Here is a 70,925-nt window from a genome sequence, read left to right on the forward strand (position 1 = left end):
GTAACTTACCCAAGTGCAGAGCCCATCAGTCTGCTTCCAGAGTCCATGCTAGAATGGGCTGTCTTTGAAGGTGGTGAACTGCCTGTCAATGGAGGCATTCAAGAAGAGGCCTGATAACAACTGCAGGGATGTTGAACGAGGGATTCCCACTGGGGACAGGGAGTAAGAGACAGCTAAGGCCCCTTTCAGTGTTGAAATCCAAGATCTTATCAAGAGGCAGGGGGAGTACCTGAAAATCTGGTCCAGGCAGACAACCTAGGAGGCTCTGATGCCAGAAGATGGGGGTGGGTGGGTGGGGCCTAGAAGAAGTCTCTGCTGAGTGGGTTTTCTAGTGGCCACCTGGCTCCACATCTTGAGGAGAGAACCCTGGGGGACTGCTGGAGCCCAAACCTTGCCAGCCGTGCAATCAGCCAGCTCTTTCTGATGACCAAGAGCCGTGTTCGCCTCAGGCAAACTCCGATCCCACTAGCGCAAGGTTGGCTCCACCCCGCACCTCCTGGGCTCAGGGTCCTCATCTGCAAAATGATGGAGGTGATGGGACCCATCTCTGGTTTCTCTACCACTGAAGTTCTGTGACTCTGGGTTCAGACAAGGAAGTGGAGGCCAAGCTTCTAGAACAGTCCAGTCACTCTTGGTATAGCTGAGAACAGCACAATGTGAATTACAAAAAAGCCTGGATTATGGCATAATTGCAATATAGTGAATGTTTCCTTCAATCAAGTATACAACGAATGGTAAATTAATTGTTAATCAAGTATCTATGAGAAGAGGTCCTAAGAGTCCTGCTTTAATACATAATTTTCAATTGCCAGTATTTTCTTTTATGCATGAAAACTGAACCGGTATGGTTCTTTAAGAGCTAGTTTTCTTTAGAGGGCTTCCCACTCCTCCCTACAAACTGCCGACCATGGCTCATCAAGTCCAAGTGTAACCGTGAATTCCAAAGAGTGAGATCTGGCCACATGGAATTCCGTGGGGCCTCACCCTGAGAACTTGGCTCACGCCCTTCCTTCCTGGGAACCTTGATCTGGACATCCCTCCTTATCTGCAGAGTCACGCCTTGGCAGCAACTGGGCTTACGTGTAAAGATTAGTGAGTCTGTGTAAACCAAGCAAAGCACAAGAACTATTCTTCATTCTCAAACAAGACACAAGTCAGGGGCACATGGACTGACTCAGTCTGAACCCCAAAGCTCAGAACAACACGGGTGAGGTTGCACGGGGAGAGGCTGCAGCTGTTACAACTTGGAGCCTTGGGTCACCTGACCTCGAATTAAACCCAGTCAACAAGCATTTATTGAACACCTGCTAGAAGTGCTGAGTATGGTCAAGACTTTGCTCTCAAAGGCTGATCCATCTCCGCGGGGTGGACAACAGAGTGGCAGCTGACAAGGGGAAGAAATCCCAGGGGATTCAAGGACTTGCTTTAGGGTCAGGATGTCTATGGCAAAGTGGACTTTAGACCTCCTGATTTTCAAGGTTGCACAACTCCCCATCACATGCACAATCTCCAAGACACAGCATGGTTTACTAATGTGAATTTTGAAAATATTTTTATTAGCCATTTTATTTCTTATTTAAAATGCACAATTTGATGTTTTGACATCTGTACACATCCATGATATTACCCCCACAATGAAGATAGTAAGCATTTCCATCATTCCAAAATTTCTCCCAAGCAACCACTGATCTGTTTTCTGTCACTATAGATTAGTTTGCATTTCCTACAATTTTACATAATTGAAATAATATAGTATATACTTTTTTGTCTGGCTTCTTGCATTCAGCAGAATTACTTTGAGATTCATGCATACTGTAGCATGTGTCAACAGTCATATCTTTTTATTGCTGCATAGTATTCGATTGTATGGATATACCACAGTTTGTTTATCCATTCACATAGGGATGCACTTTGGTACTGTGTCCAGTTTTGGGCCATTACAAATAAACCTGCTATGCACATTTGCGTACAAGTCTTTGTATGGACATATGGACATATGCTTTAATTTCTTTGGGTAAATACCTAGGAGGGAATGCTGGATCATATGGTAGATGTATGTTTAACTTTGGAAGAGACTGGCAAACTATCTTTGAAAGTAGCTGTACCATTTGCATTCCTAACAGCAGTGTACCAGCAAGAGTTTCTCCACATCCCTGTCAATACTTGATATAGTTGGTCTTTTTAATTTTAGGCATTCTAACAGGTAGGTAGAGGTATCTCACTGTGGTTTTAATTTGCATTTCCCTAATTACTAATAATTTAAGCATCTTTTCATGTGCTCACTTACCATCACATGTCTTCTTTGGGGAAGTATTTATTCAAATCTTCTGCCCATTTATAAAATGGAGTTGTTTGTTTTCTTATCATTGAGTTTTGAGAGTTCTTTATACATTATACATTTAGATACAAGTCTTTCTCAGAGATATGATTTGCAAATACTTTGTGCCAGTCTGCGGCTTGTCTCTTCATTTTCATAAAAGTGCCTTACAAATAGCAGAAATTCTTAATTTTGTCCAAGTCCAATTTATCAACATTTTCTTGTATGGATTGTGCTTTGGGTGTTGTTTTGTGCAACTCAAGCTCACAAATATTTATCTGTTATGTTCTATTCTAGAAGTTTTATAGTTTAAGGTTTTGATTTAGGCCTATCATCCATTTTGAGTTAATTTTTATACATGACGTGAAGTATGGATAAAAGTTCTTCTTCTTCTTCTTCTTTTTTATTTTTTGCATGTGGATGTAGTTGCACCAGAACATTTGTTAGAAATACTATCCTGTCACCATTCAATTGCTTTGGTCAAAAATCAGTTGTCTATATCTAAATCTGTTTTGATTACTGTAGCTTTATAATAATTTTGACATCAGGTAACATTAGTCCTCCAACTTCATCTTTCTCAAAGTTGTTTTGGTAATTCTAGCTTCTTTGCATTTCCACATAAACTGTAGAATCAGCTTGTCAATTTCTATCCCCCCCAAGACGTCCTGCTGGGATTTTGATTGGAATTGTGTTGAATCTATAGATCATCTTGGGGAGGATTAAGCCAACCTTGCATTCCTAAAATAAACCCCACCTGGACAGGATATATTATTGTCCTTATAACACTTTATTGTATTCTATTTAAAGTTGGTTAATAATTTTCCTATCTATGTTTATGAGGGTGTTGGTCTGTAGTTTTCTGTCTCTAGTTTGGTTTTGGTATCAGAGTAATGATGGTTTCTAAAATGATTTAAGAAGTATTCCTTCCTCTTAATTTTCTGGAAGAGTTTGTGTCACATTGGTATTATTTCTTCCTTAAATGTTTGGTAGAATTCACCAGTAAGTCCATCTGGGCCTGGAGTTTCCTTTGTGGGGAGGTTTTTAACTATGAGTTCAATTTCTTTAGTTGACGGAGGACTATACAGGTTATCTATTTCTTATTGTGTGGCCTTTGGCACTTAGTATCTTTTGAGGAGCTTGTCTATTTCATCTAAGTTGCCAAATTATTGGCATAAAACTGTTCATAATATTCCCTTCTTATCCCATCACCTTGCTGTATTCTATTGGGTAGAAGTGAGTCAGGTTTATCCAGGCTGAGACTGTACGTCCACTCCCACCAACGACAAATGCACCAGACCACCTTCTGTTTTACTCCAGAGGCAGCTAATGTGTTTGGATGACCCTGGGCTCACTCAGCCAACATTGTGGTGGGCGTCTCCTTTATTGTTTTGCTCTTGCACCACCAACTGGGCCCAGCACCATGAGACCCGGGCTTCCACTTCAGGACAGGCTTATCTGTGGCTCATGGGAAAGGCTGGTGGAGAAGACCTCTAGATGGGGTATGTGATCTAGGAGGGAGGAATCATCATTCTGGGGGAGAATCCTGGTGAGCTCCTGGAATTCCTGTATGAAATACCCGGGCTGGATGAGCCACAGGACCTGCTGGGGCCACGTCTTGAACCTCCTGAAGATTCAGTCACTGCCACAGGGCATTGGACACATCCTTGTAAAGAGAGCGAGGCCTGCGGCGGGGTGGGGGTGCGTTCTGGGATGAGTGTGCTGGGGGGCTCAGCTAACAGATAGGTTATAATAGTAATCATAAAAATAACCCCTGACATTTGTAAAATGCTTCTTAACTTACCAAGCATTTCCACCTGGTTTGTATGAGGCAAGAATGATCAGCCTTAACTCAGGGATGCAGAAACTGAAGCTAAACAAGATTAACTTACTTGACAAAGGACCAGATAGGCAAAAATGTTGGGGCCCCAAAAAAGATCTTAAGATGGTTTTAAATGATTTCTGTAAATTTTTTGACATGCCTCTGTTCAAAAGTTGCAGTCTGATTCCACCCACCCTCAGTGTGGGCTGGAATTAGTGACTAGTTTCTAAAGAACAGAATGTGGCAGAACTGATGCTATCTATGTGATGTTCAAAGCTAGGGGTGTGAGTGTGTAGAGCATTTTGTTTCTCTCTCTCCTTCCCCCACACGCAGGAATCCAGCTACCAAGGTATGAGGAAGCCCAGGTCATGCGTCAGTTTCAGCCAGCATCAACCATCAGAAATGCCAGTGAACAACTCCTGCAATCTGTAAACGCTGACCAGGATTAGCCCTGCAACCTACAGCCACAGAGAGAGAGGAAGCCACCCCAGGAAGGCGATGGAATCCAGAGCCTTGGTTTCTAGTTCTTTGATTCTCTGACACTTTGATCAGGATTCAGCCTCCATATCAAATGCTGAACTTGAAAAATTTTACTTTAAAAAAGTGTGTCCATCCACCATTTGAGTTTTGATGCCGAGGTAGAATCGGTGAATCTATTCTTGCCAATCAATACTCACGTACATGCCCGTCCTCCTAGGTCATTCCTCCCAGGGTTAGCGTTGGAAGCTAACTGCTTCTTAACTAAATCAGGGACCAAACTGGAAGACCAAAGTCTTCCAGTTGCCACTGGGGGCACAGAAATCTCACAGCAGTCACCTTCCCTCGAGGCCTGGGGCAGGGAGACCCTTCCTCAGAAAAGGAAGCCTTAAATGTGCCACCTGGGGGACGTGTTGAGCCACTAAAAGGAAGTCTCCCTGGCAGGCAGAGATGGTATGTGAGGCCCAGCATCTGTGATTTCTTCTTTCTTCTCCAGAAACTCCACTCTGTTTCTCTGGGCAAAAATTCGCTTTATCTCCATAAATGTTCAGCCCTTGGTCTCAGGAATGACCACGTAGATGTAAACAGCAGTGAGGAGGCAGATTCTGGCAAAGATAATGAAGCTGTAGGCACCACTGACCTCCTAGGCCAAGAGACAAGAAAACAGGAGGGGACGGAGGAAGAAAGGAATGCCAGGGACAGCTCTGGGTGAGGCCTTTGTGAGTCACACAGGAGTTTCTCAGTGGCCAGTTCTACTTTACACCCAGAGGAGTGGAATAGCTAGACAATTGGGTCCTGCCCTCACATCAAAAAGGACTCGGCCTTTTAACAACAGGGACAGAATGTCCTCTAGGCTTGACTGCACACCTTCAGAAACAGAGGAAGGAGGCGGACGTGGGGGAATCGTTCCCTCGCCCTGGCTCTAGCTTGCTTTGCACTTGGCCGACCAGAGCCCCTACATAATGAACGCGTCACCGCCTGAGTGTGGGACCTCCCTTCAGTGGTGGGAAACTGGCGTAGTTACAGTTTGGCTGAAGTGGCGCCACGTGTGTTTTATGGACCTTGGAGAGCCGCCCCCCCCCTTGTCTAATTAGCAGATGTTCTTAGCAGAAGAGGGACCCCTGCCTATTTCCCGGAGCCCCTTCTGCCTGGGGCGGCGGGGGGGAGGCAAGATGGAGCAGGAATTGGGGGCAAGGGGCCGCCCCCCACGCCGTGCTCCCCACCGCATGTCCCCACTCACCTGGACGGACGGGAACGCGAAGCCCACGATGACGCTGGTGAGCCCGAGCACGGCCCCGTCCAACGCGAGGACTGCAGGAAGATCGCCGTCCTCACCACGGAGGGCACGGGACCTGGGGGCAGAGAGCGCAGGACCAGCGGAGCGGAGAGGGGCGCGGAGGGCCCTTTAGGGGCACAGTCTGTTCCGGATGGCCAAGGAAGCTCACATGTCTCCTCCTGGGTGCGCCCATAGCTGAGCTTCGAGCTGAGCCTCTGAGGGCCTCAAGGTCACACCAAGGCCGCTCTACCCCGTGGTGGTGTCATTTTGAAATTCGCAGACAAGGGGAGGGGGCGCAGAGCTGAATGAGCGCTTGCGCCTGGGACGTGCTGCCCCCTGTGGTAGATCTGGGGAATGGCAGGCACCTCGCCTTGGGGCAGTTTCTCAACCTTTTTTCATTCAGGAGTCTTGTCTAAAATGTCTAAGGCCATTTTTCCCCCTTAATCACCATCCCTCATGAAATTTTAATACAACAGATATACTGTATATCCGTTTATATACAGTAGGTCTGTCTATGACTATATATTCTTTTTTTTTTTTTTTAATTTTATTTATTTATTTATTTATTTATTTATGGCTGTGTTGGGTCCCCGTTTCCGTGCGAGGGCTTTCCCCACTTGCGGCAAGTGGGGGCCACTCTCCATCGCGGTGCGTGGGCCTCTCACTATCGCGGCCTCTCTTGTTGCGGACGGAGCACAGGCTCCAGACGCGCAGGCTCAGCAATTGTGGCTCACGGGCCCAGCCGCTCCGCGGCATGTGGGATCCTCCCAGACCAGGGCTCGAACCCGTGTCCCCTGCATTGGCAGGCAGACTCCCAACAACTGCGCCACCAGGGAAGCCCCATATATTCTTTATATATTAACATATTATCTATATTCTTTATTAAAAAAATAAGATTCTGTCTCTCTCCCCCCAGTTAATTTCCGACCCTTGAAGATGGAGAGGAATTCAGAGCCCCGGAATGAGCTGCCCTCGGGACGTCAAATGGGAAACTCCTACAACTGGTGAGGAGGGGGCCCCTTCCTCAGGGCTTTGTGCCCCAAAGGGGTAGCAGTGAGGGAAGTTATCCACGCTGCCCTCCCTGGCCTCCTCCCTCCTGCCCCCTGGGCCGGGCACCCAAGCAGCGCTTTAGGAGCCGGCTCACATGTCGAATCAGCCCACCATCTGATCCCACATCTGCCAGCACAGCTGATTACCCCTGGTCTTCCAGGAGGAGCCCGAGGCCCAGAGAAGCACAGTGGCTTGCTTCGGGGAACGCACAAGCAGCAAGGGGCGGAATGGCCCAGAACCCAGGTCTCCCGACACAAACACCAGCACTGCTCCCACCAGGCCCTCCTCCCTCCGTGTCGGAGGTGTGCCGGGAAGGCTTCCTGTCGAAAACCCCACTTAAATAGCCTTCAACACGACCGTGTCGGTCTGGGTCACAGCTGCATCCCCAGAGCCTGGCACAGCAGGCGTTCCAGCAGCGTGTGGTCAATGGATCAATACCTTTATTTGGTTTATGGACAGCTCTTTCAAAACCAAGGTTCTGCAGGGAATGTTCTAGTCTTAGGAGTCGGAGGAATCTTTCCCCAAGCAGTGGGAACTGCATTAGATTCTCAGGAGGACACACGGGGGAGGGGAAGCCTGCAGTCTGGAGGCTGCCCCCAAGGAAGGTGGAAGTGAAGGCCCAAGGCTGCCAGCACACGGACACGGGGATCAAGCAACACAGGACTGTAGCTGGAGGCCAGGGGACCAAAGACAACTGAGCGTCGGGTGGGCTGTGGGCTTGGAGGCTAAAGTGAGCATGTAGAGGGTTTGGATGTGAACTGAGGGGCCCCCAGTGGGGTCTGGCTGGCAAGAGGCTCATCTCCTTCTTGGGCACTGGAACTGAAGCTGGGCAACTCTGGGAGCCACAGGAGATCGGGGGGCCCCCAGCCTGGCCGTGGCACTGGTTGGTACTTAGTAAATGTTTGTTGAATGAATGAATGAATGTGAGCTGGAACGGCCTTTCAAGAAAAAGGTAAACTGAACTGAGAATTCCAGTGTGGGTGGGGCTTGTGTAGGAACAGGGGAAAAGGTGGAGAGAACATCATGAGAATCCCCAATCAAGGGCATCCATTCATTCAACAAATACCGGGCACCTCCTATGTGCCAGGCCCCGGGGGGCAGTGGGGCATGCAGGTGCTCACTGGGCCCGATGGACTGTCCTGCGATGCAGGCGAAGACACAGATGATGCCAAGGTAAGACAGCTCAGGGACCGTGCTCTGTGGGGAGGGGCAGGGCTGTCCGCGCCTGAGAGGCCCAGGCCTGGGACCTCTAAGAGCCTGAGGCCAAGAGCCCCACATGCAGACAAGCCCACGTGCGGGCCTCACCTTCCTGCCCCAGGAAGGAGCCACACCTGGATTTCTGAGCACCTGCGTGGGCCTCCAGGGCTCTGAGGGCAAGAGAGGGAAGATGAGACCAGGAGTGACACCGAGCATTCTAGTCAACGGGGGCCTCCAGGAGCCGTACCTGATTGAGAGGAACGTAACAGGAGGAACGCCGACCACTTATTTATTTTCTGCCCTTCACAGATGCGGACCCACTGAATCTTCTTGACAGCCCTCTGAGGGAGGATATTATTGTCTCAATCCTACAAATGCGGAATCAGAGCACAGAGCGCCTGAACACAAAGAGGACACTGGGTCCCTCAGGGGTCCAGCAATGGCCCAAGTCAAATGATCAGCAGGGGATGGAGCTGGGACCCGGATTCTGCACTCTCTGCTAGAATCCTTCTAGAGGCATCAGACCAGGAGAGCTGGCAGACCCCCATCTCTGCTCCCCACTACCAGGGCAGCAGATGACACAAACTCAGGGTGAACAGGCTTCAACCAAACTAACTATGCGGGTAACTATTTCACTACAGTTATGAAAAACGCTGCGAAAGTGGGGTTCGTGCAGGGCTGGCGGTGGAGGTGGACCAAGAACGACTCCTTCAATGAAGTTGTCTCCAGGGGGCAAGGTGAGAGGTGAGCTGGGGGAGGGGCAGCCTCCTAGAATGGATGACTTGGGGATGAAGAGCCAGCTAGGCTGCCGAGCAGAGGCGTGACAAGCTCTGATCCACGCAGGCAGGCAGGGTGGGGTCCATTTCCATATTTGAAGCAAAAGAGGAGTTGGCTGCAGCTGGAGGGGATATCCTGGGTCTGGTGCCACCTGGGCAGCTGTTGGTTACGTTTTCAGGCAGAGCCAACAGGACTGGCCAATGGGTTGGAAGGAGAGAGTGAGAGAAAAAAAGTTGCCGGGGATGCCACCAAGGTTTCCAAAAGGCAACTGGCAACTATCTCTATAGATAATGTCCAGTTTTATTTACTTCTTTTCACCTAAGTCCCTAAATGTTCTAAGAACTTAGATTATTTTCAAATGAGAAAATAAGGTCTTTAAAAAGGAAACTTTGATTAAACCAAAACAGGACCATAACTAGCTTTTTAAAAAAATCACTTCCTTTTTTTTGGGTAAAGATTTATTTATTACTTATCTATTTATTTAATTTATTTTTGGCTCCGTCAGGTCTTAGTTGTGGCACACGGGATATTCGTTGTGGTGCATGAGCTTCTCTCTAGCTGTGGTGCGCGGGTTCCAGAGCGTGTGGGCTCTGTAGTTTGCCGCACGCTGGTTGTAGTCGAGGTGCGCAGGCTCAGTGGTTGTGGCACGCGGGCTCAGTAGTTGTGGCGCGCTGGCTCAGTAGTTGTGGTGCGCGGGCTTAGTTGCCCCGTGGCATGTGGGATCTTAGTTCCCCGACCAGGGATCGAACCTGCATCCCCTGCATTGTAAGGCAGATTCTTTACCACTGGACCACGAGGGAAGTCCCTGAAACTAGCATTTTCCTCCATAGCTGCATCACCACCCTCCACCTCGCCTGTTCCTCCACATGCTCCCCTGCCCTGCTGTTCCCTGACCACAGCCAGCTTCGTCCCCCTGAGGGTCCTTGTGCTCACCCAGGAATTAGAAAGGAAGTCATGATGGAGAGGCCAGCTTGGCAAAAAAGGCAAGGAATGAAGACATTGTCTCTGAATTACAAGAATAATCTCTTCTCACATTCTCATCCTCACATACGATTGCGTTTTCAACTACAGACGGTCTACTGACTTAAGAAGGTCCAAAATTTTCAACTTTACCATGGTGGGAAAGTGATACACAGTCACTAGAAACTATACTTCAGGGACTTCCCTGGTGGTGCAGTCGTTAAGAATCTGCCTGCTAATGTAGGGGATGCAGGTTTGATCCCTGGTCCAGAAAGATCCCACATGCCACGAATCGCCACAACTGCTGAGCCTGCGTGCTTAGAGCCCGTACCCGAGCGTAGCAACGAAGACCCAACGCAGCCAAAAATAAATGAATTTATACAAAAAAATAAGAAACTGTACTTTGAATTTTGATCTTTTCCCCGGGCTATCAATAGGCAGTACGATCCTCTCTTGTGATGCCAGGCAGCTCCCCATCAGCCACGTGATCATGAGGGTCAGTGACAATCACGCTGTTTTTCATTTTCTGTACAGTATTCAATAACTTACATGAGACATTCAACACTTCATTATAAAATAGGCTTTGTGTTAAATGATTTTGCCCAACTGTAGACGAATGGACGTTTTCTAACCACATTAAAGGTAAGCTGGGCTAAGCGATGATGTTTAGTAGGTTAGGTATATTAAATGCATTTTTGATTTACAATATTTCAACTTACGATGGGTATATTGGGGATGTAACCCCAATGTAAGTCAAGGAAGATCTGTATATAGTTTTTTTTTTTTTTAAACAGGAGAAAATCAAACAAAGTTTAATAACACGTATATAAGGCAGAGACCCAGGAAAACTAACTCTCTATCTGTATATAGTTGTATAGTTTTTTTTTTTTTTTTTTGGCCCTGCCATGCGGCATGTGGGATCTTAGTTTCCTGACCAGGGATGGAACCTGGGCCTCCTGCAGTGGAAGCACAGAGTCCTAACCACTGGACTGCCAGGGAAGTCCCATCTGCGTGTAGCTTTAATTGTAAAGGCACAGTTACTGCAAAAGCAACAACAGGGCAGAAACAGCTGAGGATATACAAAATGCTGTCTGCTTTCAGAATATTTCATAGTATGGCCATCTTATGTATTTTCAAAATTTTTGTAGAACACGCATAACAAAAATATGCTAAGAAAACGGCAAATTAAAGTGATGTAGTTCTTGTTTGGGCGGCCTTTTGTGTTTTAATCTTACTCTGATACGATTCCCAGTTACTCCATAGCCTCTCATTGCTTCTTTTCCTACTTCTTTCTGATCTGGGCTCCAACATATTTTTAATAGTAGAGACCGACATGCTTGTTGACACGTGTTAGGATTTCAAGATGAGAGCTCTACCCCATTTTATACTTGGGGCACACATCAATCAGACCAAGCTCACCTGCCAGCACCTCACCTTTCTTCTTCACCTCCTCCATCCTAATCTTCCGATTGGCCTGTGAGTGGTGTTCCTACTTCAGTTAAGGTATCTTCCTCTTTGTCTTACCACATACGAATACGTTTGGTCCCTGGTCATCACTTATCCTCACACTAGTGTAGTCTGCCGTCCACGCCGACCTCTGTTCTCATTTTCTTCTGCTTGTTGAATGGAATGACGTCCGATCTTCCGTCTCTTTATTCTACTCTAGATCATTACTGGTGGACATCTTCTAGTGCAGTGTGCTTAAGCATTTGCATATTGAAATATATGTTTTATGGAACTTCTTGTTTCTCCTTTACTTCATGGTTAGGGCATTCGATTTAATTATTTATTTGCATGTACATGGGTAGGTAATTGAAGTCACCCACGAACTCTACTTCAGGACGGGGCATTACATTGCACACGAAGGGGGCGTGGAGTTTGACACGCGGAGTTTGAGATCACTGGCTCTAGGGGTGTGGGTTCTGTTACAGGGACCTCCCACCCCCCTGCTCGTCCCCCCTCTGCGTGCCCCGCCTCCAGTCCCACCCCTCTGCGTGCCCCGCCCCCGTCCCACCCCTCTGCGTGCCCCGCCCCCGTCCCACCCCTCTGCGTGCCCCGCCCAGTCCCTTCCGGGTAGGAGAGCGAGGTCCGACCTGGAAGCGCAGCACCGAGACGCGGAGGCCGTAGCCGACCAGCAGGAGGCGCCGCCTACCCAGCCGCTCGACGGCGCCTGCCTGGAGGGGAAGGGCGGGCGGTGAGGAGCCTCGACGGCACCAGGCGGGGGGCGCCCGGAATTCTTGGGCCTGGGCCCCCCACTACCTCCTCAGCCCCTCCTGAAGTGCCCGCTCGCCCCTGCTGCCTGCTCCGTGGAACTTAGGCCCTTATCCTGACGTGAGCTTGACGTTCGTGCCGCAGACTCTGCACCACTCCTCCTCCCTGTCTCAGGCGTCTACAGACCCCGGGTCTAGGCTCCTCGAGCACCTCCCCCCCCCCCCCCCGCACTGTAATAACTACGTTTTCTAGTTTCTGCGTCTTTTGCTTTGACATCTGGGGGGCCTTCCTGACGCTGGAGGGACTGCCCCCTGCACACACCGTTAGCCAGTTTCTAGAGATAGCAGACAGCTCAGCTGTGTGTGCGCCTTTCACATGAAACCAGCCCGGAGCTACCCCATCCCCACCCCCTGCTCCATCAGGCTCTCACCTGGCCCCGCCGCCCCCAGCCAGCGTCCCCCTGCCTTATCACCCAGGGCAGGTACCAGACAACCGGGAACAGCCCGGCATTGATGCCCTGGAACCGCCGGAAATCTTTCAAACTAGGCAGTCCCTGCCTTGCCTGCTCCTTCCCACGGAAACCACAAGAAAGGCTCTTGCCCACGTACTGCTGCCCACCCCTCGCCCCCAGATGCTTCTCCATGTGGCCTTGTGTGCACCTCTCTCCCTTGGGAACCGTGAGCAACGCTGTCTTTTCAGTGGCAATCATCTCAGACCCCCGAAATAATAATAATACCTACATTTTCAAATAGCCCCCTCCCATTACCTGCTACTTCAGTTCACATCGAGGCCACCCAGACTCTGGCTTCACATCATGAGGGTCCCTCTCACCCCCAGGTACTTTCTTTTCCACTGCCAGGAAACACACACCTCCTGATCAGCCTGTACCTTCTCGAATATTCCAAGCTTGGACAATGCTTCGTCCGACCAGCATGCCTTCCTTCCTTCTTGTTCTAATGCCCTTTTTATTCTACTCCATCCTCACCTGCAGCATCCACAACAGTGCCATCAGCAAGGCATCACCGTCACTCCATGCCAGGCCCTGTACGGTCACTTTACACATGTCCCCTCCGTCCTCCCAACAACCCTACAGACGGGGATTATCACTGCCATTCAGTGAGGGCCCAACAGGAGCAAAGCGGCAATCCCAGCACTGTATAAACAAGGTAGAGGTAAGACCAACGTCTCCTTCTGTGCTTAGTACCCAGACACGGCTCCTCAGGGAGGCGCCCCTGTCTTTCTGGCTTGGGTTTCTCCAGGTAGGATGATGGGGAAGAGGGTCCTAGTTATGACGATGTACCCTAGAGGAGGAGGGCTCTGAGGACAGAGGGTGGACCCTGCCCTAGAGGAAGGCGAGGGGCTACGGGAATCGGCTGGAGGAAGGGGTGCACAGACTCCAGGAAGGGTGGAGAATTGGGCCTGGGGGCCTCCCAGTTCCTCCCATTTCCGGCGCTTTTCCTTCACTCGGCCCTCCCCATCATGCTGAATCCTCTGAAGTTTGATTGGGGCTTATACTGGCTCTGGGGAAAATACAGATAAGTAATAAATAATTTTCTAAAACACCTTTGACCTCCAAGGTAACTCAAGAAACAGGAACCAAAATAATAGTGAGATAACTTGGAAAAGTTCTAGAGAAAGGACCATCATGGTCACTTGACCTTGTAAATGAGCACACCTCTGTCTATTCACTTTTTTAACACAGGCATAAGTGGTTCAGATTTTAAATATAAAACTCTGAAATAATAGTTTTATGCCAACAGTAAACAACACCTGCATCGGTGTACTGGGTATTACAATCACCGTAACCGTTGTACAAAGGAAGAAACTTGAATTTGAAGGTGTTTAAGTGGCCTGGTTAAGGTCACACTGTGGTAAGTATGGGCACATCCGAAAGTCTGTGTCCCTCCAGTCACCCCAGGACCAGTGCCACCAGCAGTGGACCCTGGGGGGCTCTTGTCTGCCCGCGGGGCACCGACTCAGAGATGCCCAATGGGAAGGACACTTCTGGGTGGCTCACCGAGATGACGGTCATCACTATGTTGACCCCGCTGGCACCCACTGTTACTTACTGGGAATCATGTCCGCATAGTAGTTGACCTAAAACAAAAGCACAAGGGCTGTGAGGAGAGGCCTGAGGGCCCAGGCCACTGACAACCTTCCCGACTCTATAACACACAGTCCTGAAAGCCTAGGGGACCCCTTGGACAGGAAGGAGGCAGTAGGTGGGAGAAAAGAGCCGTGACCTGAAGACTTGAGACCTGGGATGGAGGCTGGCTCTGCCGGAGCCCAGGTTATAGCTCTTCCCCTCTCGGGGCCTTGAGTTCTGCATCTGTAAAATGGGACCCTGAGATTTTTCCCTCTGTCGCTTTGTTAGTCTATGATCTCAGGCCCCACAGAATGACCCCTCGCCTCTCATTCCAGGCCTAGGCAACCCCAAGCTCAGCTTCTCTCGTAGCCCAGCCCCAAGGATGTGGGCAATGCAGCACTTCCGAAAGCCACCATGTGCCCTGGCCCCTGCCTGGGCTGTGTACCACTCAACGTCTCCTGCTGAGCATCCGTGAGTCCCCGAGGGCCTGATGCCACCACTTCCTGACACTTTCCTTAAGCACCATATGGGTTACGCATCCAGTCTCCGACGTTTCTGGAAGCAGCCTCCCACCCCTGTTTTTGCAGATCTTCACCCTTCGCCAACACCATCAACAGATACAATTATAGCAAAAGAACCGCGCATACCGCGTTGACCCTGGAGAGCTGCTGGCCGGCCATGGGCACGATGATGGAGACCAGCTGCCGGCGGACAGGCAGAAACGTGAAGAGGCTGAGCATGGACAGGCGGCCCTCGGCCCCCTCGGCCGGTCCTCCACGCGCATTTCTTCCATCTCGTCCTCCACATCTGCCCAGCCTCTCAGCTTCCGCAGAGCTGCGGGGAGCAGAGCGGTCCCCTCCTGTTGCTGACAGCAGCTGACCCAAGGCTTAGGGACACACAGGGGGGCAGCTCCCCAGGAGCTCGGCCCAGTCCTGGCCACAGGCTCCCCGTTTTCCCAGGGCAGGATGCTCATTGGACCCCAGCTAGGTCCCCAACACCATGACCGTGTCCCCAGTCACAACCACACCCCGACCTGGGCAAGCTTGCAGAAGTCAACGCCCACCAACCATGATGCCGGCTCTGACCGTGTTCTCCGCTGGACTACACCCCAGAGCTGCCCTGGACTCCCCAGTGCCAGCGGCACCTTTGTCCCGTCCCACTGGTGCCTGCGTCGTGGAGTGCCTTTCCCCACCCTGCCCCCTGCCCGTTCTCTGCTTCGGGCACTAGGGAGGGATGTTTGGCGGGCACGGGGAGGCGGCTGGGAAGTGAACATGGTGGGAGGGTCTTGACGAAGCAGCCTGTATCTCCAGTACCTTGTCGAACTTCTTCTTCATCTCTTTTCTGAATCAGGGTGGACCTCGGGCTCTCAGGGAAGAAGGGCAGAGAGGGGAGCCAAAGCAGTGTGGGGACTCCCGTGAGTACCAAGCGCACAGGCCAGCCTGGAAGGACCCAACACTGAGAATAGCCTGGTAGGACCCAACACTGAGAATAGCCTGGAAGGACCCAACACTGAGAATAGCCTGGAAGGACCCAACACTGAGAACATGAACACCCAACACTGGGGAATCCCTGCCCTCCAGCTGACCTTCCGCATGTCCTGACTCTGTCCTGACTCTGTCCTCTTACAAACTCACTCACCCACATTGTTCCAGCCCTCCGTGAGAGCCAAGGACAGCAGGGACCTAGTCCTTGCCGAGATGGGGCTGCCCAGGACCCACCCACAGCAGGGTTCCACATTTTAAAATGGAGAAAATAATTACAATTTTCAAAAGATCTGCTGTTAACTCATTCTGCAGGAAGAGTATTGCTTTTCTTAGGAACAGCATATGATTTAAAAGTGTGAGCCTTAGAAAAAGTGAACCCATGTCTTGTTCCTAACTTTATGGCTGGAAATGGCATAATCTCTGCCTTGCTGGAGGCTGGGGTCGCGGAGGGTGCTGGAACCAGCACTGTGGCTGTGTGAGCTCCTTCTGGAAGGTCTGGGTTAAGGAGGCGGCATTGAGATTCGTCTAAGCCTTACTAGCTATGATGGGAACCGCAAAAGTTATTTCACTTCTCTAAGCCTCAGTTTTCTCATCAGTAAAATAAAGATGATGATGATGATGATGATGATGGTGATAAAGTGCCCCCTGAAGAGTGGTGAGGGGTGACAGGCATCGCACACTAGGCATCAGCACAAGGCAGCTGTTGGCAGCAACGGGCCCAGCCTGGCTTCCCCTTCAGCTGCACTGGGGTAGTTTGGGAATCGTTAAAACTAATGACCTTGGGCTTCCCTGGTGGCACAGTGGTTAAGAATCCACCTGCCAATGCAGGGGACACGGGTGTGATTCCTGGTCCGGGAAGATCCCACATGCCGCGGAGCAACTAAGCCTGTGCGCCACAACTACTGAGCCTGCGCTCTAGAGCCCGTGAGCCACAACTACTGAGCCTGCGTGCCACAACTACTGAAGCCCACGCGCCTAAAGCCCGTGCTCTGCAAGAAGAGAAGCCACCGCAATGAGAAGCCCGCGCACCGCAACGAAGAGTAGCCCCCGCTCGCCGCAACTAGAGAAAGCCCGCGCGCAGCAACGAAGACCCAATGCAGCCAAAAATAAATAAATAAAATAAATAAATTAAAAAAAAAAACAAACAAAAAAACTAATGACCTTTCACTGAGCACCACTGGGTCCCGAGTCTCTTCAAGGTACTCTGGGGAATACAAAGTCATAAATCCACCCATTAAGGAATTCCTGTGGAATTTAAGTAATTTGAAAATGTTTACGAGGAATAAATAAATAAATAAATAAACCCCACTGTGTTCTCGTGGGCCTTTAATGCTGGCCTGCATTCAAGCCACACTCTCGGGGCCATTCTCTCGCCCACTCCCCCAGAGGACCATTTCCCCCTTTCTCCTCTGTCCTAAAGCTTCCCTCCCGCTTCCCCAACCTGCCCTCTCAGGCAATGGCCTGGCCACCTTTCACTTGGAAAGTAGAAGCAACCAGAAGAAAACGTCTAGAGGAGCCACGTCCACCCACGTGACAGTGACCTTGGCTGTGTGCCTGCCCCTCCTGCATCGATCGCCCTCGCTGCAGGACCGTTCCCACAGCGTCCCAGCTGAAAAAACAAAACAAAACAAAAAACCCTTCTCTCCAGCCTGCTTCCCCTTCCAGCTACCCCCCAACTTCTCTCCTTCCTTTACAGCAAAACTCCCAAGAGTCGTGTGTGCCCCTTGTCTCCGGTCTCCTCCTCCCAGTCCCACGCACAATTTGTCCCCATCGCTCACCCGAACTGCTCTCGTCAAGGTCACCCGTCTCCAGCGAGCCACACATTGCCCAACCCAAAGGGCACCTCTTGGCCTCACCTGACTTGATCTGCCAGACACATGGGCACAGCCGAGCCCCATGTGTCCAGACCCCGCCCCCTCGGCCCCGCCATAGTTCCCACGCTCCCTCTCCCCGCCCCCCGCCCCCGCCTCCCCCCCACCCCACACCGCACCTCGGTGAGCCGCAGGTACCTGTAGGGTTGCCCAGGATGGCTTGCAGGCTGAAGATCTGTGCTAGGAAGATCCCCACGATGACAAACACCTCCGTCATTGTTCCCAGAGCACCCCTAAGGTTCTTGGGAGCTAACTCTCCCAGGTGCACGGGAAGGGCACTGTAGGAGATCCCTGGATCTAGCAAAACAAAAACCAGGGGAGGAGAAAAGAAACGGTCCCAGCCTCCTGGGGCCCGGAAACCTGAGATTTAATTCATCTCATAGTCCCTGAGTTTCTCTGTGGTGTCAGCACCACTGACAGGCAGCCTGTACCCCCCGCTTCCCCTCCATGGAGATGGAAATTGGCTCCGTGGACTGTTTAGTTCGCACTAAGAAGGAAGCCTTTCCAGAATCCTCAGACTCCCAGGGGGCACGGCAGGATATCCTCTCCTTCCTAGCTGTGGAGCTGGGCCCCTTGTTACAGGCAAGGACTGTGTTCCTGGGATGTGGGACTGAAAGATAAGCCTTTGGCTTGGGATTATTTTCTGATTTTTCTGAACCACAGGTTACTTGTATCACTTTTTTTTTTTTTTTTTAATAGAAGAAACCACCATAGTTAAGAAAGCTCAGACCCCTGCTGACAGAGTCCCCAAATTCTGTACTCTTTTGCTTGAAGCTCCTCATCCTCAGTGTGAACTGTACACCTTCCTTGGAAGATACCTTGTAAAGCCTTATCAGTTTATACTTCAAGGTAAAAGTGTGTTTTTAAAGATCTTCGCCTGATAGATTTTGTTAAATAAGGGGAAGGGGAGAGAGAACATGAGGTTTTCGAGAGTCCGGGGATGGAGACAAGAGGATGCCCCCAAAGGGAAAAGAGCCATTCAGAACCAGGAAGACCCTTGCCGCCCCTGCTTCCAGCCTTGGCCAGTGGTGCTGGGTGTGTCTGACTCAGACCCTTCCCCCCACTGGTGACCCTGAGCATGGGCTTGGGGCTTCAGCCATCACTGTAGGTACCTGCACAGACTCCCAGCGCCACTCGAGAAAAGATGATCAGCTCGGAAGCTTTGCTCACTTTGCTGACTCCCTTCGGGATGGCAGGGATGGCAGGAAGACATTGTTGATCAGCAGTGTTCCCTTTCTGCAAGGACAGCAGAGCCCAGAGGGCAGGGGGGCCGAGGCAGCAGAAGCTCTCTTGACACCAACTCCTATTCTCCAGGGCAGCCGTTATAGAAGTGCCAGGAACGTGCCTGAGAAAGGCTGATGGCTGGGAAGCACAGAAAGCAAGGACCAGTGGGCAGAGGTCCCAGGAAGGGAGGTTTGGGGTCGGCAGGGGTGGGGTGAGGAGTGGGAGCACGCTAACCATTGGAGCTGACTGAAGATGGTAGGGAAGGGAAAAGGAATGGGCCTGCCTCTGCAGGTAGCGAGCTTCCTGTCACTGGTGGTATTCAAGCAGAGACTAGGCCGGATGAAGACTGTCAAGAATGGTGAACAGGGGAACCCCACAACAGATGGGCGACAGAGCTGGATTAGATGATCGCTAAGATTCCTCCCAAGGCTGAAAAACCATGAGTCTATGAAGCGGGGGGAGGGAGTGTCCGAAAAATAGAACTATGCTGGATGCCCCCTGCCTGTCCCCCAGGATGCATACCTACCTTCCAGACTGTGTTCTGTGCCCCATGCTGACTGGCATCAGTGGCTCCCTTGCCCCCTCATCCCCACATGTGGCTTGGATTTTGCCAAAGGAGAAAACAGCAGTGGATCCGGAAGGAAGATGGTGGCCCAGCTACAGCGTGGCTGCTGGCTGCCCCACCCTTGGTGATCTTGCCACACGCTGCCCACATTCGAGGACCATCAGGACCCTGACTGACAGAGGTGCATCATCTCTGATGCCAGGACTGGGGGAGGGGGGGTCTCGAAACAGAAACCCAGACACACCTCCTGGGGGGATAGTCCTAAGAGATCTACAAAAGTCCCCTGCTAGGCAACACTGAGGACTCATCAGATACACAGACTGGTTTTCTCAGGCCACCTTTCTCTTCCTGGGGTGGCCATACCCCCAAGAGAACTGCCGTCAAAGCCCAAACTCAGAGCAGAGGATCAGCCAGCCCAGAGGCTGCAGGTCCAGAGAGAACAAACAGCCCACACGAACCCCTTCCTGATGACCAGGAAGCCTTAGCTTAGCTCAGGGCTTGCCCCGACCCCACTAGGGCAAGGCCAGCTCCACCACACCAGCTGGTCTCAGGGTCCTCATGTGCAAAATGAGAGCAATGATGAAACCATCTCTGAGGTCCCAAGTTCTGTGACTCTGGGTTCAGACAAGGAGGTGGGGGCCAAGCTTCTGGAACAGTCCAATCACTCTTGGTGTAGCTGAGAACAGCACAGTCTGAATTACAAAAAAGTTTGGATTATGGCATAATTGCAATACAGTGCATGTTTCCTTCATTCAAGTGTACAACGAATGGCAAATTAATTGTTAATCAACTATCTATAAGAAGAGGTCCTACGAGTCCTGCTTTATACATAATTAATTTTCAATTGCCAATATTTTCTTTGTTTTTTTGCTTGTTTTTGTTTGTTTGTTTGGCTGAGACTTGCCATTTGTGGGATCTTAGCTCCCTGACCAGGGATTGAACCCCGGCTCTCGGCAATGAGAGCTCGGGGTCCTAACCACTGGACCACCAGGGAGTTCCCCAGTATTTTCTTTTATGCATGAAAACTGAACTGGTATGGTTCTTTAAGAGCTAGTTTTCTTTAGAGGGCTTCCCACTCCTCCCTACAAACTGCCGACCATGGCTCATCAAGTCCAAGTGTAACTGTGAATTCCAAAGACTGAGATCCGGCCAAACGGAATTCCGTGGGGCCTCACCCTGAGAACTTGGCTCAAGCCCTTCCTTCCTTCCTGGGAACCTTCCTGGGAACCTTGATCTGGACATCCCTCCTTATCTGCAGAGTCACGCCTTGGCAGCAACTGGGCTTACGTGTAAAGATGAGTGAGTCTGTGTAAACCAAGCAAAGTACAAGAATGAGAATTCTTCATTCTCAAACAAGACACAAGTCAGGGGCACATGGACTGACTCAGTCTGAACCCCAAAGCTCAGAACAACACGGGTGAGGCTGCACGGGGAGAGGCTGCAGCTGTTACAACTTGGAGCCTTGGGTCACCTGACCTCGAATTAAACCCAGTCAACAAGCATTTGTTGAATACCTGCTAGAAGTGCTGAGTATGGTCAGGACTTTCCTCTCAAAGGCTGATCCATCTCCATGGGGTGGACAATAGAGGGGCAGCTGACAAGGGGAAGAAATCCCAAGGGATTCAAGGACTTGCTTTAGGGTCAGGATGTCTATGGCAAAGTGGGGGCTGGACTTCAGGCCTCCTGATTTTCAAGGTCGCACAACTCCCCACCACATGCACAAATGCCAAGAGACAGCATGCTTTACTAATGTGAATTTTGAGTGACAGCAGCACCCTTCTTCTTTACCTGCCACATTTGTCAACCAGCAGGCCAATAAGCAGGGACCGCACCAAGATGCCCAGAGGAGACATGGACATGGTGCAGGACCACAGCAGCAGCATGACTTTCTCGTCCATGAAGGCTCTGTATCGCTCAAAGTAGGTTTCATTATAAAAGGACTTCAAGACCTGGAAGACATTGCCCCATCCATAGACAATCAGGCAACTCATGAGAGACCAAGAGGTAATGTTCTCAGTTGCCTCTGGTCATTGTCCTGAAGGATGTGTCTACCAACACCCTCAGGACACAATTGATTCTCTGTTGTTACCTGGAGATAAAAAAAAAAGCTTACTGTATGATGGGGTGAGACGAGGAACCAGACTGCTCAAAATGTTAAAAATTCACTGTTGGGAATTCCCTGGTGGTCCAGCAGTTAGGACTCCAAGCTTCTACGCCGGGGGGGGGGGTGCAGGTTTGATCCCTGGTTGGGGAACTAAGAACCCACATGCTGAGCGGCACGGCAAAAAAAAAAAAATCACTTTGCAGAACCTTGCTGTGCAAGAGGCAACATAAGAAATATTGTTACTTCAAGACAGTATGGTACTGGCACAAAAACAGAAATATAGATCAGTGGAACAGGATAGAAAGCCCAGAGATAATCCCATGCACATATGGTCACCTTATTTTTGATAAAGGAGGCAAGAATGTACAATGGAGAAAAGACAGCCTCTTCAATAAGTGGTGCTGGGAAAACTGGACAGCTACCTGTAAAAGAATGAAATTAGAACACTCCCTAACACCACACACAAAAATAAACTCAAAATGGATTAAAGACCTAAATGTAAGGCCAGACACTATAAAACTTTTAGAGGAAAACATACGCAGAACACCCTATGACATAAATCACAGCAAGATTCTTTTTGACCCACCTCCTAGAGAAATGGAAATAAAAACAAAAATAAACAAGTGGGAGCTAATGAAACTTAAAAGCTTTGCACAGCAAAGGAAACCATAAACAAGATGAAAAGACAACCCTCAGAATGGGAGAAAATATTTGCAAACGAAGCAACTGACAAAGGATTAATCTCCAAAATATACAAGCAGCTCATGCAGCTCAATATCAAAAAAACAAACAGCCCAATCCAAAAATTGGCAGAAGACCTAAACAGACATTTCTCCAAAGAAGATATACAGATTGCCAACAAACACATGAAAGGATGCTCAACATCACTAATCATTAGAGAAATGCAAATCAAAACTACAATGAGGTATCCCTCACACCGGTCATAATGGCCAGCATCAAAAAGTCTACAAACAATAAATGCTGGAGAGGGTTTGGAAAAAAGGGAACCCTCTTGCACTGTTGGTGGGAATGTAAATTGATACAGCCACTATGGAGAGCAGTATGGAGGTTCCTTAAAAAACTAAAAACAGAACTACCATACGACTCAGTAATCCCACTACTAGGCATATACCCTGAGAAAACCGTAATTCAAAAAGAGTCATGGGGCTTCCCTGGTGGCGCAGTGGTTGAGAATCTGCCTGCTAATGCAGGGGACACGGGTTCGAGCCCTGGTCTGGGAAGATCCCACATGCCACGGAGCAGCTGGGCCCGTGAGCCACAACTACTGAGCCTGCGCGTCTGGAGCCTGTGCCCCGCAATGGGAGGGGCCGCGATAGTGAAAGGCCCGCGCACCGCGATGAAGAGCGGTCCCCGCACCGCGATGAAGAGTGGCCCCCACTTGCCGTAACCAGAGAAAGCCCTCACACGAACCGAAGACCCAACACAGCCAAAAATAAATAAGTAAAAATAAATAATTAAAGTAGCTATAAAAAAAAAAAAAAAAAGAGTCATGTACCAAAATGTTCATTGCAGCTCTATTTACAATAGCCAGGACATGGAAGCAACCTAAGTGTCCATCATCGGATGAATGGATAAAGAAGATGTGGCACATATATACAATGGAATATTAGCCATAAAAAGAAATGAAATTGAGTTATTTGTAGTGAGGTGGATGGATCTAGAGTCTGTCATGCAGAGTGAAGTAAGTCAGAAAGAGAAAAACAAATACCGTATGCTAACACATATATACGGAATCTAAGGGAAAAAAAAAAAAAAAGGTCATGAAGAACCTAGTGGCAAGACGGGAATAAAGACACAGACCTACTAGGGAATAGACTTGAGGATATGGGGAGTGGGAGGGGTAAGATGTGACAGGGTGAGAGAGTGGCATGGACATATATACACTACCAAATGTAAAATAGATAGCTAGTGGGAAGCAGCCGCATAGCACAGGGAGATCAGCTCGGTGATTTGTGACCACTTAGAGGGGTGGGATAGGGAGGGTGGGAGGGAGGGAGACGCAAGAGGGAAGAGATATGGGAACATATGTATATGTATAACTGATTCACTTTGTTATAAAGCAGAAACTAACACACCATTGTAAAGCAATTATACTCCAATAAAGATGCTAAAAAAAATATATTGTTACTAATTGTATGACTTTGGGCAAGTTCTACCTCTGTAAGTCTTAGTTTCCTCCTTGGTTATAGAAATAATATATATCCAATAGAGAATTTATGAGCATTCACTGTGATATAGTGATGGCACATTGCTTGACTGAGAAAAAAATGTTCCTTCAATGGTAATAATGATAACTATATTAATATAAGCCATGAGCAACTACTGCAGTACCTCCTATAAAGCAGAATAAAGTGTAGCTATAAAGTAATGACAGTGATTTTTAAAAGTAGAGCAGGACTCATACACCCAAATGAATGGGAACAGACACTGGGTCCTGTCCTTGCCCTTTCAGGGACCTTCTTCCTGTAACTATTTCCTGTCTGTCCTGCATCACTGGTTCAGTTATTTTTTTGGCCACGTGGCATGGCTTGTGGGATTGAAGCTTGTGGGCCCAGGTTCAATCCCTGACCTGGGCCCTCCACAGTGAAAGCACCAAGTCCTAACCACTGGACCACCAGAGAATTCCCAGTCCATCTTTCTTTACTGCATCCTTCTCATCACAATACAAACATGACTCTTGCCCTATAAAACCCTAACACAACCCCCCTTCTCCCTTCACTAAGTTTCATTTTTTGTTCCCCTGTGCAGCAAAACTCCTTAAAAAGCTGTCTCTCCTCCACCCCGCCCATTCTCCCTGAACCCACTCCAATCAAGCTTTTGTCTCAACTCAGCTGCTCTTGTCAAGGTCACGCATGCCCTCCATGAGGTCAAAGCCAGTGGTCAACTCTCACTCTTCATCTTTACTCGTCATCAGGGCCTGTCCCTCCCTCCTGACTCACATGCTTTACTAGGCCTTTGGGATACTCTTTTTCCTTTGCTTCCCTTTACCCCAATCCCAACCCCTAAGGGTTTAGTCCTTGACCCCATCCTTTTTGTCATCTGCAAGTGGCCTTCCCAGGGGAACGGCAGTGGCACTAAGGCCCAAAGCGACTGGGCAGGGAATCCAAGTCCATCCCCTCCCACCCCCTTCCCAATGTGCCTGGAAAGGATGACATTGCAGGGCCGGGGGGGCGGGGGAGGGGAATAGCCCACAACCCTAGTCATTCCCTGGTCTGCAGAGGCCGGCCTCCCAAGAGTACTAGAGGAAGGCAGCTGCTTCCGGAAAAAAGCCGGTGGCTTCCGGAAGAAAGATGGCGGCCTCCACAGAGCAAGATGGCAGCCTTCTCCTGCCCACCTCTTGCCCACCCACCTTGTGCGGCGTGTTAACCACAGAGATGTTGCAGCCATGTTGGAAGGCCGAGCCAAAGGCTGTGCTCAGCGTGGGTTGGAGGCGCTGTGGGAGAGGAGGTTTACGGTCAGGACCTGGGAGGTTAGTCCTGGGAACTTCCGGAAGTGGGGCCGAGGCTGGGCTGGAAGTGGGGGTGGAGGACCCCAGGCCATGCCCAGGGGAGTGGGGAAGGTGCCGGAGGCTGGGGGGAGTGGATGGCATCATTTCCTGTTCCTTGAACGCATCCCCCTCCTTAAAGATATATCTGTGCGTCTGCTCTGGGCCTGGCCCTGGATGAAGTAGGGGAAGCTTCAGGAAAAAGGTCCAGCGTACTGTGCCCTTGAGGAGCTTACATTCTAGTGAGGGGAGGCCAACAAAACAAAACGAAAACACAGACAAGTACGAGACCTCCAAATAACGGTAAGGCTATGAGGACAATAAAACAGGTAATGGGATAGAAGCCAGTGGGGGACAGAGGAGGGGGCTCTCTGAGCAGGTGCCTTTAAGCTGAAACCTGAAAGGATGAGGTGGGCCTGTGAGCTGCTGGGGGAGGAGTTTTCCAGACAGAGGAAGCAGCAAACAAAGGCATGGCTTGCCTTTCACTCCTGGACAAGCCCTGAGGAAAACCAAGGCAATCACGTTTCCATGGCTACCCCAGCACCCAGGGTAGTTCCCGGGAACTGGCCCCCGGGCCAAAGTCTGAGGAGGGGCCAGCAGAACTGGGGCAGGGTCTGTGGCTGCCTGAGTCGGTGCCACCCTGGGCTCCAAGAAGCCAGCTGGTGCAGAGCCATGGCCCCAGACCATCCCCCCACCCCTCTGCTTGCCTGTTACCTGCACCTCTGACCCCCCCGCCCCACTATCTGCCTGACTGCCGACAGCCCTCAGCCCTGTGCAGCCAGCAAACCAGCCAGGCAGACAAAAGCAGGATTTGGGCAACTTCAGAGGCTGGGGGAACAGGACGGGGACGGGGGTCTCCCACACTTCCCTAGAGCTGGACTCAACGCCTCCTCTCTTGTGTCTGAGCTGGGATGTTTGGGGAAGCTGCTTCCCCCCCACTGCTCTCCCAGGGCTGGTGGCTCCCCAGGAAAGGCAGGGGCAGTGTTGTCCTCTCCTTGCTAGAAGCATTTCAGGAGCCTTCCCCTCCCTCCACAGTCCCCTCACCTGCTGGCAAAGGGACAGTGGCAGTGACAGTTTCCTAGACTTGGCACTTACCCCTTCCCTGGGGGGGGGGGCGGTGGGTGGGTGGAGGAGTCCCTGCCTCTTTTTTTCTCTGTCCTTGTTCAGCTGAGAAGCAGGTGTGCTCTGCCTCCCAAGTAACACCTGGATCCTGCTCTGTGTTGACAGCCTGGGGCCTGCGAGGCTTTATTACCCTTTTGGTCTCTGGACCCTGCTGACTTTCCCCAGGAGAATATTTTCCTTGGACGTGTTGATAAGATAAAGATTCACACTCAGAGTGAATTTTGTCTTTGTCTCCATCAAGCCTCAAACCAGAAACTCTCTGGTTGCACCAAGGAGAAGAAAAATACCACCTGCCCTGGGTCCCTAGAAATGAGGTGTCTTGGAAACCAAGTCGGGCCTGATTGCCTGGATCCTTTATGCGTCTCCTGTGTTATCTCTCCATCTGTGCTTCCTCTTACGAATTTGGACTAATCGTCTGTTTGGGGGAAAGAGCAAACTAAGTACTTTTAAAGAGATACAACTTAGTTATTTCTACTTACACTTATTTGTATTAAATAAGTCAATAAAATATTGAACAAAAAAGTGCTCATTTCAGAATGATCACTATTAGAAAGAGAAATATCATATGATATCACTTATATGTGGAATCCAAAAAGAAATGATACAAATGAACTTATTTACAAAACAGAAACAGACTCAGAGACTTAGAGAATGAACTTATGGTAGGGGGGAAGGGTGGGGAAAAGGGATAGTTAGGGAGTTTGGGATTGACATGTACACACTATTATATTTAAAATGGATAACCACTGATCTATATTTCTGTTTTTGTGCCAGTACCATACTGTCTTGATTACTGTAGCTTTGTAGTATAGTCTGAAGTTGGGGACAGATGAATGGATAAAGAAGATGTGGTATGTGTATATAATGGAATATTACTCAGCCATAAAAAATGAAATTGGTCATTTGTAGAGATGTGGATGGACCTAGAGTCTGTCATATAGAGTGAAGTCAGAAAGAGAAAAACAAATTTCGTATATTAACACATATATGTGGAATCTAGAAAAATGGTGCAGATGAAGTTATTTGCAGGGCAGGAATAGAAAGGCAGATGTAGAGAACGGACGTGTGGACACGGGGGAAGGGGAGGGTGGGATGAATTGGGAGATCAGATTTGACATAAATCCACTACCATGTGGAAAATAGTTAGCTAGTGGGAACCTGCAGTATAGCACAGGGAACTCAGCTCGGTGCTCTGTGATGGCCTAGTTGAGTGGGATGGGGGGGAGGGAGGTCCAAGAGGGAGGGGATGTGTGTATGCATATGGCCGATTCACTTCGCTGTATGGCAGAAACTAACACAACATTGTAAAGCAATTATACTCCAATAATAAAAATAAACTAAAATGGATAACCAACAAGGACCTACTGTATAGCACAGGAAACTCCGCTCAATGATACGTGGCAGACTGGATGGGAGGGGAGTTTGGGGGGAAATGGATACATGTACATGTATGGCTGAGTCCCTTTGCTATGCACCTGAAACTATCACAACATTGTTAATCGGCTATACTCCAATATAGAATAAAAAGTTAAAGTAAAAAAAAAAAAAGGAATTATCTCTATTAGCAAAAAAAAAAAGTAGGGAATAACTGAATAAATTATGACAAATCAACTGGAATGCCAGGCTGCCACTTCAAGGGATAATTATGAAAATTACGTAGGGACATGGAGACATGTTATGAACATCATGTTAGGTGACTAAAGCAAAATACACTTGTGTGCCTGGGTAAAAACGTGTTGGCACATGGACAGCAGCATGATGGCCACAGGGATGAGAGAACATGGGGGCCTTATTTCTCCTAACGGTCTGCTCATGACAATTTAGGTATTCTCCCAAGTGCTACGTGTTTTGTCTGCTGTGCCCCTCATCCCTTCTGAGACCTTGCTAGCAGAGTGTTAACTCTTGGGAAAGGCCTGGGCCCGGGACACTTCTCTACCAAGACATGAAGAGCCCGCACAGCCTGTGCTGGGCTTTTCACCCTGGGAGGGACTATCTTTCCGTCTCAGGCTCAGTGTGCGCTCCAGGGTTCTGCTTAAAGCACATACAGCAGTGGCCAAAGGCAGGCCCCCAGCTTCTGTATTTCAGCCCTCACGGGGTGCGGGTGGAGAAGGTGGGGTCCTCCCACGCAGCACAAAGTGGGGCGCGTGCAGCCTCCAGGCCTGCGGATCCACTGGCTGTGGGGTGGCGGATGCTTTGCCGGGAGCTGGATCTGGCACGTGCTCTCTCTCCTCTTCTGCAGTAAGTAGACGCTGTACCGCGTGAGCATGGTGTGTGAGTGGTCTGTCCTCAGCAACCTTGAATCATGCACTCATCTCTCCCCTGGGGGGCACGTCCCTGCCTTTTAACCTTGACTGCACAGCCTGGTCCCCAGTGAACAGTGAAATCTTAACATTTCTATTTCTACCACGTCTGTCCAAGACCATCTAGGCTTTTTCTATCATGTCCCTGAAAGTCCTTCCAGCCTCTTCCCATTGCTCCATGCCAAAGCCACTTCCATATTTTTAGGTATTTGTTACAGCTTCCCCTGCTTCTCAGCACCAAGATCTGTATGAGTTTCCTGTGGCCACTGTAACAAATTACCACACATTTAGTGGATTAGAACCACACAAATGTATTACCTGACAGTTCTGGAGGTCATAAGTCTGACAAGAGTCTCAATGGGCTTAAATCAAGGTGTTGCCTTTCTGGAGGCTGTAAGGAAAGGCCATTTCTCTGCCTTTTCGAGCTTTTAGAAGCCTTCCTCCATCTTCAAGGCCAACAATATCAGACTGAGTCTTTCTCATGCTGCCATCTTTCTGGTTCCTCTTGCCCCCTGTGATTACATTAGTCCCACTTGAATAATCCACAGCAGTCTCCCGTCTCAGGGTTTGCAGACCACAGTTATCTCTCAGTTTGTTCCTAAGGACAGGACTCTCGAATGCCAGTCCGCTCGATCTTTCCACTTTATCAGCCGAATTCTGTATCCTTTTGGCAGAAATCACAATACCTAGTCACAATGCTTACAGTCTAATAACACTGATTCAACGCTGTTTGCCTCCCCTCCTTTCTCTGAGTCAACCGCAGCAACAAAGTCAAGCTGATGGCAAAACCAAGCTCCTTCCTGCTGTTCCTTCTGCTTGAAACATTCCTCCCCCACGTCTCAGGTCAAATGTCACCTCCCTGGGGAGGTCCTCACTAGGACCACCCTTTCGAAAGTAACCCACACCCCTCACCTGGCACTCTCCACCGCTTTCCCCTGAGCACTACCTGAAATGACCTCCAGTATTTGCTTACTTGTATTTTTGACCATTGGATCCATTACATCCACAGCCTGGCACATAGTAGGTGCTCAACAAATATTTGTTGAATGAATGAATGTCCTTGATTCATGATGCTCCCTCCCCCACTACCCTCCAAACACCTTATCCTCCCTTGCTATACAAATCTCACCCATTCTTAGAGGCTCAGCTCACCACATTTTCCTTGAAGACCACTCCAGGTCACGTCCATTCAGTCAACATTTACTAAGTGCCAACAAGTGTCAAGCTCCCTATCAGGCACTGGAGCTGCTCGGGTGGTTAAGACAATGCTCAGAGCAGACTCAAAACTAGATACAACAGTCTTCTGTCAATTCTTATTGCCCCGTAATTCCTTTTTGCATGTGGTTTGCATCTTCCTGCCTAGACTGTACATTCCTTGAAGACAGCAGATGCCATATAGGCAACTCTGCCGTGTCCCAGTGCTGAGCTGAATGTTGGGCAACTGAACAGCCCTCAGCAGCACTCGATCAGCTGGTTAAGGAATAACAGGCGAGGGGAGGAAGAGGAGCTGTCCACGGGTAAGAGACCAAACCACCACGCACTTTTACGATGAAACCCATGCAAGTGAGGGTCAGAATGGCAGCTGCCTGCCGCCTCATTCTTCCTCTGGGAACTGAGGAACCAGCCCTCGAGGAAGCGGATTGAAGATGGCAAGACTCTGTGTCACTTTCATTCCAGAGTGGGACTTCAGACTCTGCCCTCCAGGCTCTTCCATAACAAACATCGCCAGCGTTGCTGCCCTCCCATTCCTGAAGTCTGTCTTCTGCTGGTTAAGTGACCTCAGGACAGAGGGCAATGTAGTGAGGTTTCCATGAAGAAAAATCTATTCAATTTAAAGGACTGAAATTTATTCTGTGGTCACATCCTCCCTATATAGTAAAATGCCCTTTCTTTTAAATCACCTACTTCTCATTATGATAGTAGTTGAGAGTTATTATTATTATTTTAGGTTTTTTTTTTTTTTTTTTGGCCACACCACGCAGTGTGGGATCTTAGTTTCCTGACCAGGTATTGAACCCATGCCCTCGGTAATGAAAGCACGGAGTCCTAACCACTGGACCACCAGGGAATTTCCTATTTTAGGTTTTTACTTACAAAATAAAAAGTAGGCAGCCCAACGTTAGTTCACCCAGTTTTGGTCTGTGAAATCCAGAAGCGTGGAAACCACTGGTGAAAGCTACCTGCCTCATGGGGTTATGAATGTGTTGCCTTGGGGCTGGCAACTCCTCCAATTATGCTCTCCCTACATCAGCTCAGCCTCACGCCGCTCTGCTCTCGCACTTAAAATCCTCCCGGCCAAGACTCAAAACAACACCCAGTGAGCCCTGCCGCGTGCTCTTGGCACCGTGGATACACAGCAGCGAACAAACAGGGTCTGTAGCCCCTCACCGCCATCTCTCTCACTTGCTAACTGCCCTGACCTTGACTGACCTTGATCAGCATCCACGGACCTCCCATCTCCTGACATTTTCTAATGGAGTGACTCTTTAAATTGCAAATCAGATCAGAATTGTCGGACTCAAGTCAACCAGTGACTTCCCGTCACGTTCAGAATAAAATCCCCGGTCCTCCCGGTGGCCTGCTGAGTCTCTGCCAGCCACCGCCTTCCTTTCCCTCTCTGCTCCGGCTCCACCGACCTCCCTCCCGAGCTGCGGCCGGCCCTCTCTCACTTCAGGACGTTTGCACTGGGCCGGTGCTTGTGCAGATTCTCCTGTGGCCGCCCCCTCCCTCCCTCCCTCAGGGAGGCCTTCCTCCCCCTCCCTGGAAAGCAGCCGTTCTCCACCTGTCACCCTCACGCTACCTGATCTTTCTTTATCGCACCTCTCACTCAGTGACATGGTTTTCTTCACTGTTGCAGCCCCAGTGCCTGGAACACAGTAGATGCTTGATAAGTATGTGTGTTTCCCCTAAATCTACATCCTTGCTCTTCTGGCTTCAGAGCCATACGGTCAACTTCCTTCTAGATGTCTGCCGTGTGTTCCGTGAGCTCCCCCATCTCAACAGGTCCAAAAATGTTAGTCTTCTCCCAAAACCTGCCACTCAGCTCCCCAAACCATTCGCCATTGGCCCCTGTTAGAAACCTGGCACATATGCCAGATGCCTCACCTACAGTGGCCAAGTGGCCCCTAAATCCCATCAAGTCTCTCTGAATTCTCCCTCACTTCTTGGCCTCACCACTGCTGGCTTTGCAGGGCCCTTATTATTTCTCACCAATCGGTCTCCCTCCCCAAGTCCTGCCTGGTCTTGTTACTGCAACCACACTCTCTGAAACTCAACGGTCACGTACCACCAGGTGTATCTTTTTTTTTTTTGGCTGCGTTGGGTCTTCGTTGCTGCGCACGGGCTTTCTCTAGTTGCGGTGAGCGAGCAGGGGCTACTCTTCGTTATGGTGTGCGGGCTTCTCATTGCGGTGGCTTCTCTTGTTGCTGAGCACGGGCTCTAGGCGGGCAGGCTTCAGTAGTTGTGGCACGTGGGCTCAGTAGTTGTGGCGCATGGGCTTAGTTGCTCCACTCTGTGGGATCTTCCCGGACCTGGGATCGAACTTGTGTCCCCTGAATTGGTAGGCGGATTCTTAACCACTGCGCCACCAGGGAAGTCCCGCCACCTTTATCTTGAGGACAAGGTTCAGGCTCAGTGTGGCTCACAGGGACCCACAGAATCTAGTTCGGGCTTTCTGGCTTCACGTTCACACCAAGCTACCTGGCGTTCCCCTCAAACCCTCTCATCTCTCTGTGCTGTTCCTCGCCTGGAATGACCATTCTTCTCTTTCCTACTGCATTTTCTCCTGGAGAAATCCTTTTTGTCTTTCCTAATTCCCCATGTTCCTTTTGTGCAACCATAGCACCAGGCCCATCTCTTTCTCCTCCTGTTGTATTTTACCAACCCATGTAAATCCACATATCTATAAATATTTCTATGTGTAGCCACCTGTGTCTATATTCAGCTGAACAATATCTCCAACTCTAGTCTATTACCACATGGATCATTCTAGACTCTCTCTCTTGGCTTATCTGTAATTTCTCACTGCAACTGTGAGATGGTTCCCAGCATCTGCCAGCCACTTACTTGTTTAATCCCAGTATTCATGTAGAGTGGTCTCTCACTGTATTTTCCCTGTGTGTTTGTCTACAAGATCAACATTCACTCCCAAGCACTTAAAAATAACTAAGTGCTTAATACACACCAGGCACTGATCTAAAAGCTACAAGCATAGTATTTAATTCTCATAACCAACCATGTGAGGCATTTACTATTAGCTCAACCAAAAAGGAAACCGAGGTACAGAAAAACCAAATAAGTTGTCCAAGTCGCTCAGTTACTAAGTGGCAGAACCATGGTTGACCCCAGAGAATAAACACACAGAATCATGAACTCCAGGGCCTCCCCTGGGTTAGGGGTGCTGCAGGTAACATGAGCTGAATTAATAATGCCACAGTCCCTTAATTCTGACATTCTGGACTTACTGTTTCTCAGCACTGCGAGCTGCCATCTATGGTTGTTTTCTGTGCCCCCTCACACTGTAGGTCCCTGTGGCAGAAGGGAAGGATGGTTCAACCACAGCATTGTGCTCTTTAATTGGTCTGGGCCTTCACTACTTTTGTAAGTCATGGAATTCACCACCTGGGGAATCCCCATTCCACCCCCACGAAAGCTGCTCCCAACCCCACCTCTGTCCCACCCGGCCTCTGGCCTCTGCCTCCCTAACTCCCAGGAGAAGATTTCACATCCTGTCAGAAGCCTTTCAGCAGGTGGTCCCTCCACTTTCCTTTCCTACACCTCAGTTTTCTCCACCTTTTTGTACACGCCCTCTTCACACACACCCGTCAACGAAAGCCTCTAGCTCTGCTGTGTGTAGGGGGCACTGCCTCCTTCTCCCGACACCCTTCCCTGTCTACCTTCAGGGCCCCTCGGTGTTCGCTATGCACCTTCAGGACCCCTTGGTGTTCGCTATGCACCTGAACACATGCAGAGCCTTCCCCAACCTTAAGTCTTAAAAATCACAACTTTGCGACCACCTCATCTCTCACTCCTCCCCTTCTTTCAGCAAATATCGTCTGAGGGGCCTCCTCCATGCCAGGTTCTTTTAGGCGGTGTGGATTCCGGGATAAACAAAACTGGCCAAACCCCTGCCCTGAAGGGGCTGACACTCCAGTGCAGCCGAGCTGCTTGAAGGAGCAGGGAATGCCCCCCCCTGCCCTCCACCGGCTCACAGAAAAGCAGCACATCTTGGTGAAAAGTGATCATATTCGTTTTATTGAGTATACAGAGGCAATTCTATTGTCCTCTAATAATATAATTTGGGAACAATAATCTCTGACTTGGTTAAAGTCTCCACAGGGACCTGCTTCCCAGATTCCTAGACATCATTACTTGTGACATCATACTTTTCAAAACTAGTGTTTCTGGAGATGGATCTCACAGGAGGATGGATTCCACCCTGAACACGTGCCCGTGGCCCCCGGAAGACGACGGGACTGGAGAAGAATTCGTTTCTTTGGCCACATTTGATTCCTTCCATCTCAACACCACGGTAATGGTCTTCATTATAAGAGCCGGTGTTGCCAGGAGCCACACAATGGCTGACCCGGCATGGTTGAAGGGCAGCTGCCCGGCATGCCCTGGGGTTGGTGACGCGTCAATCTGGAAAGAGACAGCCTGGCTTTAAGAACTGCACAGAAGCCCTTACGACAGTCCCATCAGGGCCTGCCTTCCACACCGGACTTGTCCTAGTTCTGGATTCATAGCCCAGGAGGGAAGCTCCACGCAGACCTGATTAACAGGCTCCTGCTCTCGAGTTACAGCCTCGCAGTAGAGGGCGGAAAGTCCTTTAGCTCCTCCTTTTCTGGGTGCACCTCTGACACTTTGTTCATCTTGCTGAAGATCTGACTGATTTCTATGAAGGTTTTCGACTTGGTCTCGGGGACAACCAGGAAGGTGTAGATGGTGGTGAGAAGACATATCACGGCAAAAATGATAAAGCTGTAAGCTCCGAGGCCCACCTGTGGGAGGGGAGAGGGTCCACGTTCTTGAAAAGGTTCTCGATTTACTGCTTGAGTATTTTGTGCATCTGGGGCCCCTGGGTCGCACTTACTTGAATGAATGGGAAGATCAAGCCCACAGTGAAGTTGGAGAGCCAGTGGACACTGCCCCCCACCATGTAGGCAGACGGCCGGGAGGACTGCAGGAAGATCTCGGTGATGAGCAGAGCGGGGATAGGACCTGGGAAAGAAGAGGAAGAGCTGTCTTCCCTGTCGGCCGAGCAAGCCCACAAAGGGTCCTGGAGCCCCTGCCCGTGCAAGGTTCCAGGGGCATCCGGCCCAAGGTGGAGCAGTGCGTCTCCAGGACTCCTGGTCTCGTGGAGAAGCAGTGTGAGAAGGCCCCTAGCAAGGGTCGGGCACAACAGGCGACATCCTGTGATGTCCCTAAAGGGGGCCCATGACCACCTGTAAGACTCTCTGTGCCAACCACATGGGCACCGTGCTCCAGCCTACACAGGCTGCTTAACTGTCCTCGCTCTAGTCATGCTCTGCCCAAGCCCCTCTGCCACAAGGACACAGGCAGAGAAGCCATTTGGGCCGAATTCGCCCCTCCCTGGAGGCTCTCTAAGGAGCTCAGGCCAGAAGTTTCTAGGGCTGGTGGTACAGGAGAGGGGCAGTGAAACCACAGAACCAGCTCTGGGGTACATACTGGGCCCAAGGGCATGTCCTATGACATAGGAGATGATGCAGGCGATGCTGACATAGGGCATCCAGGATACTGTGTCCTGTGGGGAGAAAACAGAGTTGGATCACACCTGGCAAAGCGGAGACAACCTGGGACGGGAGCGTCAGGACTCTCGGTTCCCGGAGGGCCAGTAGCTCTGCCTGGGTTGGGAAGGCGGGCGCCTGGCACCTCCTTCTACAAGCAGCGCCACCTGGACGCCCCTGGAATATCGGCTGGAAGTGGGCGATGCGCTGCTGGGGCGGGGGTCGGGGCTGCACGTGATCCCCAGGCAGCGGACTCGCGCATGCGCACGAGAGCGCGAGGCACCCCAGGCCGCACCTTCCTCACCTGCAGAGCCAGGGCGGCCGTCAGCACGCAGCAGGCGGTGCAGCAGATGGAGAAGCCTAGGAGGAGAAGGACTCTCCTCCCCAGGAGCTCCACCACGAAAACCTGGAGGGAAAGGGCGAGGAAAAGTGGGAGGCTCAGCCGGCTCACCTCCCCTGTGCGCCCACCCGCCCGTGTGTGTGTGTGTGTGTGTGTGTGTGTCCTTGAATGGCCAGCGGGCCACCGCACTGCCCAGTCCAGGGGCCCCATTTGTCACGCGGTGGCCCTGGTACAGGTGGTGGTCCCCAGTGTGAGACGTTGGAGAAGAGCCACGTCTCACGGCGTAGCTTCCAGAGTGGACGGTGGGGACCGGTCTCCATCTTTGGGGCCACAGGCTACCATCCCCCCCCCACCAAGAGACAGGCTGTCATCTGAGGACAGCCCAGAGGCTAGAGAGGAGGGGACCGAGAGGCACGTCGCCACCGAGATCCGGGCTCCTTCCTGGGTCAAGACTCCCCATTCTCAAGGTGCCCGGGGAAACTCACGGCGCAGACGGTCATCAGCACGTTGACTGCGCCTGTGCCCACCGTCACATACTGGACATCCTGTGCTCTCACCCCAGCGCTCAGGTAGATCTGGTCTGCGTAGTAGTAGATCTGGAAGGCCACCCCCGAGGCTGGTGAGGCCGGCCGGGCAGCCTGGACCCCTGGGCGGATCCCTCCCCCCCCCCCCCCCCCCGCCCCCGTGCCTGCCTGCTGCCCCGGCCCCCGCTGCCCCGGCCCCCGCTGCCCCGGCCCCAGCTGCCCTGGTACCGCGTTCACTCCCGACAGCTGCTGGCCGCCCATGAGGACGACGATGGTGATGAGCTGCCACCGCAGGGACCTCTTTCTGAGCAGCTGCAGCACGGAGATGAAGCCCGCGGCCTTCTCGGCCTTGTCCTCCTCCCGCATCTCCTCCGTCTCGGCGTCCACGTCGTCCCAGCCGCGCAGCCTCCTCAGCGCTGGGGGAGGGAGCAGAGGGGGTGCTGGGGGCTGAACCGCGCACCCCCCTCCCCCCGGCAAAGCTGCCGCAACCTGCGTCCTTTCTCCTGGTCTCCCGGGAAAGCCTTACCGTTTTTGGCAGCCGCTTCATCTTTCTTCTGAATCAGCAGGTACCTGGGGCTCTCGGGGAAGAAGGGCAACAGAAGGAGCTGCAGTGCCGCGGGGACCCCGGTCACCCCGAGGAGGATGGGCCAGCCTGCAAGGAAACCAGTCTTAGGTGAGAGCTGGCGGCCCAGCCTCCTCTCCTGCTTCTCTCCGCCTCCTGCCCCACGGAGCCGCTCTGGCCCATCATCCTGATTGGTTTTCTTTGGAGCTGGAACACAGGCTGGGGGTCGGGGTTGGGGGCAGGGCCTTTATCTTTCTCACTCTTCTGTCCCCAGCATCTAGGATGGTGCCTAACGAAGAGCGGACACTCTAAATACTTAGAGAATGGATGGTGATGAATAGCCACTACCCACCTATCAGATGGACAAAGTGAAAAATTCTGACAACACCAAGCGCTGACGAGAATGTGGGCAGGTGGGAAGTGTCCACACCGCTGTGTAGACACGTGGTATCTTTAGGGGACAGTCTGGCAGGAGCTAGTGGTGCTGGACACCCACATGCTCTAACCCAGCAGTCCCGCTCAGGAATGCACGCCTGGGCCACCAGGACACCGGAAGGACCAGGGCAGAGCAGCACTGGTTATAGAACCAAAACCCAGAAACAAGGCGAATGTCCACACAGTAGAATGGATGCATAAGTCACGGTTCATTCATAAGATGGAATTTTATACTGTGATGAAAATGAAGCAAGTCAGGACAGGAGCCAAGCCCACCAATGCGATGTTGGGTGCAATGTGCTTCCACACAACGTGCTTCCATTGTATTAAGTCCGGAAACAGGGAAAATTAACTCTATCTTCTAGAAAAGTGGTGAAACTATAGGGAAGAGTAAGGATGCAATGATCATAAATGTTGGCACAATGGCTCCCTTTGGGGGCGGGAAGGCTGTGATTGAGGGGCGCACAGGGGGCCGGCGTAGTTCTAGTTCTGGACCCTTATATATGTTACATCACTCGATAAAAACGGTTAAATAAGTGAATGAGTGGTTCAGGCTCCTTCTAGGAGCTGTGAACGCCCGACTCACCCCTTTTCTCCTATGCAGGAGGTGATAACTGCAGACATCAGCGTGCCAGGCACTAGAGTCTAATGGCTTTTCACATGTAGCCCACCTCCCCATCATAGCAATGTCAGGAGGCAGGTACCAGGATCAACCCCATGTTACACCTGCAAACACCGAGGCCTGGAGGGCATGTAGCTCCCTTGCCCAAGATCAGTTATTTAGGAGCAAAGCTGAGATTTGAACTCAGGCACATTGAACCCTGAATCCCCATCCTCCCAACCTTCTCCCACCTCTTGGCTCCGAATCCAGGGCCTAGCTGATCCGGGTCCCGCTTCTATCACCCTTGCACAGACTGCAGCGAGTATGGACGTGCCTGCCATTCGGGCCGTTGCCGTCTGCCTTCTGGCCCCCACCCCACCCCCTACATTGAAACTCTTCTCATGAGATCTCAGTGACCCCTAACTGCCAAATCCAGACACCCTGTTCCGATCGTGACCCCCATGACTTCTGTGCAGCCTTTGTGCTGTGACTGCCCACGCACTTCCAAGAACCCTGACACTGTTCTCTCTGGCCTTCCTTCCTTCCTGCCGTCCTTCCTTCCTTCTTCACTGAGCACCTAGTATGTGCCGTGAATTGTGCTGGAGAGTCAAAGATGAGGAAGGCCAAGCCCTGCCCTCCACACTCTTGTCTAGAGGAGGGTACCGATGGCTGAATAGTCACCATAAAGGACGGAGGGACAAAGTGAGAGTCCACCACAACACCTGCAGCTCCCTGCGTGCCCAAAGAACTTTATGCTTCCATCCCCTCTGCCCACATCTGGAATGCTGGTCCTACCCGCCCCCCCAAGCCCAGGCCCTCTCTGAGACCCCCTCCCTGGGTGGAACCATGGCTCCCTCCCACACACCACAGAGCACTTCGCAGGTGCCAGGGATCCGTGGCTGTTTCTGGGTCCAGCTGGTTGGTTACGTGCCATCACCGGGGGACAGGAACCTAGCTCCTCCACTCCTGGTCCCAGCTCTTTACAAGGGCGATTGAAAGGTGGGAGAGATGGTAGTTAAACTCGGACTCGGGCCTGCACTGCCTGCATTTGTGTCCTAAGGAGACATTGGACATGTGATCCAACTTCTCTATGCCTCAGGTTCTGCACCTGTAAAATGGGTATAATAACAGTACATGCTTCATAGGTTGTTTGGAGGATTAAATGGATTATATAAAAGACTTTGTGTCTGGCCCATCTATTTTGACTGGTGCTTTGTTAGTGGTGATTTCCCTTTCAGAGGTTCGAGACCCAAGACAAAAAAAAAGGGAGGTCACGCAAAAACAACGACAGTTATGAGTTGCTGTGCACCTACTATGTGCCAGGCCCCAGGCTCTTGGGGTGGGGGGGGTGTGGCTTCGAAGTCTGGGTCTGGTGTGGATACCGGCCCTGAGGCTCACCACCTCACCCACCGAGGCTGGATCTTGTGACCCTCTTTCCTGGTCTGTGATGGGATGACCACGGGCCCCTGGGCAGCTGCATTGCTGGGAGGCTCCAGTGCAATGGTGCCGGAGGCCTTAAGCACAGAGCCTGGCACCCTGGTGGCTGTCATTACCGCGCCCCGGGTCCCTGTGTGACAGCCACCAAGCAACCAAGAGAAAGATAGCAGCACCTCCTGCTCCCTCACAACTCCCTCCTCCGTGTCCCAAGAGGGACTAGAGAACGTCAGTCTGTCTGTCCCCACCAACTTGTTCAGGCCCGCTCTGGGCAACCTCCAGCTCAGCACCGTGGGGTCAGGGCTGTGCGGGGGCCCCGTCGTTCAGAGAGAAAAGACCAGCTCATAGGAATGGGCTGGGGGTCTGAGGCGTCCTGAGCTCACCTTCTTCGTTTGCGAGGAGACTCCGAAGACCCAAGATCTGGGCCACAAGGATGCCGACGGTGATGAAGAGCTGGGGCACCACCCCCAGGGCCCCCCTCAGGTTCTTAGGAGCCAGCTCCCCTAAGTACATAGGGACGACATTGGAAGACAGACCTGGGAGGGAGGGTGAAATAAAGACACCATCAGGAAACATTAATCTGGCAGGGATGAGCTCTGTCTTCAAACACATTTATTCTTCCTCAGCAATCGCATTAGTTGGGCTGAAAATTTCTCAAAACTGCAGGAGTAAGCAAACAACCCCTCTTGTTATTCTTAGTCTTTTAAACTTTAAGAGAAAATAGTCTGACCAAAGAAGTTCATGGACAGCGCGTTTGCTTCCAGACTGGTGTCACCTGGGGACACAGGCCAGCCGGACCTCAGGTCTTCCCTCCTGATTGGCTTGGTCTCGGAGAGGAAAAGCCCAGGTGTGGTTAGACTGTCTCTCCTCTCTTGCTCCTTGGGGGGGAAACCTGTTAATAAAAGGCCAAGGACCCCTGCCCACCAGCTTTACCTTCTGAGACTGTATATTACGTAATAAGCTGATGCATAGACATTGAAGCACAAGCTTTATTTGTCAGTAAGCATTGAAAAATTAAATATATATTGTAGACTAACTGCATTCTGGGATTTGTGTAATGACTGAACTACTTCTGAATCCTCAGTATTTGAACTTGTTGGTTTTCCCGTCTTACTGATATCTGACCCCCTTACGAATAGGTGAAACTTAATTTTATAGGCTCTAAAGTATTTTCATAGATATTATCCCATTTAGTTCTCCTAAAAGTCCAATGCGAGGTTGGGGGTCTGGGAGGAAGGTCAGGTGGGTTGTTACTGGTCCAAGTATCACACATGGAGCCAGAGGCAAGCTGATGCTCAGAAAGACGTGGGGTCTGAGAGGGAGGCTGTGGCCAAGGGCAGACCAAGGGCGACAGTGTGGGGTGAAGGGAGGCTGGAGCTGCTGGTGATGGGAGGGTATTTTATAGCACTGAGATAAGAGGAAACTGATGGCCAAGTTTTCAAGCTCTGCAATTCTGCCCAAGGACATCTCTGCTTAGTATCTTATTTTATTTTTTTTTTGGCTTTTTTTTTTTAACATCTTTATTGGAGTATGATTGCTTTACAATGTTGTGTTAGTTTCTGCTGTATAACAAAGTGAATCAGCTATACATATACATATACCCCATATCTCCTCCCTCTTGCATCTCCCTCCCACCCTCCCTATCCCACCCCTCTAGGTGGTCGCAAAGCACCGAGCTGATCTCCCTGTGCTATGTGACTGCTTCCCACTAGCTATCTATTTTACATTTGGTAGTGTATATATGTCCATGCCACTTTCTCACTTCATCCCAGCTTACCCTTCCCCCTCCCCGTGTCCTCAAGTCCATTCTCTACGTCTGTGTCTTTATTCTTGTCCTGCCCCTAGTTCTTCAGAACCTTTTTTTTTTTTTAATTCCATATATATGTGTTAGCATACGGTATTTGTTTTTCTCTTTCTGACTTACTTCACTCTGTCTGACAGACTCTAGGTCCATCCACCTCACTACAAATAACTCAATTTCGTTTCCTTTTATGGCTGAGTAATATTCCATTGTATATATGTGCCACATCTTCTTTATCCATTCATCTGTTGATGGACACTTAGGTTGCTTCCGTGTCCTGGCTATTGTAAATAGAGCTGCAGTGAACATTGTGGTACCTGACTTTTTTTGAATTATGGTTTTCTCAGGGTATATGCCCAGTAGTGGGATTCTGCTTAATATTTTAAAAGGGACATCACTGTTCATTAATTAGTACCAATTCTTTCTGATTTTCAGACAAAGAGGGACAGTCTTTAGAGCAGCTCTTAGGTGTCCTGTGTGGTGGACGGGGGGACCCTGCAGGCCCAGTGCCCAAAGGGCTATGGAGAAAGCGAGGCCCTCGTGTTGCCCGGTCACCATTCAGGCCCTGGTGGCCGCTTCTCAAGGCCAAGTGCTTCTGAACTTAGTTAACAGCAACACTGGAGAGACAAACACCAGGAGGTTTGTGAAGAGATGGGATTCCCTTCATGTTGGTGGAGGACAGTCTCATTCTGTCTTAAAACAACTCCACGGGGCAACCCCCGGCCAGCCTGTTCTGACACCAGAGTCAGAGAAGCAGCTTTTAAAGTTTAAATTCCATTAGTGAAAGTCTGAAGTGTTCTTATCAAAGATGTTGACTAACAGCAAACCAGCAAACTGAGCATCTGGGGGTCCAAGCTGCATTGACCCTGAACCCCCAAGGTCAGAGTGGCCGTTTACTCCGTTTTTAGGGTGTCTAAGTACCACAGGGCTTGATGACACCCTTTCCTGACTTTTCAGGAAATACGTGAAGGAATGAACAGCAAATAGATTAGGCTTCCGCTGGAGTTCTTCAAGTATGACCTGAAGACACAGGGGGTTCCTGACATCTTTCAGGGGGTCTGTGAGATCAAAACTATTTTCAGAACCGTCCTGAGATGTTACTTGTCCTTTTCATTCTCATTCCCTGACCAGTTTTCCAGAGATCACATGCCCTCTGACATCACACTAACAGAACACAGAAGCAGGTTTGAGAGTCTGGCCGCCTTCTGTTAAGCCAGACATTCAAGAGATTTGCAAAAACGTAAAGCAATACCACTAAATTATTTTGTTTTAGAAAATAGAATTATTTTCATAAAGACATGTAATGGGCTTATTATTGTGATCTTAAAATGAATTAATACATTTCTTGGTTACAATTTCTAACATGGTAAATATTGATCAGTCTAACGCATACGAGCAAAAGCTCCTTAGAACCCTCAATAATTTTAAGAGTGTAAAGGGGTCCTGAGGCCAAAAAGTTTGAGAACTGTTGACCAGAAGTCATGCTTATTTAAAAGCAAAGGTTGGTTGGGAATTCCCTGGCGGTCCAGTGGTTAGGACTCCGTACTTTCACTGCTGAGGGCCTGGGTTGGGGAATTACGATCCGGAAAGCTGTGTGGCATGGCCAAAAAAAAAAAAAAAAGAGCAAAGGTTGGGATGTTAAACTGTGATTTTTCTATTGGAGCCTAACATTTCTATTTTGGAACCAACTCTGAATTGTTGGCTGTCAATAGAAACGTGACAGCACCTGCCCACTGCCGACAACTTCTAGGAATCGTCCATTTTTCATAAAGCTGAGCCTGGCTGCAGGGAAAACCTGCAGGATCAGGGCCAGGCACCTCGGAACTCCTGCCCAGACGGTAGATAAATGTCCAGGTGCTCTCAGGGAAAGCTAGAATGAATGAAGTTTGCCAGGGGGCCCATCAGTCCCTCCTTGAGGTGACCTCTTCTCTCTTTGGGAATCTTGTTTTCCTCTTTATCTCCCCAGCCCTGCAATCCCTCGCCACTTCCCCCAATACCAGGCTCCTTGCTGTCTCCTCTATTGTCAGTAAACTCCAGGGAAGGGGTTTGCTGACATCCGGCCAAATTTTCCCTTCTTCATCCCGATCCCCGTGTTTGGAAGGAGAACGAGTCACTTGGCAATGCCACAGCCTGGTGGGGGGCGAGTGAAGCGCCCAGGGTGCAGCATTTCCAGGGGCGCTTACCCTTGGGGGCCCACCCTGCAGTGCACGGCCCCAAGAGTGGGCACCTCGCTTGCCTCGACGGCCCTGGCCCTTCTGCCTACAGAAGAAGCCAACCTGGAGGAAGGCCACAGCATGGCTGAATCATGTCTCTTCAGTCTGAAGCCATCATAGGGGAATTTTCTATAACCAGGGAAACCCGGCCTGGGCAGAATGGCTTTGGAGAGGTTACTACCATTAACTCTTTTCTGGTAGAGGGATTCATGCATTTGATAATTTCTCAAGCTTTTTTGACCACAACTCACGGTGCAAAATACAGAAATACATTTTACATCCAACTTGGTTCTCACATACGTATAAAGATGAAGAACTGAAACGTTTCAGAAGACAATCCTTATCCTTACTACATGTGACACAGTCTACCCTAGTTAAAAAAAAAAAAAAAAAGAAAATACTGGGCTTCCCTGGTGGCACAATGGTTGAGAATCTGCCTGCCAAGGTAGGGGACACGGGTTCGAACCCTGGTCTGGGAAGATCCCACATGCCGCCGAGCAACTGGGCCCGTGAGCCACAATTACTGAGCCTGCGCGTCTGGAGCCTGTGCTCCGCGGCAAGAGAGGCCGCGATAGTGAGAGGCCCACGCACTGCGATGAAGAGTGGCCCCCGCTCGCCGCAACTAGAGAAAGCCCTCGCACAGAAACGAAGACCCAACACAGTTAAAAATAAATAAATAAATTTAAAAAAAAAAAAAAAAAAAAAAGAAAATACTGTTTGCTAAACAGATGTCACCACCCACCAACTGATCCTGAGACAGGCTGGGACCTGGGACCCTTTGCTGCAGTGTTTGCACCTGGACAAATATCTCCTTGAGCAACCAGCTACAAAGAAACTATAAGGGACTAAAAATAACTGTGTGCATGTGTAGTTGCGGCAAATTATGGACAAAAAGATACAAAAAGACCAAAAAAAACCCCAACTGTCACCTCTGAAGAGCCAGGAGAAAACACTGGATGTCTGGAGCAAAAGCAGGGTACTGCGCATGCCCCCTGCACTCAACAGCACAGAGGGGTGGGCAAAAACACCTAAGCCACTCCTCTGGCCTGATGCCTGGACACACCTCTTCCCTCACCCCATAAGGAACCAGCTCGCCCCCGCCTCGGGGAGTGAGCAAGGGAATTTGTTACTTGTTTTTGCTCCCTCCTGGGGCCGCAGGGGCCCCAACAAAGGCTTGCCTGAATTTCTTGTCTGGCCTCTAGTCAATTTCTGTTGCTTGGGGAAGGCCAAGAGCCCTGGTCAGTATCAGTCCCGACCTGCAGTTTAGAAAACATTGAGATAAAGGATTGGTTGGAAGGACCAGTCCGGTCCTAAGATTCTGTATCTCAGTCTTTCAAAGAACAGCTTTCTTCACAGGAAGCTCCACAGTGAAGATCTGCCCGCGGTCCACACACATCCCTATAACGCAGGGGCTTAAGCGTCTACCCACAGCAGAGGTGTAGGAACAGCTTGAACCTGTATGCTTCAGAGACCCCAGATTGGTTCAGACCCCAGATTCCTGTTCTCCCTCCCTCTGACCATCCCAAATCACAGAATGGTTTACCTGCACATATTCCCACCAAAAGTCTGGACACAATGATCATCTCAAATGACCTGGCAACTTCACTGCATCCCATTAAGATCGCAGGCACGATGGAAAAGATGTTGTTGAACAGCAAGGTTCCTTTTCTGCAGAGGACAAAATACCAGTTGGTTTGGTTTAAGGATTTGCCACTCCTTTAACAAATGTTTGCCGAGCATCTGCTCAGTTACAGCAGTTGCTGTTCTGTTGTTCGATTTGCTGTTGACATAAGATGGATACAGGTCCAGTTCATGGCCTGGTGTGGGAATATTCTCTGTGGGAGCAGATGTAAATGACCCCAGTGCAGAGGGCATCAGTAGTGGGGAACAGAGGGAAAGGCTCGCATATTACAATACAGTAAAGGGTTCTGCAACCACAAACTAACATGATTTTAGTGTAATCTTGAAACCCAGACTGGATGAGGACATTAAAGGAAAGGTTTAGGCCAATCTCACCTATCAACATAGATGTGAAAATCCTAAGTGAAATATTAGCCAATTGAATTCAACAGCATATATAAGAATCTTTCAAGTTTAAAAACACCATATTAAAGATTGTACTGGGGAAAAATATAGGATTATCAATTGAAGTAGCAAAGCAAGTCAATAAAATTTGATATCTATCATGATTTAAAAAAAAACCTTAACAAACTATAAAAATGAGGGAACTTATGTAAGCTGATAAAGGGTATCTCCTGAAAATCTATAAAAAAATCAAACTTAATACAACTTACAAAGCAGTCCAATTTGAGTCAAGACTGGAGTTGGACTTGGGCCCTGGAGAGCCAGACAAAGGCAAAGGGAAAGCTTCTCTGGAGAAGCCCCTCCCATTGGGCTCCCCAGGAGTCCCCCAGCCAGGGACCCCCACCCCCTGAGATGAAGCATCACCATTACAGGACACACAAAACAATCCACCACCTGCAAGAGGCTGCACATACAAACACACAGCTTCAGACAACAGGATTAGATAGAAGCCATAAAATATGTTTTAAATGAGTAGTGTCATAAAATAAGGAATCAAAAGGGTACTATAGAAAGAACAAGAACATATATAAAACAGAACGATCCAAAACAATAGCAAAAAAAGGTAGATTTTAAAAGCAAATGAATAAAGCTTAGAAATGAAAAATATAGTCATTGAAATAAAAACGTAGTAGGTGAATTGCAGCTGAGGAAAGAATTAATGAATAGGAAGGCAGACCTGAGGAAGTTACATAGAAAGCAACACAGAGAGAGAGAGAGAGAAGATGGGAAGTATGACAGATTAAGATAGGGAGGATTATAATATCACTAGTCACAGTAGCCAGAAGGTGGAAGCAACCCAGATGTCCATCGACAGATGAATGGATAAACTAAATGTAGTACATTCAACAGAGTATTATTCAGCCTTAAAAAGGAAAGAAATTCTGACACGTGCTACAATATGAATGCACCTTGAGGGCATTAGGCTAAGTGAGATAACTCAGTCACAAAAGGACAAATCTTGTAGGATTCATTCATATGAGGTCCCTACAGTAGTCAAATGCACAGAGACAGAAAGTTGATTGGTGACTTACGGGAAGACAAGAAAGGGGAGTTATTGTTTAATGGGTACATGGTGTCCGTTTTTGTAAGATGAAAAGTTATAGAGATGGGTGGTGGTGATGGTTGCACAACAGTGTGAATGTACTTAATGCCAAAAACTTGTACACTGGACTTCCCTGGTGGTGCAGTGCTTAAGAAGCCACCTGCCAATGCAGGGGACACGGGTTCGAGCCCTGGTCCGGGAAGATCCCACATGCCACGGAGCAACTAAACCCCTGCGTCACAACTTCTGAGCCTGAGCTCTAGAGCCCACGAGCACAACTACTGAGCCCGTGTGCCACAACTACTGAAGCCCATGTGCCTAGGGCCCACACTCCGCAACAAGAGAAGCCACTGCAATAAGGCCGTGCACTGCAAAGAAGAGTAGCCCCTGCTCGCTGCAACTAGAGAAAAGCCTGCACGCAGCAACGAAGACCCAACGCAGCCAAATAAATAAATAAAAATTTAAAAAAACCAAACCTGTACACTTAAAAGTTGGTTAAAATGGTAAATTTTATGTTATGTATATTTACCACACTTTTTTTTTTTTGCCGCACCGTGCCACTTGTGGGATCTTAGTTCCCTGACCAGGGATCAAACCTGGGCCCTGGCAGTGAAAGCGTGGAGTCCTAACCACTGAACCACCAGGGAATTCCCACCACAACTTTTGAAAAATAGTTTTTTAAAGAAGTCTTTTTACAGACAACAACAACAACAACAAAGGCACGGAGAAACTTCCAGAAGAATATAGAAAATGGAGGAGAGGAAATATCTGTAGAAATGATGGCTGAAAACTTTCCAGAACTGATGACAAAGACATGAAACCTCAGACAAGGAACCGCCATGAGTTCTGGGATAAATAAATCAGCCATAGCTTGCTCATGAAAAGGAAGATTCAACAGTGTAAGGATGTTTAGTTTTCCTCCAATTAAATGATAAATCCAAATCAATTCCAAGCAGAACCCTTTTTCAGGGATTTTGATAAGCTGATTTTAAAATTAACACAGAAGACTAAAGGAACATGAATAACTAAGATAAATTTGAGAGCAAGTGATTTTTTACATGGAAAAAAATTAAAATAAAATTGGCCTTCCCTCACCACTCACCTACTAAATACAAAATAAAATTCCAGATCTATCTGGGAAAGACAAAATTGTAAAATTATTTTTTTAATTATAGAAGATTATCTTTATGACGTCTGGTAGGGAAGTCTGTCTTAAGACACAAAAAGCAAAAATCATAGATGAGTTAAATGTGACCACTTGAACATTTAAAGATTTTGTATCAAAAAGATACTACATGTACAATTAAAAAATAAAGCAACAGGGCTTCCCTGGTGACGCAGTGGTTAAGAATCCGCCGGCCAATGCAGGGGACACGGGTCCGAGCCCTGGTCCAGGAAGATCCCACATGCCGTGGAGCAACTAAGCCCGTGTGCCACGACTACCGAGCCCGCGTGCCACAGCTACTGAGCTCGTGTGCCTAGAGCCCGTGCTCCACAACAAGAGAAGCCACCGCAATGAGAAGCCCATGCACTGCAAGGAAGAGTAGCCCCCGCTCGCCGCAACTAGAGAAAGCCCGCGTGCAGCAACGCAGACCCAACAAGCCAAAGAAATAAATAAAATAAATAAATTTTAAAAAATAATAAATAAATAAAGCAACGGATTGAGAAGACATATGCCGGATACAACAGAGTACAATGTGGACATTACTTGCACGACGTGCTCAGAAGTGAAATTTCCTCCCAGCACCCTCTGTGCCTCCTTTTCCCATGTGTGAAAAGGGGATGGGGCTTTTGTAAGGATTAGTGCAATTAATATCGCCTAAAAGCACTTAGGATAGAGCCCGGCAAGTAGGAACCCATCAATTGTTTGTTAGCTGCTACTGATATTTAAAGAACACTGATAAATCTTTAAGAAAACCACAAACAACTGAATAGCATTTATCACATTTTCAGTTGGACTAGCAACTGTCAGCTCCATCTTCAGACCAGACGGCTAGCCCTTCACTCAGGGAGAAGCATCCTGCAGATCTGTGACTTGATTGATGTTCTGCCCACCGGTGGTCCACAGGGAGAAGTGTGCGTTCAACACCAACCTCCCAGGAACACTTCAGGACCTAAGATCCTGAATCACAGCTTGTATGTTTCTATTCTCAGATTCTTCTTGAAAAAGACTGGAGAAGGAACCAAGGTCTGGGGTCTGGCCTTGAGCTCACTAGATCTGTGGCCGAGAACGGGGACTTTACCTCAACCCGCCTCCGTGTGCCCATCCTCGAAGGGAGGGGGTTGGAGGGGAAGAACTCTTAAATACTGTTCATAACAAGGCTGCTTGCTCTCTCATGCCCATGGCATTTACCAGGGGAGTGGGAGGGCTTAAGGACCTTTCTTGGAATCAAATACAGAATCTCTAATGTTTCTAGAATTAGGGGCAAAGATTTAAGCTCTGCTCTTGCCATTGATGGCACTCACAGTGAGAGTCGCCCTGGGACCACACGGTCTCACACTGAAGGGCTTGACGTTAATCTCAGCCATTTCAGAGTTTTACAGGAATTTAATTTGGGCTACATTTTGCATATTACTGGATTCCAAGGTAAAAGAACAGAGCAGTTATCTTGTGTTCATTTAGGAAGCAGAGTTCAGGAACATCAGTCTATGGTCTACATTGGGCCTGATGTCTTGGCCATGCCATCTGGCATTTGACTCTTCTAAAGGCCAAAAGGAAGTTTTGGAAAGGACGATTTCAAGGCAAGAGAGGGTGAGAGCGGGAGTGAGTCCTGATATCTGAAGCATTCTCTGCTCTTTCCATGCCCATCCCAGACCCTGAGACCCATGACTCCCCCCCAACTCCAGCCCTGAGACCTTCATTGCCTAAGTCCCCAAACACTTGGTCAATGTCTGGTCTTCTTTTTTTTTTTTTTTTAATTAATTAATGAATTTATTTATTTATTTTTGGCTGTGTTGGGTCTTCATTTCTGTGCGAGGGCTTTCTCTAGTTGCGGCGAGCGGGGGCCGCTCTTCATCGCAGTGCGCGGGCCTCTCACTGTCGCGGCCTCTCTTGTTGCGGAGCACAAGCTCCAGACGCGCAGGCTCAGTAGCTGTGGCTCACGGGCCTAGTTGCTCCGCGGCATGTGGGATCTTCCCAGACCAGGGCTCGAACCCGTGTACCCTGCATCGGCAGGCAGATTCTCAACCACTGCGCCACCAGGGAAGCCCAATGTCTGGTCTTCTTAACCACATTAGGAAACAAAAATCATCGCAGCAGTCATTACCTGGTTTTATGATAAGATTTCTGCTTTAGGCCCAGATTTTAAACTTTGAGTTTCAGGGAGTTGAACATTCACCTTCCCTTACCTGCCTAATTTATTCACCAAGGGGCCGACCATGAGGGAGCCGAGGAAGCCTCCGAAGGGAAACATGGACACAGAAACCGACCACAGCAAGGTCAAGGAAAATTCGCTTATGTATTCATTGATTCTGTCATAGTAGGTCTCGTTATAAAATGCTTTCATGAGCTGGAGAGCAAAGCAAAACAGAACACCAAAATAATTTGAGTTGGTTTTGCAGAAAGAACAGTGTACGTTGTTGGGCCACCCAATGGGATGAGCTGGGCACATGAACATCAACATGATTAAGTGGAGGAGAAGGAGTGAAGATTAATAGCAATTAGCAGGGGGCACCCATGCCGGGGCGGGGGGCTGTGAGGCCTCTGATGGGCAAGCTGCCAGGGATGTTTCTTTCTTTTTTTTTTTTTTTTTTAAGAATTTGGTTGGTTCTCTTCATTATTTATTTATTTATTTGGCCACGCCCCGCAGCGTGTGGGATCTTAGTTTCCCGACAAGGGATCGAACCCGCGCCCCCTGCAGTGGACGCTTGGACTCTTAACCACTGGACCGCCAGGGAAGTCGCTGCCCAGGATGTTTCTAACCCCAGAAAGGAATGACTCCAGGCTTCCAATCACGGAATCAATGTTGGATGATCCCGGCCCCTCCAGACTCCGCTATGGATTACAAGGCTGCAGAAGATCAGAGTGCCCCCAAACCTACCTCCCCACCCCTGGAGGCCAGCCCACCATGTGCCCAGCCAGACCTGGCTCTCCACGAGAACCTGGTGTGTCCCCGTGACCCTGTGCCTGCAAGCCCCTTGGGCTTGCGCTGTTTATTTCATGGGTTTCCCCCACCCTTCACTTGAGGTCCCACTGTGTGCCCTCAGCGTCTGTACAGTCCCACCCTAGTGGCCACCCGGGCACCGGCTGCTCCAAACCCACCTCCCGGTTCCCTGGGGGCTGCGTCTCGCCCACCATAGCGACCTACCTTGGCAGGGGAGTTAATAACAGCCACATTGTACCCATACTGGAAGGATGACCCAAAGGCAGCTATCAGCGTCGCCAAAGCAAGCACTGGTGTCAGCCTCTGCAGGAGGAGAGATCACGGCTTTAGTTAAGGAAGCAACCCGGGGTTCCGGGGAACTCCTGATTTACTCAGAGTCTTGCAGAAAGATGGATGTAATGGCATCTGAAGACCCGTGGTCTTTCAACCACTCCGTGTCTGGAAACCTACCCTCCATGCGCCTTGGGTGGAGCAGGTTTCTTTAACCGTAGCACTTAAGCCTGGATAATCCTTTGTTATGGGAGGCTGTCCTGTATGCATTGTAGAGACACCCCTCCCCCCACCTGTGACAACCTAAATGTCTCCAGACATCGCTAAATGTCCCTGGGGGCAGGTGGGGAATTGCCCCTGGTTGAGAATCACTGGGTCTCAACAAAACCGAAGGGTCACCCCCTCCAACATTCCACCTAATGTCTGAGTTGCTTCTGTGACATTCCTGCCGCGGGACTGCCTCTGCTGATTGCAGCAAATGCACTCAGGCACTGCCTCAAACACAACTCCCCCCAAAAATCAGAGAGAAAATGTGAAAATTTTTAATGATTTAGGGCCACTGATTAACTTCCTTTAGCCTCTGGACTGTTGCTCTAAGAGGCAGAAGGCCCGGTGAAAGAAATATTTAAATATAGATTTCTGGGGACTCTTAAACACACACATTCTGTGACGATATCTATCCCCTTTGACACCTGGGTAACTGAACACTCATTTAAGACAATCTTTAATGACACGTGGGAATTCATCAGTAAAAGAATGAAAATTGGGAGAAAAATAAAAGTGGAAAGAGCTTTGCTCTTAGAATCTATGGATCTCAGTTTGAATTTGCTCACTGCCACTTTCTGGCTTAATTTCTGTGATCTTCAGTTTCCTCATCTTTAGCGTTAGGATAATAACACCTCTCGGAGTTATTGCAAGGATTAGTTATGGAAGCGCCTAGCTGTGGAGGTGAATCCACTGACCAGGTGGGCCTGGGCTCTCTGAACCCACCATGGACGCCCTTCATCCTGTACTACAACCGAGGTCCCCATCACATGAGACTCAGCCCCTCTGGGGGCGAGCTGAGGTCCTCGTGTCTCCCCTGGGCAGCATTCCTCCGAATTGAAGGGGGAACCTCTTGAGAGAGGCATGTAGGAGCAGGACAGGCAGAGAAACAGGGGCCACCTGGGCCTCGCCTCATGCCCGGGGGGGGGACTGCTGAGCTAGTGACCCCCTCCCCGACCCCACAGAGCAGGTGCAGGACCCGCAGGAGTCCCGGTCAAGAGCAGAACCGCAAGTGAAACTGCCCGTCTCCTCTTCCACCAGATAATTAACAAATGCTTAATTCACAGGAAGTTTCTGGTAAAGACGATAAGAGCCACAGACAAGGCAGCCTATCAAGGAGCAGCGGACTCTGGTTTCCAGTCTCTCCTCAGGCCCCACCACCCCCTCGGGCCAGGGGGGCAGCAGGTGACAGAAGTGGGGGGGAGAAGGGGATGGTGCCCAGGAGGGGAGGCGGGTTCCAGGGCTGTTGCTACACCGTGTTTTCTAAAGGCAGGGGGTACACAAGTAGGCATACCCACCCCACCCACAAAACCCCACCCAGGAGGTAGCATAGGGCCAACCATGTTATACTTCACCTCCTGAAGTGCTCTGGGTATTCATTCATTCATTCATTCATTCATTCACAGATTGAACACCCACTGTGAGCCAGCCATGGCTCTAGGTTCTAGGTACTAGGGATATAGTGGAGGAGAAAACAAAGATCCCTGCCCTATAGCTGTCCTATTGCTTGATTTGGTGGAAGGAAGGAAGGAAGAAGGGGAGGGAGGGAGGGAGGAAAGAAGGAGGGGAGGGAAGGAAGGAAGCAAGGAAGGAAGGAAGGAACGGAGGGAGGGAGGAAAGAAGGAGGGGAGGGAAGGAAGGAAGCAAGGAAGGAAGGAAGGAACGGAGGGAGGGAGGGAGGAAGGAGGGGAGGTAAGGAGCGGAGGAAGGAAAAAAATGTTGATTAAAATTTCTCCTCTTCTAATTCCCTTCCCAGTAAATGATAAACTATAAATATACCAGGCTTCATTCATACTGCAGGTGCAACTCCAACATTCTGCTTTGATGGGTCCTAAGGTTTGAAGTCCTTAGCAAAGCTCAGTGGGGGAGCTGGCTGGTGCCCCGAGGTTCATGCCCCAGACAGGGGGGATCCTGCCAAGTACGTGGATAGCCAGCTCTCTGACTGCTTTTATGGGATCCTAGCAAAAATTATCAGAGACCTCACGCTGTAGAGTGTCTAAGCCTAGAGCACATAATTCAACTTCTATTCCTTGGCTTCCTCCTTGAATTCAAGCCATAGGCACATTCTAAGGACCCGTAGGAATCAGGGCTCACCCTTTGTGGAAATAGCAAAGACATTCTGGGTAAGTTCTCAAGTTCTCACTGACCTTGCTGGTCCAAATGCCTTCATTCTGATGAAACAAAATTATTTTTAAGGCAGGAAAAGAAAAATTTAACATAAAATTTTCTCTGCCATTTGAGCCACTATCCCCTCCCCTTTAGTGTGCATTAAGCATATGCATTACACATTAACTAGATCCCCTTAGAAGACACAGGAATGCCTACTCACAAAAAGAAAAGAAAAGAAAAAAAAAACAACAACAAACAATATCCTCCTGGCACCAGCAAGATAAATCCTTAGGAGATAACATTCCTTTCCCAATCAATCCTGTAAGGGGTCACAATAACTCACTACTCACCTTGTTAGACTATGTAAACTGTCAATATGTTACTTTGATGTATAACACTTCATCTCAAAAATTATATAACTGTGCTCTGACTTCTAACAGGAAGAACAGTCCTCAGATCTTTCTGAAAGACTGTCTGCCAGGTTATAATCCTCAGGTTGGCTCGAATAAAAATTTCATTTCTTTCTTAGATTGACTGTTGATTAATTTTTTTCATGGATGATGCAATAAACATTGCATTGCATATTAATTGACAGCTGTCTATGATCTGTGTACCACGCTATAGTCCAGTGAGCAAAACAGCTGCCCTCAAGAAGACTGTGGTCCAATGGGAAAGACAGACATTTTTAAAAAACTACATAATAATTTAATAATGAAACTAGAACTGGAGTAAGTTTTATGAAGAAAATCCACAGAAGTGGTTAAAGAGGGGAGTCAGGAAAGTGACTGAGAGAGGATGGGGGCCTGGGTAGGGGAGTGACTGAGGCAGGGGAGCAAGAGGTACCAGCTTTGAGGACTATTTAGGAAGTAAAATCAAGGGATTTTGTACCCCTTGAGAAAAATGGAAATCAAAACCACAACATGATACCAATTCTCACTCATCAGGATGGTTAAAACCAACAAGACAGGTAAATGTGTTGATGAGGATGTTGAGAAAATGGGAACCCTCTCACATCGCTTATGGGATTGGAAAATGATGCAGCCACTTAGGAAAACAGTCTGGCAGTTCCTCAAAAAGTTAAACACAGAGCAAACATATGACCCAGCAATTCCACTCCTAGGTATATACCCAAGAGAATGAAAACACATATTCATGCAAACTTGATCACAAATGTTCATAGCAGCATCTTCATCATAACCAAAAATGGAAACAACCCAAATGTCTATGAGCTGATGAACTGATAAGCAAAATGTGGGATACTCATGCAATGGAATATTATTTGGCCATGAAAAGGAATGAAGCACTGATACTCGCTACAAAGTGGATGAACCTTGAAAACAAGCTACGTGAAAGAAGCCAGTCACAGAAGACCACCTGGTTCCATCTACGTGAAATGTCCAGAATAAGCAGATCCACAGAGACAGAGATAAATCAGTGATTGCCCAGGGTTGGGGGAGAAGAGGAGGAGATGGGGGGAGAAGAGGAGGAGATGGGGGGAAATGCGGAGTGACTGTCAGTGGGTAGGGGGTTTCTTTTAGGGGTGATGAAAATGTTCTAAAATTGATCGTGGTGATGGATATACAACTCTGTGAATATATATTGAATTGTATACTTTAAAGGGGTGAATTGTATGGTCTGGGAGTTATATTCTCAATAAAGTTACTATATAAAAAAGGCATGTAAGAGAAATTCAGGGCTTAAGCTTTCTTTTTCTTTTCTCTTTCTTTCTCTTTTCCTTTTCTTTCCTTTCCAGGAGGGGAAAGAAAAGAATTTGGTACTGGGCTGGGTTAGGGCATGAGGGAGAGGAAGGGGCTGAAGAGGATGTCCAGGCCTCCGACCGTCTTATTGAAAATGACAAATGGCTCAGTGGCCTCAAGACACGAGAGGGGACCCTCCTCAGAGGCCGGGGGGGGGGGGCCGGGACTATGAGATGTGCTTTTGAGAAAAACTAGGAACCAAATCCCTCATGCCCACAGTAAACTGGCTTCCTGTTTTTCAAAATGTTGAGAACATTCTGAGACTTTAGTGAAACAACCACCTTCAGGGCTAGCCCTCTGACAGGGTGTGATTCAAGCTCTCTGGGAAGCAAGCCCCACCCAAACCATCTCTCTCCTAGGAATTTGTCTCCAATTTCTCTTTCTACCACCAGAGAGACACTCTCAGTCTCAGACTTTTCTTTGTCAGGCATCTCCAGTCAGAATGCAAATATGCCTGGAAAAGTGAGTCCCTATGAATTATTAACACTGTAAGTCTCTTTATCACACTATGGAATGAACCCAAAGTTTCACAAACATTCCTTGAGGTCCGAGTAACGAGGGGAGAGAGTAGAGACAAACGTCATAACCTTTTAGAGCTGGAGGTGCCTGGTGTTGTCGCTGCGGGGGGTCTAGAGCGTGGCCACTGCAGCCCAAGAGCCAGGGGTTGAATCCTGCCTCTCCTGCTGCTGGCTGTGTGGCCTAGGGCCAGCTACTAAACTTCTCTCTGTCTTGGTTCCTTCATCTGTAAAATGGGGACAATAAGACTGCCTTCCTCACAGGACTGATGTGGGGAATAAATGAGTTCATACATGTGAAACAGGCCCACAGCTGGCTCGTGGTGGTACACACTCCAAGCATTACACACTATATCACGGGTTTGCTATCAATATTAATTATTAACAATGAGGACCCAGAGGGGAAGTTAGTAGCTCAACGACACTCAGCTAGTTGGTGGTGGAGACACTCCACAAAAAATTCTATTTTCACTTTCCAAAGCATTTTGGCATTTTTTTCTAATCATCTTATTTGTTTCTTTCAGGCCAAGAGTCCTTTTTCCCAGAGGAAAGTCCTTGATGCACACCAGATTCATGTCTTTTCTCTTTACATATGAGGAGCCCCAAGGCCCGTGAGGCCGTGGTCACACAGCCACCAGGGGACAGACAGCCGGGCCCTCCCCACCAGCCCTGAGCGGCCCCTGGCAGCCCAGCCTCTGTGGCCTGAACTGGCCCCCCCCACTTCCACTCAGCTCCTAAATCCCTCCTTGGCTTCACTTTGTGATTTGAAGGTTCTTACAGTCACCGCTGGAATAGTTCTGTGTTGATGTCTCCTGGGACACCCAGCGCATATTCACCCAAAGGGCCAGGTCTGCCCTCAGGCACGTGGGAGGGGGCAGCCTGAATCCCCCTGGATGGATCCCTGGAGGAGACCCCCTTCCTTGGGGGATTGCAGGAGCACGTGGCCGTGATCAGCTCATATCTTTTGCCTGTGACCGTTTAATCATCTCCTTTCAAAATGTTATCGTTCATTTTCAGGGACCATCACGCAGGGTGTTTCTGTTCTTTTGCAGCTCCACCTGGGGGCACAGCTGGGCAGTGCACTTCTTTTGAAGAGACGGCACAGACCAGACCAGGGCCCCCCCGACCCCCAAATCCCTGAGTTCTGATTACCTCACAGCTCCTTTTCTATAAAATAGAGGCGATAACATTTGACCTAACACGTTCTTGTTGTCATGAAGTCGACAAGACAATCCCTGTGAAGTGACGCAGTCATCTCTAAAGCAGGCAGTCTCGGGGGCGAGAGTGCTACTGGCATCTAGTGAGTAGATACCAGGACGCTGCTCAACATCCTACAACACCCAGGCCAGCCCCCCATGGCAGAGAACTATCCGGCCCCAAATGTCAGTAGTGCTCTGCTCTAAAGGATGATCAAAAAATAATAACACTTATGGGGGATCCACTCTGTGCCAGGTAATTTACACACATGATCTCATTTACTTGTTCCAGCATCCCTCTGCGGTGGTATGGTTATTATTCCCATTTTATAGGTGAGAAAACCAAGGCACAGAGCGGTTAAATAACTTGCCCAAGTTCCCACAGCTAGAATAGGATGGAGCAGGAACGAAACCAGGTACTTCTACCTCTCAGACCTGTCCTTAATCTGTGAGCTACAGAGCATGGACCCAACCTGTCTATGGCAAGGCTCTCCTGTCCACGACTGAATAAATAATAATTTGCACAAATAAGTACCTCGCCCATCAATATAAGCAGATGCTGTTGTGACGAATAAAATGCAAATCTCTTAAAAGTGTTAATAAATTTATGTTACCTTTCTGTCCTTATGCATTTTCCTCAATCAAAAGACTCTAGGACTTCCCTGGTGGCGCAGTGGTTAAGAATCCGCCTGCCAATGCAGGGGACATGGGTTCGAGCCCTGGTCCGGGAAGATCCCACATGCCGTGGAGCAACTAAGCCCATGCGCCACAACTACTGAGCCTGCATGCTGCAACTACTGAAGCCCGCGCGCCTAAAGCCCGTGCCCTGCAACAAGAGAAGCCACCTCAATGAGAAGCCCATGCACCGCAACGAAGAGTAGCCCCCGCTCGCCACAACTAGAGAAAGCCCGCGCAGCAACAAAGACCCAAGGCAGCAAACAAACAAACAAAAAAATTTTTTTTAAATTTATAAAAAAAAAAGACTAAAAGTACAACGGCAATTATATGGAGGGCAAGGGTGGGTGGGAAGAGGTTCAGAAAAATCTTTCGTCTCTAAAAAAAAAGGATTCTGATTATCTAAAAGGGAGGGAACCTCTGCTGCAGATCTGAGTTCAATTCAAATCCTGCAACATCTTTTCTATCTTTTCATGCTGGCTTAGCTCTTCGCCTGCTGAAAAGGTTAGTGAAAATGCCCTGAAGCGAAAATCAAAACAAACCAAAAAACTCTCACAGGCCATGTGTAAGGATTTTGTTGCTGGTTTCCGAAGCCCTTCACCTCAAGTTCTTACGGGGAAGGAAGTTGTGACAAACTCATCCTTTGAGTCTCATCATTTCGGTTCTAGCCCAAAGAACCTCTGAATCTAAGTGTCTCCTCTCTCTAGTCCCTGTAAAAGTCCGGCTGCTGGGTGAACTCTGAGGGGCAGGTGCCCCGGTGGTCCTCGCCGTGCACGGAGCTCCGAAGGGCATCGCCTAGCAACGCTGAGCAGGTCCTGCCGTGGGGCTGCTCCTTGCTGTCTCTCTTGACAGCAAACTTACCCCTTCCCTCTTGATTGTGTCCCGTTGCTCCATCTTTGCTCTGGAAGCGCAGGGTTCTGCTTATTTCCTTTCAGCCAAAATAACAAATGCACTGAATGGCGAGAGAAGACATTCTGGCTGTACTTTGGCCAAGCCAGGTAACAGCCAATAGCATTTTTATAGGCAGGCTAAGGCAGAATAACCCTTTCGGGAACCCAGAGGTTTGTCTCATTTTCGCTTCTTCTTTTAAGGGAGATGTCTGGGGTCTAGCTCAGCAAGTGGGCACCCCCCAGGGACTGCAGGCGCAGCGCCTTCCCGATTGGGACAGTCTGCGGTATTTCCTTACTGCGAAAGTCAGGCTCGTGATGAGTGACTGGAAGGGTTATTTCCGTCACCAACACATGGAAAGCAGCAGGTGCCAGTGACCCTACAACACACCAGGTAACACGGGGGCAGGAGATGGGGTCATTAGAGGCTTCTCAGGAGTGGTCCCTGCCAGGAAGCCTGCAGCCAAATCTCTCCACTAGGAAGTCGGCTTTTGCCCAAACTACCACACAACACTTCTCTCAGAAAGTTTCTTATTTTCCTTTTTAAGGAACTCAGAGTCGCCTAGAGATGAGAATTTTCTGTGTAATCATCACTATTGCAAAAGCAGTAAATATTTCAAATCCCTTTATCTGCAGGGCAGGGAAAGTGAGTCACAGCTACTTGTCTGGGTCCTCCATGCATGGCCAGGCCCCTGTCGGCTCCCTGTGCCCAGCACGTGTTCGGCTGCCATGCGGCCACCACACCAGGTCAAGTGGCCAAAATCCAGAACAGGCTCTCAAAGCCGACGGGCTTTCATCTTTCCAGGGCATCTTCCCTGTTTTATTTGCTGTGGCGCAAATCCAGTTAACGTAGTCACATCTTCCCCTGTTCACCTTCAAATGACAGTTAACTGGGGGTCCACTGTGTGTCGGGCACTGGTCTTGGCATCAGCGGCAAACTCGGGAATTGTCATCAGGTGCCTCTGTGTGGGAGGCTGAGAGGAAGGTGACAGCGTGTGTATGTGTGTGTGTGTGTGTGTGTGTGTGTGTGTGTGTGTGTGTGTTGGTTCCTGCTTCCCCATTCACGTGGGGGGTTTGGGGGGATAGGGAGGTGTTGGGGAGCCGTGGGGGGGCGGGACTGACCATTTCCTTTCTCTAACTTCATTTCCTGTCCTTTTTCTCCTGGGTCACAGCGCTAATACCATGATTTCCCACTGAGGTTTGGCAAGACCAGAGGTTCCCAATTATTTCAAAGAGTTTTGAAAAATTCTCCAAAGAAAATGCACTTTAGTTGCGGGGCGGCGGGCGGGGGAGGGGTGGGGGGGTGAAGGGAAGGGGACAGGTTGGGAAAGCAAAAAGAGCTGTCAGAAGTTTGCCACCAGGGGTCATTGCCAGGCCCAGCGGAAATCAAGAGAACCACTTCTCGGCCCAGAGCTTCCACTTGGCTCCCTGGGGAGCTGAAAGCTGAGAGATGGGGTTAGTGGTGGGCTGATGAAGACCTCCCCTCCTCCAGCCTCGAACTCCCACCTGGAGTGGAGGTGGTGGGAGGAGCCGGCGGCCCGGCCTGGGCTGGAGGGGGCTCTCCTGTCCCCCCCTGTCCCGGGGGTAGGGGGAGGGAGAGGGGAGGGGGAGGGGGATGGGGATGGGGAGGGGCGAGCCGCAGTACCTGGCTCGGCGGCCCCGGGGCGGCGCAGGTACAGCCTCGGTGTCACCAATGCCTCAGCGGTGGGAGCGCAGCACGAGCGGAGGGAACGCGGCGGGGAGGCAGCTGGGATGCTGGGCCGCGGGGCGCTGTCCCCTCGCCCCTGCCCCGGGTCCCCCTCAGCCCGGGACCCTCGAGCCCCGCGGCGGCCAGTAGGCACCGAGGGAGGGCACCTGGGGGCCCCGGAGGGCCGGGAACGGTCGGGAGTGGGCCCAGAGCTCGGAGACTGTCCCCGCCCAGGTCCTCTGTGTCTCCTGCCGGGTCCTTCCCGGACCCGGGCACAGCAGCCTCGGGGTCTCAGGCCGCCTTTAGGCCCTTGGGGGAAGGGGGTCCCTTGGGCGCCCAGGGATCTGGGGGCTCAGAATGGGGAGTGGCCCACTGGTCCGAGGCAGGGACTGTCCCTGCTGAGGTCTTGCAGGACCCTAGTGTCAGGGCGACCTGAGGTGTGTGGGCCGGGCTCACCCACTGCAAGTGTCTTTTTGTTTTTGTGAACTTTCCACATTTATTTATTATCCGCGGGAGCTGAAAACGGGGGCAGGGGGGGAAGAGAGTGTCCCATCACTGGCCCTCGCCCTCCCCACCCTGCCCTTGTCTCTGTCCTGCCTGCACTAGGAAGGGCACCTGCCAGTTGAAACCTATTTTTGCCTTGGGGTTTAAAATGACAATAATAAACAACACTGATTAACCCAAGGATATTTTGGCTAATTGCACATAGCAGGCCAAGGTGTGTCACAGGAACACGTACTAATGTTTCCAAGAAACGGACCTGTGCTTGAAACTGCCTCTGTTGAGAGCCAAAGAATCACTTTTAAAGTAAAAGGAAAGTGACCAGACCCGCGTTCTGCCAGGGCCTTCCTGACTTTCTCTTTCCCACCTTCCATACAGTTTGATTCATTACAGGGAAATTATATTAGGATTTTATCATTGAGGGAGAAAAGGACCCAAAGCTAATTTTCCTCTTTCTTAGACGGCTGTGTGTTAGGTCCACTCTAACCTGTCACAATGGGGAAAGTGCTTGCTAAGAATCCTTGCTTGTCAAGGATTCTGACATGAGGATTTGGGTCCCAGATCTCAATTCCCAAATCATTATTATTAACATATATTATTACTATTAAACGTTATTATTAACATAAAATGTAAATATGTTAGCACAAGATTTCAGAAGACTTATCAGAATCTGAAAACAGTGGTTATTCTGGGAGGTGGGATTAGGAATGATTTCAATCCTAGCATATATTTACATTTATATGTACTGAGTCTACGACTGTCCTAGAGGGGGGATACAACGGGGTGCAAAAAAAAAAAAAACAGCCTTGTCCTCAAGCAGCTTAGACTCCAGTTAAGAAAGCAGAATTTAGTCAGATAAATACACTGATGAATGTATAACTATAAAAGAACTCTACAGAAGGGGGTTGGGGGGCTGGTCAGGGAAGGCTTCCCTAAAAAAGTGAGCTTGAGCTGAGATGGGAAGGAAGAATGAATAGAGCTTACCTAAGCAAAGGGGGGGGGGGGTGGGGTGGGGATAGGGTGGTGGAGAGAGCCTTCCAGCTAGGGAACAGTATGTGCCAAGGCCCTGTGGTACAAGAGAAATTGCAATCAGTGTAGCTGAAGAGCACAAAGCAGAAAGGAAGGCTGGATGGAGAAGGAGGCTGGGGAGATAGGCAGGGCCAGATTATATTTAGCTCTTAGAGACCATGTGAAAGAGCTTCATTTTTGTTCTAGGAGCAGAAAGAAGGCATTAGAGGGTGGAGGGTGACTAGATTTGTGTTTTGAAAAGTTTACTGTGTCTGCCTAGAGGAGAACTGATGAGGGGACAAGAGACCAGCGGATTTGGGGAAGAGGAGAGGGAGCTGTTCTTTGCTGCAGAGCAAGTGAGATATGCCAGCGACTTGGACCTGCGTGGTGGCAGAGATTAGAGAAGCAAATGCATCTGAGAGATATTTAGGTTGTAAAATTGACAAAACTAGGTGATTGACACCAAGGGGAATTAAGAGGATTTTTGTATTACTTTTATAATAAAACAAAAAATAAAAATGGTCTTTCTGAAAATGAAGCTTTTCAGAATTAAAAAAAAAAGTTTGTATAGGAAAAGTTAACCAGGATGTAAGCTGTTGAATTAGCATCACAAAGCAGGTCGGCAAATCCCTGGGCTGTTCTTGAAACCGAGCAGGACCCTGTGGGGCTCCTGGGCATGGAAGCGTTTCTGTGTCTCCCATTTCTTGTTAGTAGGGAGCAGAGTCCAGCCTCCATGACCGTCCCTCAGTTCCAAAGGGCAGATCTGAACAGTTGCCAATCAGGGAAGGGAGGGAATGCAGAGACAAGGGAGGAACAGCCAAGAAACAATAGTGCGGCCTTGGGGCAGGGTCCTGGTTCGCCTCAAGGGATACACATGACAATATCTTTAAGCTCTTTATGGAACTAAAACCCCCAACAAATGGATGATGTCAGCATTCTTCATTCCAGAGAAGCTTTTCAAGAAGACCACATGAGGCCAGATTAAAGGAACCACAGAAGCTCATCAGATTACCTGAGACCAGATTAAAGGAGTACAGGCCCTGCACACACCCTAATCTTATCAGCAACCCCATCCTTGAACTATAGCTGTAAAACTCCTCATCAAATCCTCCCGGGTTGGGACACATAGTTTGTGAGGGACACGAGCCCACTGTGTCCCCTTTTGCCTGGCAAAGCAATAAAGCCATTCTTTTCTACTTCATCCAGAACTCTGTCTCCGAGATTTGGCACTGGTGCACAGATACCGAGTTTTCGGCATCATTCTGAGACCAGACGATACCAGGACTTTAAGTCACTCTTGGTCTCATGTCTACTAGGAATGTTCTGGAATTTTAAAGTTTTGTCGTGGACCTCTATTATACAGACTGCTCTGGCTCCCGCAACCCATCCCTAAGTCCATTTGCCCAGTCCTTCTAGTAACAGAATTTGGGGCAGGACCTGAGGCTTCCCAAAGGAAAGATTAGGTTTCCCATCACCCTTGCGGTTGGCAGGGACATATGACAAGTTCTCTCTAAAGCAACATATGCGAAGGTGTCACGTACTGGCTTGTAAGAACCTTGCTCTCTTCTTTGTTCCTTTTGCCATCCTGCTGCCTGGAATACGGATGCCAGCAGCTTGGACCACAAGGTTGAGGCCACACAGGACAGAGCAAGAAGATGGAAGGAGCTTGGGTCCCTTCCCCTTTGAAGTGCTGCCCCAGCCCAGACCACTGCCTGGACTTTCCATGAAAGAAAAACACTCCTCTTTTTCATTTTCTGTCACTTGTGGCCAAACCCAGTTCTTACTGATATAACCATCAAACATTTGCCTGAAAGTCTGTTAGGACAGAAAATGGGAAGGGACTCTTACCCTTGCAGGCTCTCAACTGGAAGCGAATGGCCTAAGAACACTCATTTTAAGGGAGAAAGTGAGAACCCCCTAGCTGCTGGGTGCAAATGTCAGTGGAGATTTACCCAGGTTGCTGTTTTCATTAGGACTGTATTTGTTTTTGTTTGTGTTCAGATTTTAAAATTGCGTGGTGGTCTGCCCCAACCCTATTTTCCCCTTAAATCCTCTTATTTATTTATGTGCCGTATGATAGAAAGTGGGTTCTTTAGGAACGTGTGCATCGCATTATAGCAGAAGTGCCTGCATGTGCCTCGGAGGGCACAAAACAAGGCTGCTACCAAGGTGCAGAGTGTGTGTGGATTGCTCGATTGGAGGGACGTGTGGGAAGGCAGGAAACAGCGCTGGGTCATCCCCATTCCAGGTGTAGATAAGGAAGAAGAAATTAGCAGGTCCCGGCATGCATCCAGCTATCTACACAGGCAGCGCTCCTGTTGCAGGGGGCCTGGTAGGATGACACAAGACTTCCCAAGCCCAGTGCCCAGTGGGGCCAGCTACCCCTCGCCCAGGCCTGCCTGGATTCTGGCCATCGGAACGCAACTCTGCGACGTGGGTGGAAGGAAGAGGGAGAAAACATGCCTGATCCAAACTGTCTTGCTCCACAGGCCAAGATTTTATCAGATGCCCCCAAGGCAGAAAGGCTGTGGATCACGCTGACACACCTGGTGAGTAAACTTCAGAGATGATACAAGGCTCCTAAGTTTTCTTTCCAAGAATAGAATTTGACCTCACCTATCAGAGTGCCCATGCACTAAGGAGTGACCTTTGGGAATCTTGGACAGAATGCATGAAAGCCAGGGGGTCATGAGGCTTCTCAGGGACCCCAGTGGCTTCATTGGTTACACATTACCTTGGGTGGACAACTCTTTTTTTTTTTAAACTGTGGTAAAAAACTTATAACGAAAGTTTGCTTTTTTAGGTGTACGGTTCAGTAGTGCTAAGTATATTCACTGTTGTACAACCAGTCTCCAGAACTTTCTCATCTTGCTAAACTAAGGCTCTATATCCATTAAACAATAACTCCCCCCAGCTCTGGCAACCTCTGTTTTACTTTTTGTTTCTATGAACCTGACTACTTTAGTTGTTTCATATAAGTGGAATCGTAGAGTATTTGTCTTTTTGACTGTCTTATTTCACTTAGCATAATGTCATCAAGGTTCATCCATGTCATGAGCAAGGATGTGGAGAAACTGGAACCATTGAATGTTGCCAGTGGGAATGTAAAATGGTGCAACTGCTGTGGAAAGCAGTTTGGTGATTCCTTAAGAAGTTAAACAGAATTACCATACGACTCAGCAATTCTACTCCTAGATATATTTTAATTCCAAAAGAATATAAAAAGAAACTGGCACTCAAGCAAATATATGTATATGCATATTCCTAACAACGCTATTCACAATAGCCAAAAGGTGGAAACAGCCCACACGTCCACCAATGGATGATTGGATAAACAAATTGTGATATATACACACAACAGATTATGCAGCTATAAAAAGAAATGAAGTCCTGACACAAGCTACATGAACCTCAAAAATATTATGTTAGGTGAAAGAAGCCAGGCACAAAAAGGTCACATATTGTATGATTCTATTTATATGAGAAATCCAGAAAAGGTAAATCCATAGAGCCAGAAAGCAAATTGGTGATTGCCAGGGGCTTGGGGGGAGAGGGGAATGGGGAGTGACTACTTAACGGTGTGGGGTTTCCTTTGCGGGTGATGCAGATGTTTTAGAACTAGATAGAGTGGTGATTATATAACATTGTGAAGGTACTAAATGCCACCGAATTGTACACTTTAAAAAGGTTAACTTTATGTGAATTTCTCCTTAGTAAAAGCAAGGGAATAAATGCTGGGATACTCTAGAATAGTATGCTACTTTGCCCATCTCTTTCTGACTCTGGGGTTAGCGACCTTACATTAATAGTGTTAAAGGATAATTTTCAAGAAAAAAGGTAAAAGTTATGACTTTTTTTCCTTCCAGTTTTCTTGAGATGTAACTGACAGCACTGTTTGAATTTAAGGTGCACAGCATACTGGTTTGACTCTCGTACATCACGAAATGATTTAGTGAACATCCATCATCTCCTATAGATACAAAATAAAAGAAAAAGGAAAAAAAATATTTTCCTTGTGATAAGAATGCTTAGGATTTACTCTCTTAACTTTCATGTATAACAGGGTTCCCCAACCCCCAGTACGGGTACCAGTCCAGGCCTGTTAGGAACCGGACCGCACAGCAGGAGGTGAGCGGCGGGCGAGAGAGTGAAGTTTCATCTGCAGCTCCCCATCGCTCCCCATAGCGGGCATTACCACCTGAACCATCCCCGCCTGCCCCCCGCCCCGTCCGTGGAAAAATTGTCTTCCACCAAACCGATCCCTGGTGCCACAAAGGTTGGGGACCGCTGATTTATACCATAGAGCAGCATTAATTATATTTGTCATGTGGTACTTTACATCCCTAACACTGATTTATCTTATAACTGGAAGTTTGTACCTTTGGACCACCTTCCTCCAATTCCCTTCCCCCTGCCTCTGGCAGCCACTAATCTGACCTCTTTTTCTATGAGTTTGTTTGTTGGTTTTGGAGTATAATTGACCTACAGCACTATGTTAGTTCCTGGTGCACAACACAGTGATTCTATATTTCTATCCTTTTCAAAGTGATCACCACGATAAGTCTAGTTACATGAAATAGGTCACCATACAAAGATATTACATAGTTATTGACTATATTCCCTACGCTGTACATTTCATGCCTGTGACTCATTTATTTTGTAACTGGAAGTTTGTACTCTTACTCTCCCTCATCTATTTCTCTCCTCCTCCCCGCTCCCTCCCCTCTGGCAACTGCCTGTTTGCTCTCTGTTAACTAGGACTCTGAATCTCTTCTGTTATGTTTGTTCATTTGTTTTGTCTTTTAGATTCCACATATAAGTGAAATCATAAGAGTATTTATTTTTCTCTGTCTGACTTGTTTCACTTAGCATAATACCCTCTAGTTCCACTGGCAAGATTTCATTCTTTTTTTATGGCTGAGTAGTATTCCAATGTGTGTGTGTGTGTGTGTGTGTGTGTGTGTGTGTGTGTGTGTTACCACCTCTTCTTTTTGGCTGTGTCTCCCAGCTTGCGGAATCATAGTTCTCTGACCAGGAATTGAACACCCTCCCTTGGCAGTGAAAGTGCAGAGTCTTAACCACTGGACCGCCAGGGAATTCCCACCACCTCTTTTTTTTTTTTTTTTTAATTTTATAGCTACTTTATTTATTTATTTATTTATTTTTGGCTGTGTTGGGTCTTCGGTTCGTGCGAGGGCTTTCTCTGGTTACAGCAAGTGGGGGCCACTCTTCATCGCGGTGCGGGGACCGCTCTTCATCGCGGTGCGCGGGCCTTTCACTATCGCGGCCCCTCCCGTTGCGGGGCACAGGCTCCAGACGCGCAGGCTCAGTAGTTGTGGCTCACGGGCCCAGCCGCTCCGTGGCATGTGGGATCTTCCCAGACCAGGGCTCGAACCCGTGTCCCCTGCATTAGCAGGCAGATTCTCAACCACTGCGCCACCAGGGAAGCCCCCCCCCCCCACCACCTCTTTATTCATATTTCAATGCACACGGGTTGCTTCCATATCTTGGCTATTGTAAATAATGGTGCAGTGAACATAGGGGTTCATATATCTTTTCAAATTAGTGTTTTCACTTTCTTTGGATAAATACTCAGGAGTGGAATTACTGGGTCATATGGTAGTGCTATTTTTAATTTTTTAAGGAACCTCCATACTGTTTTCCATAGTGGCTGGGCCAGTTTACATTTCCACCAGCAGTGCGAGGGTCCCCTTTTCCCCACATCCTCATCAATACTTATTTTTTGTCTTTTTGATAACAGCCGCTCTGAAAGATGTGAGGTGATATCTCATCATGGTTTTGATTTGCATTTCCCTGATGATTGGTAATACTGAATATCTTTTCATGTGCCTGTTGGCCATCTGTATGTCTTTAGAAAAATGTCTTTTCGAATCCTCTGCCCATTTTAAAATTGGGTTGTTTGGGTTTTTTTGATGTTGAGTTGTGTGAGTTCCAGCATCAGTTACCTATAACTTGCAGAATTGTAAGCTCAAAGGTAGTACAAGGGCAGAGCGCTGTGCAAGCGGGAAGTAAACAATGCGTGACTTTCCCCTGAAGCACATGCTTTTCCCTACAGTCAGTTGAAAAGAACCTCGGTGGGAGCATCACAGATATCAGCAAAGGCTGTAAATCAATGCCACCCCCGCCTCCAGTTGGTCCGTTGTTGAACGGTTACAGCCTCCCACAGAATCTAGTGCTATGTGACACCCCAGGACCAGAGAATACATTTTACGTGTCCAACCTGGGATCTTAAGGAGCATATTACGGAAGCCAGAAGCCCAGTGGGTACTGCCGGGCCACTCAAGTTCTCCTTGAAGCCAAACCCTGCAAGCATCCGCCCACGCCTTTGAAGCCCCCGGAACCGGAGTTCCTCTAGGTCTCCTAGGTCTGCAGCAGCCGCCTTACCTGGGAGCTTGTGAAAAATACAGACTCTCAGACTCCACCCCAGACCCGCTCGATCAGAACCTGCATTTTAACCAGAATCCCGGGTGGTCCCGGCTCTCAAGAAAGTCAGAAGCACTGCTCTGTGCTTTTCCTGAACGTGGCATCGGCGACTCTCCCTAGACACCCAGCCCCGAGGTCTCCCGGATCTGTGCCCAGCCAGGGCGGACTCACCCCCAGGGCTGACACAGTGTCCCCAGTGCTCTCCTCGTCACTCATGTCACTCATCATGGCGCTGGTTGGTTAACTTCAGACAGCACCTGCCCTCCGACGCCCGACGCTCCCCGTCTGCTTTTCCTCCTGGGGTGGTGGTGCTGAGACAGGGAAGAGACAAACGCTGTCTGCTGGTATTTGAGAAGCTCTCCCAGATGCAACAGGTCCAGGCAAATCCAGCGATTCGCTGGGTGCCAGGGAGAAGAGAAGCTACAGAAAATGTTAGCGAAAGGGAGAGTCTGCTCCCATCTCTGACATAATGGTCATGGGAAATTCTCCAGATGCTTGTTAAATAGGGACTGCCCAACAAGAGTAGGTGTGAGATTGTTCCGTCTGGAACTGGGCCTGGGGCACTGGAAACAGAGGGGAGGATCCAGCTGTGGGGGAGGGGCAGGAAGTAGTAGACCCTTCAGGGGCTCTTAGGTGACAGAAGAAAAGCTAACCGAGAATAATGACAGCTGCGGCTTGTAGAGCTTTCCTCTGGCTCAGTCCTTGTACTAAGCACTGGGTCTCATGTTAGTTTCATTATTATCTCCTTTTTAGATGAAATCGAGACTAAGAGAGGTCACAATTCTTTGCCCAGAGTGACACCATTAGGAATGGCAGAGGCCTGGTTGACCCAGTTTCTCTCCTTCCAGAGTCTCGTTGTTCACACACCTGTCTCTCCTGACCCCCTTTCTTGGACCATGGTTTGTCGGCCAAGACATGGCTGGGTGAAGACGTCCCTGCCCTCATCAGCATCACTTTACTACTCCCAGGAGACTGGCCCAGAAAGATGTAAGTTGCAAGTGTCATCTGGAAAAAAATAAAAGCTCAACCTAAGAGCTGTGAGTTGAGTTTTACTCAGTATCTTACTGATGACTATGGCCCAGGATACAGCCTCACAGAGAGCTCTGAGAAACTGCTCCGAAAGAGGTATTGGAGGAGCATATATATGAAATTTTTTGACTGGGAAATACATGTAACCAAGCCTACATCTTGTTAAAAGATTACTGCTAATCACAGAAAACAGATATCTCCAGTTAATGATTTTAGTGCTTTGCTATGCATGGGAAGGTGCATAGAATCTGGGGTCATCAAAATTCTTCCTTAGACATGCATCTTAACTATCTAGGGCCCCATGTGCCCAAAACACAGAGTGCTTCATCCTGAATTCCTTTCAGGGTATGCTATAGGTCAGGGGCTAATGACTTCATCCTTGTAGAACTGGAATTGTGGGCAACATTTTTTTGTTTCCACAAGTAACTTCTACTTCCCTCCAAGAGCTTTTAAGAAACGATGCATTCTTTAACAGAAAGCATCGTGACAGTTTACACCCAAAACTCTTTAAATTCTTCACCTCCAGATGCTTACCCCACTATGCCCATTGATGCAAAACTGGGATGTCATGATCCTCGCCCAATCCCCAGCACATTAAAAGGCCCACCTTAAACCACACTTCAAAAATGCCACTGAAGGGAATTACCTGGTGGTCCAGGGGTTAGGGGTCCATGCTTCCATCGCAGGGGGCACAGGTTTGATCCCTGGTCGGGGAACTAAGATCCTGCAAGCTGTGCTGTGCGGCCAAAAAAAAAAAAAAAAAAAAAAAAAATTCACTAAATATCCCACTAAATGTCCCTCCCACTCTGAGACCCTATTAAGGCCCTGTTGGGAGTGCTTTTCCTTATCCTGCAAGCAATGCACAGCTTTGTCTTATCAACAGGCTGGGCCGACTCTATGGCAGGCCTGCAACCTGTGCGGTCACTAGGGCCTCTGCTGAGAAGGGTGACCTCGTTTGGCCCCAAATGTAATAAGAGCTCAGTAAACATTAGCTGTTAGCTACTATCAATGTCTTGACCCCATAACACCAGGCAAACCTTTTCTTTATGGAGCCTGGATTCTGCTCCAATAAGTGATTCTGAGTTTTGGGGGTTTTCTTGGTAGGGGGACCCACATGCTTCATTCAGAAAGTCATTTAGGGACTTCCCTGGTGGTGCAGTGGTTAAGAATCCTCCTGCCAATGGAGGGGAGATGGGTTCGAGCCCTGGTCCGGGAAGATCACACATGTTGCAGAGCAAACTGAGCCTGTGCGCCACAACTACCGAGCCTGTGCTCTAGAGCCCGCGAGCCACAACTACTGAAGCCCGCGTGCCTAGAGCCTGTGCTCCACAACAAGAGAAGCCACTACAATGAGAAGCCCGCGCACCGCAACGAAGAGTAGCCCCCGCTCGCCACAACTGGAGAAAAGCCCATGCGCAGCAACGAAGACCCAACGCAGCCAAAAACAAACAAACAAATAAATAAATATATTAAAAAAAAAAAAAAGACAGTCATTTACCTCTTCGCCCCAAACTTCTAACTTTTTGGATGTGAAAGGCTTAAGCCCCACGTGCATGCTGGGCTGGCCCTAGGGTCTCACTCTGTGCCCAGAACTGGGCAGGCTCCGGGGGAACAGGCCAGGTAGAGTGGTCCCTGGAACTTCTGGTCTCCATGGACACCGTGACATCTCAGAGGTCTGCTTAGAAGGCCATGGAGCAGAGGGAGGTGGGCTTCAGGGTGTCTGCTGGTTAAGGGCAGAAGCAGGGAGCCAAGCAAGAAGGGAAAAGAAGGGCTTTCCAGGGAGGGGGAACAGCATTGTGATATTGTGATTTATAATCAGAAATATATATTTGGTCTTTATCCCATCCTGGCACATAGATCCTAAAATCTTGGAATTTCCTCAGCATTGAGAGTGTCTTTACTATGTCAATGAGGTGACTTTTGGAAAAGCCCCTAGGTAAGCAAAGGATGGGGCTGGTTGCCAGGGGAACCAACCCTGTGATTAGGGAGTTGGAAATTTCAGTCCTACGCCCCCAGCCTCCTGGGAGGAGAGAGGGGCTGGAGGTTGAATAAACCACCAATAGCCAATGATTTAATCAACCATATAATGAAGCCTCCATAAATACCCAAAAGGACAGGAAAACACAGAGGTTTGGGGAGAGTAGGACTTGGAGAAGATGGAAGCTCCGTGTCCTTTCCCCATACCTTGTCCTATGCATCTCTGCCATCGGGCTGTTCTTGAATTATGTCCATGGTAATAACCAGTGCTCTAATAAGTAAAATGTTTCTCTGACTTTTGTGAGTTAATCTAGCAAATTAATCGAACCCAAAGAGGGGGTCGTGGGAATCTCCAGTCTACAGGTGGTTGGTCAG

General features: G+C 49.2%; 2 protein-coding genes across 3 annotated transcripts; both read right to left on the reverse strand.

The window, feature by feature from the left end:
• Positions 1-4,361: 4,361 nt before the first annotated feature.
• On the reverse strand, positions 4,362-28,311 carry SLC2A7 (solute carrier family 2 member 7). The gene is given in 16 exon segments (XM_057529622.1): positions 4,362-5,256; positions 5,854-5,915; positions 5,918-5,965; positions 8,061-8,136; positions 11,967-12,047; positions 14,102-14,163; positions 14,166-14,181; positions 14,818-14,936; positions 14,939-15,004; positions 15,484-15,609; positions 17,664-17,816; positions 18,638-18,730; positions 18,733-18,761; positions 21,103-21,263; positions 24,789-24,872; positions 28,138-28,311. Coding segments are annotated over 16 exon segments (1,572 nt in total). The 3' UTR covers positions 4,362-5,034.
• Positions 28,312-33,575: 5,264 nt separating this feature from the next.
• SLC2A5 (solute carrier family 2 member 5) lies at positions 33,576-58,066 on the reverse strand. Of its 2 annotated transcripts, XM_057553615.1 has the most exons (13): positions 57,879-58,066; positions 50,436-50,534; positions 49,477-49,637; positions 44,545-44,669; positions 39,371-39,523; positions 36,482-36,607; positions 36,184-36,371; positions 35,917-36,027; positions 35,396-35,497; positions 35,033-35,108; positions 34,437-34,564; positions 34,115-34,344; positions 33,576-33,985 (listed from the first exon to the last, which is right to left on the reverse strand). In XM_057553615.1, the coding sequence occupies exons 1-12, from the start codon at positions 57,909-57,911 to the stop codon at positions 34,141-34,143; spliced, it is 1,506 nt and encodes a 501-aa protein (XP_057409598.1). In that variant the 5' UTR covers positions 57,912-58,066; the 3' UTR covers positions 33,576-33,985; positions 34,115-34,140. The 2 variants fall into 2 exon arrangements, with proteins under 2 accessions (XP_057409598.1, XP_057409602.1); XM_057553619.1 differs by lacking the exons at positions 49,477-49,637; positions 57,879-58,066 and having other exon boundaries at positions 33,576-34,344; positions 50,436-50,519.
• Positions 58,067-70,925: the final 12,859 nt, after the last annotated feature.

The sequence above is a fragment of the Balaenoptera acutorostrata genome, chromosome 1 (genome assembly GCF_949987535.1).
Source record: "Balaenoptera acutorostrata chromosome 1, mBalAcu1.1, whole genome shotgun sequence".
Lineage (NCBI taxonomy): Eukaryota > Metazoa > Chordata > Mammalia > Artiodactyla > Balaenopteridae > Balaenoptera > Balaenoptera acutorostrata.

Excerpts from the sequence above, each read along its gene's own strand:
- SLC2A5 (XM_057553615.1), bottom strand. The coding sequence starts at position 57,911 with ATGGAGCAACGGGACACAATCAAGAGGGAAGGG. Across the intron at positions 50,535-57,878 it reads ACACAATCAAGAGGGAAGGG|AGGCTGACACCAGTGCTTGC; the intron begins GTAAGTTTGCTG and ends CTCCTCCTGCAG. Across the intron at positions 49,638-50,435 it reads TTATTAACTCCCCTGCCAAG|CTCATGAAAGCATTTTATAA; the intron begins GTAGGTCGCTAT and ends TTTGCTCTCCAG.